Consider the following 62,346-nt stretch of genomic DNA (forward strand, 5'->3'; position numbering starts at 1 on the left):
TTGTAAAATCGCCTTTCACGGATCTCTTTCCACCGTCCAAATATGGTCCCTTCTGCTTCCAAAATGGTGACGGTGGAATGCCAGACTCATATCAAAAGGGTGCATAAAACCAGCTGGTAATATCATGTTGACTCCATTCAACATATACTTACAATCTGTGGTTTTATCCGAATCAGCTTTATTGGTGGTGCAGAGCAAGAGGGTCCCTGGTTGAAACCCAGCTGGGGCCTTTCTGTGTGAAGTTGGCATGTTCTCCCCTTGTATGTGTTGGTTTTTTCCGGGTACTCTCACTTCCTCCCACAGTCCTGAAACATGCATGTCCGGTTAATTGGGGATTCTATATTAGTCCTTGGAGTGAATGTGAGCATGCGTGGTCGTTTGTCTCGATGTCTCTGTGCTGGACAGGTGATCTGTCTGGGATGTACCCACCTCTCGCTCGATGGCAGCTGGGACAGGCTCCAATTGTTATTAAATTCCTTCACAGTCTATACAACACAGAGTTAACATAGTCTGGAAAGATATGGATGTAAACTGCAACTTAACTGGATGGGAGCGGCACCCACAAAGCAGTTGTTCTCATGTAGTCTTCATACACTCTGTGGTCATATTTCGAGTGACTGATTTGCACGGTGTAATCCTTAAATTTGACAAATAGCGTTATGGGTTATCAGAGATAAGAGATTTTTCTAAAATATGTTTTTTGCCCCACACAAAGCTGCAGGGGGAAAAAATGAAAAAGCATCACTCACGGAGTAATGAGTGTAGTATAAATCAACTGAGCAGTTTATATTCAGAGGATTCAGATTCATCACAGCAATCTGTCATCTCCACTTGAAATTTAATGAAAATAGCTACTCCTTATGAAGTGAAATTTTGGAAGACACTGCTGTTTGAGTTTTGCTATCAGTGTCCCTTGTGTATCATCTTTATGATGTGAACAATTTTTTGCATTGTTCACATCTTTTTAAAGGATGAGTTTGTAAACTTCCATCCATCCATCCATTATCTATACCGCTGAATCCGTCGATCGGGTCGCAGGCGGGCTGGAGCCTATCCCAGCAGTCAATGGGCAAGAGGCGGGGTACACCCTGGACAGGCCGCCAGTCCATCGCAGGGCCACATAGAGACAAACGAGACAAACAACCATGCACGCTCACACTCACTCCTAAGGACAATTTAGAGATGCCAATCAACCTAACATGCATGATTTTTTGGACAGTGGGAGGAAGCCGGAGTGTTTGTAAACTTAATCTAAACTTTTTTCTCACTCTGTATAGGAACTCACTTGGAGACACGACTCATGTAATTTACCCAATGAATATATTTCCCCAAAAATGAATTGATAAATGTTATTCATAAAACTATATATCACTCTGAGTCACAACTATAGTTTAATAGTGCAGGGTACTATTAATTACCTTTCTATGAAAAACTAAAGGCAAAATAAACAGTGGTATCATAGTGGTTTATGGATTATTGACTTTGTGGTGGATTTCTGCAGAGTACAATGGCAGCCTAATCTTTACACAACCTTTCTTATGCAGAGGTTGTTTAAATAAAAAATATCACATCAGTGACCAATTTCTCTTTTCTTTTATACAATGATAGAAAAAGAAAGCTGTCCAACATTTTGACAGGTAAGAACCCTGCAGTGAAACACATATTGTTGTGTAATTTACAACAACATGTAGACCAAATGTAGAATGGTAGACCCCCTATGCAGTCTGGGGTAATTGTGCACTGTTTATCAGCAATTGTTTATGTTGAATTGGAAAAATTGCTTACCTCGACCCAGTACTCAGTATCTTGCTATCTGGGTACTTGCAATATTTTGTGGAGCTATGACCTCAAGGTTGAAATTGCTGCGAGATTGCAGAATTGGGAAATTTTGCATTTAGAGAGACAAAAAAAAAACAGAGTGGCTTGTCAACTCGTCGAAAAGTTACCGATCTTCAAAACACTGGCTGAAGTGGAGCTGATAATTCCTGTCTCCAGCATGTCAGCAGAGTGGGGGGTTCAGACTACTAAACAACACTAAAACAATCACATGACTTCATTTGTTTGAGGCAAAGACACAAAACACAATGATAGTCACGTCTGCAGCAGTCTACCTTGATGCATTTGAATACACATACACATCAGCAACCACTCTGAGTCCATGAAGACCGGGAGGGAGGTGTGAATTTAGCCTGGGCACAGCAGGTGGACTTTAAATATTTGCTCATGTTTCAGTTGAAATTGCGCAGTTCTGTAAAAGCCCTGGACTGCTCATTATCAACTTTTTACACCCAAAAAATATTGGTTTTGAAGCCATTCTTCCAAGGTACATTAACGGATAGATTTTATTTCTATTAGCTGTAAAGAACTTTGTGGCCCAAATACGTGTAATGGATCAGAAGTGTAACAGTTCATAAGCTTCTTATAGATGGATCAGACAAGGTCAAGAATGGCTGGATTGTACACTAAATTCTGTTTCCTCATTCAAAATAATGCACTTTGGAGCATTACTGGAAGTTGGTTCAGTTAGTTTAGATCGAATATTGTTTTGCGTTGCTAATGTGTCCTCCAAAAACCAATCACACCAAACAAAGCTTAATGTCATTTAATTAAAAAAATGTTGAATGATACAATTATATATACATAATGAGCTGATAACTTTTATTTGATGCACCTCTGGGCCTGTTCAGAATTCACTGCATGTTAGCAGAACAGAAAATACTGTACTAAATCATTCATTACTGTCAAACTTATAACCAGCTCCATACTGATGTTGGTGGCACTCAATACGTCAAACCTTTAAATTCATTCTCTGGCACAAAAACTCACATCTGCATATGACAATGTCCACTGACACAATGAGGGGGAAAAAGGTTATTACACTCACAAACACATAGCACAGCAGCTACAGGTAGAGTTATTGCTCCCCTGGCTATTTCCTTTCAAGTCAAGGAACACGTCTTTGCTGATAAAGACCAAAACTCATATATTCTATAAACAGCTTCAGCAGCTTTAGCGATAACAAATGTAATATGTGAGAGAATTTTAGAAAGGTCAGCAGTCTTGATGGAGAGGATGATAATTCTGTCAGAGTTTTTTATGTTCTCCAGTTTGAGATATCTCTTTCGTATAGTACTTCTGGACATGGACTCAGTGCTTTCATTCAGGATGCCTGAACAAAATGTGGGTCTCTTTGTTGTTCCTGTACTGGTTAGAAATATTGGTTCTCTTGCAGCCACTTGAGGACAGTGTTTTTACTGCTCCTTCTTCCCCAGCATCTTTCTTAACACCTAATGCACCAAGGAAGGAGCAGACAAGGTTCACTGGCTTACTCCAATCATTTCCTGTACAGTTTTTCAAATAGAGCTGCTGTTGCTAAACAAATCTTCATGCGATTGTATCACACATATCTGTTATGTTTTTATTGTAACTTGAATAAAAATCCAGCTGAGTAGCCGATACAGGGTTAGTCCATTAGGGCACTACTTTGACTTCGTTTCAGCAATGTACAAATGTACAGACTGGCATCTGTCTGCAGAAGGTTCCCACACTATGAGTAAGAACATTGGCAGGTGGAACTATACTGTTTTGACATAAAAATAGATAGACAGAATTATGTACATATTTAGATGGAGGAATGATGCTACATGGTCCATTTTCCTCTGAACTGCGCTGGCCCCCCTGCATGGAGGGCCCTCAGGTTCTCTGTAGTGTTTAGTGTCCGTTGTTGAGGAGATGAAGGAGAAGCAACAAAATGTTGAAGGCAGCTTCAAGCATTATGCTGCTATGAGCAGCAGAATTTGGGAGACTGTTGGTGGGAAGGGTGGCTTGGCCCACCAGTTGTTCATTTCCAAGGGCCTGCGACAGAGAGACAGAAATATCAGCTCATAGCAGATTTTTTTTCTCTCTTGAATACTTCTAGTCTGCTAATGAGGTAGTATATTCAAAAGAGTCGTTTGAGTTTCACATGGACATCAATGCTCATGTAATAGAAGGTTATTGATTTTCAGTTTCGGGATTTATCTGAAGTCTGAAGGCCAGAAACAGTGCATTTACATTTAGCAGTTATAATTTCCTGTGAGCCTCTTAGTTAATTGTTAATCCATCCCTTTTCACTTGTTAAATAGTGTTGAAACATTTTCTTTTTGTCATTTTATCTCAAGAAACAAATACATTTTAGATAATCTTGAGAGCTAAACCAAGCTCAATCAAAATTGACCATTAACTCATCTAATTTATTAGTGGATCAATAATGTAGGAAAAAGGTAAGCGTGTGTTTAAATTTCTGCCAGAAAAAAAATTTGAGAAAATTTTTCATGTTTAATTTGGGCACTCTACTTTCTATTATTTATTTTCTTAATAAAATATAATATAAAGATTTTTTCATACCGTGCATTGCTGAAATATCTTTTGTCTCCTTTAGCTTGAATTGATGGACAGTGGCAAGGCCAAGGAGGAGACTAAGGCTACTAAAATGCCTGTGCAGTAAATACTTAGATGACCCTTACAACACAATATGTTTGCCTTTAGAAATAGTCACTGTGTCAGTTTAGGTGACCAAAGTCAAAAGTTATTGTCATGTCGTCCCAGGAAACATAGTTAACAGCCGTGCCGCATTGGACCTTGAAGAGATATTACTTCCTGTTTTTCACAGCTTGAAAGATGTACCATCAGTAAATGTGCCACACAGTAGACCAACTTAACTGTTCCACTGAATTCTTATGTAATTTATGCTATAAATTACAGTTAACTGAGGGACCATTAATCATCATGCAGCAATGATGGCAGACTTTTCTTTTCTTTCTCAGACAGTATGAGGGGGTCGATGTCTAAGTGTGCAGCATAAGGTATACGAACAAAGATTAAAGTGCAACCATAATTTGTAGGAGTTTATACCAGCGTTTTGTTAGGGCATTCTGAAACTCCTTGTCTGTCAGGTCTTTTAAATGATCTGACTGATGTTGTGTAATGATGATTTTCATAGCATATCTGTTCATTTAATCTATCCTAGATCAACCCAAAAGAGAATCTATTATGTAAAATAATTGCATGGACCAGAACCATTTTTACTGTTAAGTCACCAAGTAATAAATGCATGCCAAAATGATTTGAGAAGTGTCAGAAATACTGAAGTACTCTTGAATGCTCAACTGTGTGAGACTGCACACCTGTGTTGGTATTACTGTATCCAGACTGTTCTTCATAGTTTCTACGGTTTCTGGAGCAGAAGTGCTGCTCTTGTGTCCTCTCCTGTCCTGGCTGGGTGTGCTGGACTGCCTGAGACTCAGCTGTGGGTCCAATTCACTTCCAAACATCTCAAGAGCATTCTCTGAAACATCAGATATGAAAAATGCATTAAGAAACTTTATTAACATAATGTACTGTATATAAAAAAGCATGTAATATGTTTTCAATGAGTTATGCTTATGTTTTATACAGTCATAACAGATGCCTGCAGTTCTGAATTGTAAATTTTGCATCAGAGGTTTTGCTAGCCAGAGCCAGCTTGGATTGGGTCACCAGAGGAGAAGAGCGGAAAAAAAGTGAATACTCAGTATTCTCGCCAAGTATCTTGACTGCACCTGCCTCTCCACATTGACCTCATTAACTCTGAGACCATTTGTACTGGCCAAACAACTCTGAGGCCTCTCTCTGTATCTTTTCTAGTCACGGGTCCCAAGGAAAGACTGGCCAAAGATTCACCTCGCCTCACACAGCAAGCAAAGATAATCGCTGTGTGTACAGGTTCTGTGATAGATAGATCAGTATAGACTCACTGAAGTCAGCAACCAGGACATTAATTATTTACACTTGAGAGAAGGGGTCACAAGAGGCCTGAGAGGAAAGGTGTTAAGGAGAAAATTAGTATGTTGAAGAGGGGATGTGGCAGCGGAACAGAGGTACAAGTAAATTGAAAGACAGCAGTGAAATAAGCTTGTGAAATAAAGCAGATGTATCACCCTAAATATCTTATCTTCTCACCTTTAATCCATGTTACTGTTCTAACCAGCATAACTTGGAATACTGCTGCTATTTGTAATGCTGCAAAATCACTCACCTCATCCTCTTAAGACTTTTATTAACACCAATCATACAGGATCCATTGTACCTTACATCTAGTGCGGCTTGAATTTTTCTGTATAGTCTTCTATTGATGTGTAGGTGGCAAATCTAGTCTCATCAGTGCAGGAGTCGGTATGTACCTCAGTTTAGGTTAGGATTTTCATAGGTTTTGGGTACAGTAAAAGAAACAGCGGAAATATATGATTTAAACATAGAATAAACACCAGTAAAATAATGTTAATCTTAACATATCTTAATGGCCTTAATTCTTTAATGCTGTACCAGTTAAAGTTCAATATATGTTTGAACATTTTGAACAATAACAATAGTAATGCGAAACTATTCATGTAAAAGTATAGTGGAGTAATTGTGTTTTGCCAAAGAATAAAGTCACATTACATTTGTGTTTGTGCCTCTCCCATATTTTGGCACCCACTCTGATGTGGGTTATTGCATCCGAGTTTGTCAGATAAAAAAGACAATAGATAAGATTAGAGTGATTGCTGATATAGTTTTCCTCAGAAAGCGCTCTACAAGCTGCTTTAGTGCTTAAAGTTGACTCTAGCTTCAGTTTTATTTCCATTTGTTTAAGTCTTATATTTTGGTGCTCCACTTTGACATCCAGCTTTGTTATATTTAGAATTTTCACAGCTTAACTTTCTCTCCTTTTTGTTAAATCCGTGGCATGGTCATCTGTACTGCAAACCTTGCCTTACAGAGGCTCAAAATTTACATTGAGTGCAGTAAATGATGAATGGACAGGATTTATACAGCCTAACTATAAATTACAACTAGAAATGGATACCTTTCTAATTTGTTTTGGATTATGATTGGCTCTGGATTGATACTTTAATCAAATACAAAGGAACAAACATCAGCACTGTCTAAGATGCACCATACTTTGAGTTATTGTAAAAGTGAGATATTTTCACATGTTTGATTAGTCTAACATGTTTCTCCTTAAACTACTTAGAACTGGAAAAATTGTGAAGAAAAAAAATTGTTTGTTTAATGTTTAATTATGGTTGACCAACATAATTGCAATTTATCAAATAAAAAATGTGGTTTTTCATAATGCTCGTAGCAGCACCAGTGAGAATAGTTCTTTCGAGTCTCAACAATATTGTAAGCCGTTGGCCTTTTAATTCAAGATTTGCAGGTCAAATGTCCTTGAAAGAATAATGGCCGCATCAGCTGACGATGATGAAATAAGGAAGATAGTCGTTTTGCTTTAGTGACATGGAAATGGTTCATCTTTCAAACAGACGTTGCACAGCTAAATCATAGCAGCACCCGTATAGGATGACCTTGATTAGAGGACATTCTTAGTCATCGTGATTTTTTTTTTCTTTCGTGGCACTAAAATACATGGTCCATCTGAGACTCCCACAGTTTAAGCTGAGCAAATGAAGCACTTTTAGAGCTGGTTGACTTGAAAGCACTAACTTGCATCGCAACATTAGTAATTAAATCTACATTGCTGCAATCTCTGTACATGACCAGTCACCTTTTCCATTCAAAAAAGAAATCTAAACAAGCCTCACGTTTTCAGACCTCATATCCAAAACAAAAATCTTGATATATGAGGCAACTGTAGGTTAATGTGAAAAGAAACAAAAATAAAGACATACGGTACATAAAAATATGTCTTACAGGCTATTACATTGCAAGTCTGTTAAATTGCACATTGATCAGGCAAAATTGACCTGCTAAGAGTTTAAGTAAATAAAATTCACCATCTCATTATGGTACAATATTGTAGTGCATCAAAAACTTTGTGTCCATGCATTCATGAAAATGCTTTTTTTGACACGAACCAGCCACCTGAACATTGTTGCAGACAAAGCACTCCCCCAACTGCAGCATCCTCCCAAGAAGGACAAAGCGCCAGAACAACTTGCAACCAAAGGTGCCAAAAGATCTGCAGCACACAACATCCCCAGGGTTCCAGTGTCTGTGCCCTGATGGGTAGGAGCTGTTTTTAGCATGGGGGGAACTTTTATGTTGAATGAGTAAGCCTGTTAGATAATTTGGCGGAATTGAAGCAAGAGTGATAATAGAGAGTGCGCTTTGTTTTATGATGAATTCAATATAGTGATTGATTTCTGATTAATAATGAATTATTAAGATGATTATGTGTCTCGGCACTCCTGGACATCAACATTCTGCAAACAGTGACTCCAAGTATGCGCTTAGCAATCCAGCTGTACCAGGTGCCATCATTGATTTTGACATGAGGAGTTAGAGGAATCTACCATTTTGTTCCCAAAGTTTGGCATAAAAGTTTAAACAAAAATTGAGAATAGATTTAAAATTGTATGTCTATAGTGAGAACAAACTTTACTTCATCAGTGAAAAACACTGCTTGGCAGTGCGTTGCACTTCTTTTTCTTTTTTCTTTTGCCTTATATCATGTTAATTAATCAAAGTTCTAGAGGTGGCAGCCACTGGATGAAGAAAAAGTGTTTACTACATCATAACCTAAGGGACAGGCAGAAGCAACAAACTGGACTATCTGTTCTTACTATCATGAAAGTGAATGGAAGGAGTTAAGATCAACTTTAGAACTCTGTATGTTCAGCACCATTAAGTAAAGGACGTGATAACTGGTGCAGTTTGAATGGCAGTCAGTTCTTTAATCATTCAACAAATCTATCAAATAGATACATAAACTAAATAAATAAAGGCATGTACATGATATATTAATAAAACAATGACCTCACAGTCACAGCTGCTTACTTAATCAGTACTTCCCTAAGTCATAAATATCTGAACTTCCAGGTGGAATTACCAATTAATCCATGTGAGCAGGGTACTTATAATAAAAAAGATGAATTGTTGATGCTGTTGATGCTACCAAAGGTACAAAATGTTTGATTTTAATATAGCATTCTCTGGTTCTGTTGGAGCATGACAGCTCTGTCCGATATCTGTTTTCACTTTGGTTTTCAGATTAAATTTCTTTGAATGTTCCCTGTTGCAGTTTATCAATGCAAATCAATCTGATTAATGAATACTATTAATATGCAATTTGAATGAAATCACTCTGCTGTGCCAGCAGTGGCGTGAAAGGATATGAAACCAGAGATATCAGAACAAGTCATCACTTTCTTTGTGAAAAAACTTTTGTTTCAACTCTGCGGTTGTCGGATCTTTCTTTATACACCTGTTTAGTAGTCTCAAACTGTCCATGTGCTTACTTTCACAGAGGAGAAGCAAAGTCACAGCATATACTTCATAAATACTATAAACAGCTTAACATCTCTCCCCATTCTTGTTTCATTTAAGTTTTACCTGATCAGCAACAATTGCAGAAATTGGACTGTTACTTTATATATGAGTTATTTTTATATTCATTCTTTTTTCCAGAGTTCTCCCAAGAAGATTTCAACTTTTTGCACCTTTATGTCACACATAATGCAAAGCTATCTTAAAATGCAATGTTTATAGAAAGCATATCAAGGAAGGCAAATAAAGCCATGAACCAGTGCAATATAATGTTTTTGCATTTACTTGTATTTGGACAGTTGAGAGAAAAGAGTGGAAAGTGATAAAAAGCAAAGCAGAAAGGAGAGCAAAGCAGCAATCCTACCATCAGTACGGTTCTACGCTCGCACCTAATTCTCACAATTACTGCTTTCTTCACACATCCAGTCAGCTCCAACTGGTTTTCAGTGTATGTGTGAAAATACTTTATATGAGACAGAGAAATGTTGAAAAACTTTTACATTGGTCTCCTTTGAATTAAATTAATCCTATTTTTAATGGTTTGGCTGCTGTTGGTCTAGCATCCTTGTAAAGATACTCCTTGTAAAGTTGTTTTAAAGTTGGTGTTGAATAGTGTATAGGATTTGATGGGATCAACTGGCAGGAATCCAATAAAATATACACAACTATGCTTTAATGTAATTTAAATGTGAAAGAAAGTATGGAGAATTAAATGACTATTTGAAAATTGGTCATGCATTTATAAGAAATCAGTTTATGTGACTATCATCTCGATATGGGACTAACTTGTTTTAACTGGCAGCTAGTCATAACTCATCACTACCACAACAAGGTATCAGCAATGCACCAAGCTGTTTACCAAATGTCCTGAAACTACAAGAAAAGCCACTGCCAGGCTTCTGTACAAGATATGTGGCGCCGTGAGCTTACATGCTAATGGTGTATCAATAAAAAACAAGCAAAGACCAGAGCCATCAGTTCTGCGTGTAACAAAAATTAGATCCAGTGCAAAAAGTCTACCACAAATGTGCACTGTTGTTAAAGACTGAAGCTCTTCCATTACATTCCAGGTCATTTTGAATAGTATCTTTACTTTAAATGCATACCCCTAAAAAGAAGAAAAAAGGTATATTCTCAGAGTATTGTCTTCAGTGTCTCAGAGATGGACATAAAGGCTCAGGTGGAAGAAAAGTTAGAACGCTGTCGTAACGGGAGAAAAGATAACAGTATCGGGTCTCTGGAACACTTCTATAGATAGAGTGATGGACGGACAGCCTGGAAATAAATCAATAAAAAATTATTGCACTTAGGGAAGCCACAATAGCTTTTCACCTCCAACTGCACAAACCCAGTTAAACAAGATGCTAAAATGTTACTATAGAGGTTCTCATACACCTTTGTATGAACATAGGCCTTACTCTAAAAAGCTTGACCCAGTGCATTCCACTTTGTTGTGGATATAATGACACTCACTGAGACAGATGTTGTCCGTGAAAAATTCCAGAAAATGATCACAGTCTGCTTTCTGGCTTCCGCTGGCTGAGCAGGAGCACCATGGGGACACACTGGATGTGGAGTTGTCAATGTAGTTGGGAGTTATTGTACTTCCTGCAAAAAGATAGCACAAGGCTTCGATCAGTATTAAACATTCATTATCCTTTGAGTTGTTACACTGTAGTCATAGTACTTTATTGTCTGAATCCTTAATGGACAATGTATTTCCTGCACACTGACATGTTATGAAGGGATGATAATATTGTGTTATTGTAGGACTGAGTCGGAAGAGAGATCCAGAGAAATACTCAAATTTTCACTTTTTTTTAGGTCACAGAAGTTTTTCAACATCGTAATGGTGGGATTTCAAGTGCCTTAATAAATACAAGACGGGAATGAAAATTCCAAGTGTGTGTTTGCGCTGAAGGGCACCATTTGAGGTTCTTGAAATGCATTAGGTTAGTGCCTCCTTCCAGTGTGTGGAAATGAAGTGGATATGTTTCTGTTATGGACTGTTATAAAACAGATTAAACCTCACATAATATGAAGAGCCTCTGTATTTCTGTAATGAGAGATTGTTATGGACTTGTGTGTCACACCAACCTGAACTATGTCTTTTGGTTTACAATATGAAGTTTCATTTAATTATCCCGTACACTCTAAATCTGTTTGATATACACACATTTTCCTTCCAGCAAGCTTTCACTCATTCCTGCCAGTTTGTTTTCTTTCCTTCTCTCCGTCTATCACACACCATATGCCACATAGCTTCATTCACATACAGTCTCTTACCTCCTCCACCTGTTCATTTCATTTAAATTTTTCTATCTAATGTTTATTTTTTCTTTCTCTTTTACATTTTGGATGTGCACTTACCTATCAGCCCTGTGTAGGCGAAGAGGCAGGCTTCATAGTTGCCTTGCTTGCAGCCGTTGGCAGATGTTTCCAAGGGTTCACAGTCATACTGAAACTGTGCCAGACGAGACCTGCATGGCATGAAATGGGAAATAGTTAGCAAAGACATAATAGGCCCTTTTACTGTTTCATGTGAAAGGTTTGACTGTATTTTTTTCCCATTAATTGTTTCTGTTCTAATTTTAATCAAATTGACATGATGAAATATTGTTTTCCATGGTGAAGACCAAAAGCACTGGACTATAATATGAAAGTGATAGAAAGAGTAATATATTTCATCACCCAAACCTGAGATCATTAGAAAAGCCCTCTGAGTGTAATGGGGCTGTGGAAATAATAATGGCCATGACCAGAGATAGCAATGAGCGATAACTCTGATCCATCTGGGTCTTTATCTGTGCTAAATATTTAATATGTTATTCCAACAGGCTCTCTGGGGTGTTCTAACCAATGGTGGCAGAAAGCTTTAGGGTAAAACAGTAGGCCATTTGGTTGATTTAATAGCTCTTTATTTAGTTTCAAAGTACCTTAATACTGAACAACACTGGGCCAAATATGTTTGTATGGTGAGGAGAGGTGTCAAAAAGTCAATACTCAGAGACTGATATTAGAGATTGGGATCTCATTAGAAACTTATTTGCAAAAGTATCAATACCAGTGGTGCTATTTTCTGCATACAACGTGGAAATATGCCTCAAAGTTTTTTTTTTTTCTTTTTTTCCTTAAACAAGTTTTAATTATATGAAACTCCAGAAGGGAGCAGGAATCTGCCTGTCAAGCTCATGTCTTGTTAGAGTTAGCATGAGCGTGTCTCATAATCATCATAACATCACCAGAGCGGGACCATTAAAACTGTCCGCCATCTACATGTGTCTACGGCAACTCCTGAACCTTTTTTTTTTTTGCTGTTTGTCTTGGTTACATGTTAATATAACACAATACAACATGTCACCTCGTGCTTGGCTATGGCTGGTAACATCACTTGGTTAGGATTAGAAATCAAAACTAATAGGTCATGTTTGGACAACAATCCAAAGTTGTGGGTTTTTACAAGAGGACCATCATCGTCATGGACATATTTCTTACATGCAGCTGCTCTCAATCACTAGAGGTCGCATATATATATATACAGAAAATTTGATTCAGCCAATGATCGTGTAAAAAAAAAAAAGAATAAATAAACATTTATTTATTTATTTTATTTTATTTTACATGATCATTGGCTGAATCTACTTGTCTGTTTTTCAAAGGTAGTTTATGCCCCCTTATGACAAACTTCATGTTTAGCATCTCTGAACTCTATATCCAAGAAATAATTAAGCTGAAACAAAATGTTATGTTATTTTAACTGTATGAGATGTATGAGAAGAAAATAATATCAGTTTATATACAGGCTTCAATTTAGCACTGTTCTAACCTGCACACATAGTCAGCATTACAGGTCCTCATCTGTGTAATGCAATTAGGTTTTTCCACACTTTCATAGGAGCAGCTGGGTACAATCGTTTGCCTTCGACGCTCTGCGCATGCTGTGTCCGTACATGGGCAGAAAAGCAGCTCATGTGTGTAGTCAGCAGGAACACGGTCAAAGAACCTGCGCAGGGCCTTATTGCATTTAGGCCGGTTGCACAAGCCTGACTTGGCAGTAGGTTTGATACAAGCGGAAACATATTCTGTGCGAAGCCTCTGGCACAAGTCGTCCACATTGCAAGCCTTGGCTGCATCCAAGCAGCGATTTACAGTTGTCATGCCAACATCCGAGTCTGTGGATGGAAGAAAGGTCAAAGACAAGATGTCAGTGGAAAACTAATAGCAATACATCAAAAAGGTTTTTTTTGTTTATGTTAGGTAGAACATATGACCTGTGGAATGTATGCTTATTAATCAATTGTGCTCAGATGTAATCTCCTTGTTAACTCACATCAGGCAAGTAGTTTGTTATCAAAGAGCTGCTTCAAACAGGAAAGGGAATAATCTGTGAATAAACTATGGATACTTGTATCATGAACAACAAAATGACAATCAGGAGATAAGTCTAACCTATTTTGTCATACAAGTGGCAAATGCTAAAATACGCTATCAGACCTTTAACAACAGTTGTTTTTAAGTATTGCAGTGGTACAGTGATGTCTGAGTACCGTCTGTAAATCCCTCTTTGTAGTCATCTTTTCTTGGAAAATGTACATCACTTTTCTGTCACCATGTGTATTCTTTCACTTGTCATCTCAAGGTAACTATTTCCATCTGTCACATATGTGAATCTATGCAGATACGGAAACATTCACAACTACTTTTTTTTTTTCATTAATCTGTTTATAATTTTAAAAGGCTTCAATACAAATTCACTATGAAAACTGTAAAAGGTGCCCATAAGGCTTAAATGTGTTTGCTCATAGATTCGTAGTGTCATAGATTTTCTAAGTCATTGTAGTTGTGCTGAATATATCATGAATTAGGCTCCCTATTGTTTCATAACTTACTAGAAGCAGCTGTTTTTGAAATAATAAATTAATGCGGTGACCTAGGTGAGGGTTGAAACGTAGATAGACCTGTATATTGAAAGCTTAATCTTTTCTGCTCATCTCCCTTTGATTAGACAAAAAAAAAAAACACACTGCTCCCTCTGGATCCAATGTTTGACATTCTGTCTCCTTGCCAACCACCTGCTGTACACCTTCCTGTAGAGCGTGAGTAGTTTGAACCCAACCACACCACTCAAACCTCTGTCATTTTCCTAAATCGAACTAAATAGGTTTGTTGCCTAAACCTTGACAAACATCGACTGAAGATAAAAGAAACAGTGACTAAAATACATAACTGAATCTTGGAAAAATGTAATCATAAATGTAAAACTTTTACAAAAAATACAATTGCGACACACAGATTGAAAATAAAACTTAAACCATAATAGTACCATATGACAGACAAACCCTTTAAAGCCCTGTGACTCGCTTTCGCCACACCCCCAACCTCCTAAAGAAGTATCTTTTGCAGATAGATACTTCTTGGATGTATATCTGCAAAAAGGAAGTAAGTTGTTCTTGTATAATATCAATGCACACCACTGAAAACTCGTGGAAAAAAAGAAAAACTGTCTCACAGTTTCACAACTTTAGTTGAGAAACAAACAGTGAGTGGTGGACCATCATGATTACTACATATTTGTTTTCAGACGGGGGACATTGGGAGACGCAGAGGTAGATTAAGTAAGGCAGATTCTCATTGAATCATGATTCATAAAATACATTGAAAATATCATATCTAATTATCTGCTTCCGACCGGAGGCATTGAGTGATCAAGACACCCAAACAAGAAGCGGCATTAATAAGGGGTCTTGTTTGGTGTGAGAGTGAAACCTGTTACTTTGTGGGGAAAATCCTGAATGAACCTTTTGTATACATGTTGCCAAGGAAACAAGCAGCCAGCTGACTTCTTTTAGCTACTTGTTTCAGGCAAGACTCAGTTTACTGCAGTGTGCTATGGTTCTTTTTAACATTATCAGGTGCTCAAGCCAGTGAGAGATTATATTTTGGCAGCAACTTTGGACTAATTACTTTATTAAATCTGCTTCAATGGGGGGGGGCAACTTATCATTTCAGTCAATTAAAAGAATGTGCCAAATGTTTTCTTTGGTTGAATAAAGCAAGCACTTTTAGAACATCCTTTTGACTAAAGATGAACCCAGTTTCAAAATAAAACATGGTCACATTCCAGAGAATTGATCTAACTAATGAAATCTTTGCTCATTTAAAGTTTATTTTCATGACCTTTGAAAAACCAAGGCAGGTTTGATAGTATAGTTTAGGTGGAATAAGGTCAGAGGAAAGCTTTCACTTATTTAATGATGAAATCTGCACAACTGAATTAACATAAAAGTTTAAGGAATTTAAGCCATTAACCCATATGTGTGTTTCTCTCTTTGAGATATGACATCATGTTTTGTCTATATTCTTCCAGCCAGATCAACATTTGCATTATTAACACAAGAATTAGGTTTTTTGTCTTTTCTTTAGACATTATTGGACACAGACTATAAAATATTCCAAATAAAAGTGGAAGGTTTAACTAATCAAATAATTTATAGTTTTTGAGAATCCCCAGAGTCTGTTTTCAATACTCTGTTTTTTTTCATAGTGTACTGAGGGAAAAAAAGCACATTTCTTTCTCCTAAAAAGTTTTGTCAAACCTTAGGAGAGTCATACAAGGTGTCCTTTGGTGTCTTTACCAGCTGTCAACAACAAACTGGTGTGAGATCAGATCAAGACAGTAATTTTTTTCACGTTCTTGTTTTCCATTTCTTCTTAATTGAGAGTTCACTTTTAGTTTAATTTACTGTTTGTTTAGATTTAGTCAACAATATTTCCTTTTTTTGGTGAAGGCACTGGAACCGTTTTAGGTTTAAGAACTAAAAGTAATAAGTGGGGCTTTGGAAAGAATTATGGCTTGTTTTAAATTACATCGCCTTACACTTTTATTTCGTCTGGATCTTCTGTTGCAATTTACAGTTTTAGAAAAATGTATCAAATTAATTGAAAATATAGAACAACTGAAATATAGTGTTTACCCTAAACCTGCACATGACTCTGGATCCAAACTTTGTATTTATTTTTTCTTCAAAATATTTCCTCTATATGATAACACAAGCATCATACACTTACCAAAAGCTTGATTTATAACAGTCTTTACCCCATAGAGGTTGTCCTGTTTAGTTGACTGTGATTTGAAGTTGTGTTTGAATTTTTCACAATATTTCATAATTTCCTAAATGCAATTAGGAAATTGTGTTTGTTTCAATAGATTAGATTGCAGTGTTTAAAAAAACCTGATACTATAAAAATAAGACAAGATTTACAATGTTTCATCACTACAAGTCCATTAATGACAAAATTGCTTCATTAGCGTGCTTATGACACATGATTAATGCTGTATCGGCTGAATCTGGGATGTAAATGGAGTTTACATCCAATAATGTGCACATGGCAGATCATTTTTGACACTTAAGTTATGTTCAGATGAATAGTTATGCATGGTGTCTAGTGTGTTTCCAGGAAAGGCAATAAAGGTATGTCAACTTGCCAGCAGTAATCGAGGCCAAGCGGACATAGTCGTATTCCCTCTGCACCGTTTCATAGGGATAACTCTCCACAAGGGTGAGTCCTGAAAGAATAATAGACACATGGATATATTGGCATAAATGAACCCCACAGCTTATCAGAAGGGTGTCAAAAATACTGATTACACATTTTTTCCTTTTCATTTAGTCACTGGTAAATACCAGAGGACTAAATAATAAATGATACATACAAATTTGTTAGTTATTCTGTTTATTTAATGAACCATTGTCCAATTGTGACTGTGTAAATAACATAACTTTTTTTGAAGGCTAATTAAAAAATTATGTTGCAACAAAAACATTTTTAAATTACAAACCATGTATAATAGACTGATGAAGGCTCCAGTAGATGCTCAGGCAATTCTTCTCCTTTTTCATTCCACGTTTACACTGGCAGCCGTGTAAAGGACTGGACAGGAGGGCTGAAACCGCATTGGCACACTGGCTCCTGGCACCAGGGCCAAGCTTCATGCTGCCATTGCCCGCCACACACTGGCGCAATGTACGTAGACGTGGACTACAAGTCTCATCACTTGAGCACGAGTCTCCAGCCACCAAGCAATCTCTGCCGGCTAGTATGACCTCCAACAAGGCTGCAAGAGAGGAAATCAAGCAGAAAGTTTAGGGGATTTGAAACCAAAGTTAAGCAATCAAATCAGATATGATTTGAGATATTGTACATAATATTAAACCAGCTCCATGTCAGAGTCTGAATATGTGCAAATGCAGAGGTGAGATTCTAGTAAAGGTATGCAATCTTTCTAGCTCTGCTTTCACACTGACTGCTGAAATTTCAATGGGTGTTGTTCTTATATCCTTTTGCTTCAAAAGCTGAGCTGTATCAAGCATTTTAAGTTCAACAAACACAGAGAAGACTTCAAAGCCGGGTTTCTTCAAATGGCTGCTGGTAAATGGACTGTACTTAGAAGGTGCTCTACAAATAAACTTGCCTTACGTTGCCTACTTACTCTACTCTTATAGGCTAGCAGACCACTCAAGAGTGCTTTTACACTACAAGTCACATTCACCCAGGACACTTCTGGGGAAGTTTTCCCTACAGATTTTATCACTGCTGCTGGATGGTAACCTGGAAAATGGAGAATCTTTCTGCGATAGAGTATAACATTTTTTGTCAACTTTTTCCTCTCAGTTAGTATTTACCTAAAAGTAACAAAATAGTAACTGAAATTGAAGTGTCCATTGCTACATTTTTGTTTTCAGACTCCATCTGAGGTGTCACGCTTTTATGTGCAAGTCTTCACCCAGCAAGAGGAAACTCTAGATCAATTCCCTGCATGTCAAAAAAGTGCATTCAGATGTGACACCAACTGAACAAGCAATAATATGTGATGAGTTGGGAGCAAGAATGTGTTGAATTTACTGGATAACATGTTTTGGTTCTATTCATTTTGCCGCAAAGGGTCCTGCAGGCTACAACATTTGCTGCCTTATTGTAAAGAGAATGGCTTCAAGGCTGATGTTATGCAGTGTTGTATTCTATGCATGCTGGAGATGTATGCATTCACTTACTGTGTTAAAGATCAAGAGTGGCAGACTTTTGCAGATGCCTCTCTGCACTTTTTACAATTCACTGCCAAACCTTCTCCTGCTCCAGCTTTTACTCCCAGTCGTACTGCATGATTTAAGCAGATTCAGTGAACCACAGGACTTGAATTTTAAGTTTTTCCAGAGGTTTCTGAGAACATGAATGTGTAAAAGTATGATATATTGTTTCTTAGGTGCAGATAACAACGTAGATTAACCAAAAAGGTAAAATTGATGTTAGCTGAGTGGATTTTAAGGAAGACAAATGGGTACTCATGTTGGTCCATTTTTCCTTTCAAAGAATGATGTCTGTACTTCCAACAGGCTAATCTAGCACCCATACCCTCTTCTCCCTTAGCCATACCTCTGTATTCAGTGAAGAGTGTGGTTTTGCATTGTCTTGTTGAAAAATGCATGAATGCTCCTGAAAAAGCTGCCTTCTTGAGAGCAGCATATGCCATCCTAGCATCTCACTGTAATTTACCGCATTAGTGCTGCCAGAAGCGAAAATGACCTTTTCTGTAAGGGTAGTGATCCAGTCCCATACTATAGACCTGTTGCTGGTAAAAAATTTAAATAGTTTGGACATCAAGGCACCCATTTATGCTTGGACAAAAAAAAATATATATATATATAAAAAAATTATCTGGAATACTGTTTGACTGACTATAATGCATATTTCCACTGTGTGATGTACTAGTTACGTTCAAGCCTAGAGGTTAACATATAGGGCTTTTTATGGGCACAGTAACGTTTTAAGTGGCATGTATTTCCATTCACAAATTCCTCATTTTATTTCCCAAAGTAATCCCTTGCCCATCTGGCCACATAGTTATTTGGCTGATCTTTTAAGGAACATTGTTTTTAAGAATTTTTGAATGATTTCCTCACATATTTGTTGAAAAATGGGAGATTCTCTGCCCATCTTTGCTCTTAAGACTTAGCCGTTCCCGGATACCGTTTTTTTGTACCAAGTCATGATTACAATCACCTAGTAGCATCACCAGTTTGATATAGCAAATGTATTTAGTCATTCTTTTTTTCTTCAATTCAATTTATTTAAATTCACTTTCATTTATATAGTGCCAACTTACAGCAAATCTTATCTCAAGGCACTTGAAAGATGCAGTCAAATTCAAGCCAATTAAAACCAATTCATTGAAATACAATCATAATCCAATCAAATCACATCAAATTCATTAAATTGAAAATTGGTCCAGTTCATACAGAGACAATTTTTTTTAAAAGTTGCCTAGCTAAGGAAACCAACAGACTGCATCAAAACTTAAAATTTATCTTTCTATTATTCATTCATTACGTCAAAACAAGCCTCATTACAATTGCTCTGTCCAATTTTTATTATTATTATTTCTCTTTTTTGGAATGTGTTGCAGGCCTGAAATGGAAAAATTGATAAATGGATGTATATCAGCATACAAAATGAAGTTGACAAGACAAAACATGAAAAATGGTCTCAGTCTACAATGAAATCACTGCTTTTCTTTCCGCAACCTCCATGAAGATCTGATCCACTGACATTTAGATCTCAATTAATTAAGATTAAAAAAAAAAAGATCACCAAGAGATACATGACTAAAGTGAGAATGATGAAATAGAAATAAATTACGAATCAAAGTAGGCCTAAACTTTGAACACAAAAATATAAAATCTTTACAAGCAAAATATTAATCCAGCCCATTAGCAACTTAACATATGCACCCTAAATCAAGTTCACTGTTGTGGTGGTGATTAATTTTGTGCATTAATTTCTGAGAATATATTCATAAGCATGTCCTGCAAAAAAAACAAGTGTATCTTATCATTCAGACACTGAAATTTCCTATCAGGTCTCTTGTTTGTCATAATATGTTCTCCTCAAACCCATTTTTTTGTTTTTCAAGCTTCTTTGCAGGTGTACACTCTAGGAATCTTTGGAGAGTGGAGGAGAATATTGCTTCGTCTGTGTTTTGATGTCTGAAACATACATGCATATTCAAAAGTTAAAAAAAAATCTTTTTGTCAGCACTTTGTCAATGTCACGTCACATGCTTTCAAGGCTGGATCTTTACTCCATCCTCAGGATTCTCACTCACACCCCAAGTTATACATACTCTCATTTACTATTCAGCGTATGTCAGCCAAGCACATCCAATATAAACATGTGGATCCTGGAGGAAAAAAAGTTCAGACCATTGCCAATGCCCTGGAAGGCCAGATGGTCAGTTTCAAATTCAAGGCCGAAATCCTCAGCCCTCTCTCTATGGCTTCACATGTCAGTTTGTCGTGCCTGCAGATGCTGAAATAGACACCATATATCATGAATGCAAATGAGTCGCTTGATTTGACATTTCCAATAAGCCTGTCTCAGTGTACCAGTAGGTTGGGCCTATTAAGCATGTCAGTAATCAATGTCTTCGAAGGCTCAGTTAAGTCCTCAGATTCCATGCCACATAAATCACAGGCAGATTAGCTGATCAGTTACCCTTGTGCACCGGCCTAATGGTCCACTTAAGGAGGGATAAAATGGGGAATGAAACTTAATGAAGTCAGCTGAAATCTTACCTTCCGCCGTATATATCTACAAAGCTGTAGGTGAAAATGGGACGCATCGGCCACTTAATATGTATCTTTGTTTAGGTACTCCTAAAATATGTACATTTCTGAATCAGATAAAGGCTTTCAGCCTCACATTAAATTCAACAGAACTACTTCACACCAGATTTTAGGTAGAATAATACATCCAATACTTGTTTAATATTTAATCTCCATATAGAACACACTTTTTCCTTTGGAGGAAGGTTGCTTTTTTTAATATATATATTTTGGTCATTAAATATTGACCAAATAGGGCCAATTTAGCATGTTTATGCCCAGGTATATCACAATTCATTCTATGTTAAAACTAGTCTTTGCAGACTGCAGATTCTAAACTGTATCTGTATGCTTTTTTTATGTGGCTGGGACAGGTTTTAATAAAATCCATAAGTGTAATCCAGTTCCAAACACCTGTTGTTATGTTTGATAAGTGAGCAGCCGAGAACACTATTTTCTGTGCATTTAATTAACACTTGTAGTCATCTGACAGCAGGGGTAATGAGATGTGTTTCAGCTACGTCTTTGAAATAAAAGGGGCTGTGCAAATTTTACAAAGAAGACCAGGCAGCAACTAAATATCTTATCTTCAGTGTCACAAATGTTTTTCAGGTAAGATATGAGTTTCTTAATTCGTAATCCATCCATCCATCCATTTTCTATACCCGCTTAATCTGTCGGTCAGGTTGCGGGTGCTTTAGCCTATCCCAGCGATGATTGGGCGAGAGGCGTTGGACACCTTGGACAGGTCGCCAGTTCATTTGTAATCATATCAATATTATTTTTGGTGCACTTTCCTCACATGGCACATGAGTGGGTGTGTGTGTAGGTGAATATGATCTGTTTGAGTGTCTGAATCATCATAAAAAAGGGTTGGGACAAAATAGGCACTTTCAGACATCAAAGTAGAGGAGATTTAATTTTGCAAAATGAAAATATCCGTCTACATCCAGGGTAAAGCAATGCCAACTACACCTATGCTACTTATATCAAAGAAATTGAAGACCAAGAGAAGCCCAGTAATTTAGCTTCAAAGTTTTTGAAAAGAAAAACATTTGCACTTTCAGCAGACTACTTGAGGCGATGCAGTTAAGAAAAATAGCAAAAGTTAAAAAAAAAACATTACTTTCATCACATATTACCAAGAAACTAGGAAATAGGTGCAAAGAAAAATGGTCCAAGTTGATATTTGGTATGATCACCTTCATTCTTCAACATAGCCTGAACCCTTTTAGACAGGCATTCTGGTAATTTGAGCAAATAGCAAATATTCTAAAGATACATTTTGAAAAAGCTTTTTTTTTTCAGTAAAGTGTGGACTCTACAACAATAGTTCATTTTTTGAGTTAGGTCAAAAACTTGATCATTTAAATAACCTTTTATTGTTAGAAGGTCTTGTAATATTTGGGGAAGCAATTGAACAAGCAGGGGTTTTCTAACTGAGCTGTGAGATATAGCATTGCAGACTTTCAATCCCTAGACAAGCTTATGTATGCTGCTTGTGTGCTAAATGCTTCATGTATGGCAAGGCAAGTTTATTTGTATAGCACAATTCAACAACAAGGTGAATCAAAGTGCTTTACGGAGACATTAAAACAGTAGAAATAAAAAGCACGATTTAAAATATGAACAAAAAAGAAAGAAATAAGAACAAAAACATCAAGTCAGATAAAATCTGTAGTTAAAATATGATTAAGTTTTGAAACTCAAGCTTCAGATTTGGAGCTTTATTCAAATGCAGCTGAAAATAGGTGTGTCTTCAACCTGGACTAAAATACACTGAGTGTTTCAGCTGATCTGAGGCTTTCTGGGAGTTTGTTCCAGACATGTGGAGCATAGAAGCTGAATGCAGCTTCTCTATGTCTGGTTCTGACTCTGGGAACTGATAAAAGACCGGATCCAGATGACCTGAGGGGTCTGGAAGGTTCATACTGGGTCAGGAGGTCACTGATGTACTTTGGTCCTAGACCATTCAGAGCTTTATAGAACGTTAAAGTCTATCCTCTGATGGACAGGCAGCCAGTGTAAAGACCTCAGAACTGGACTGATGTGGTCCACTTTTTTGGTCTTAGTGAGGACTCGAGCAGCAGAGTCTGTATTCAGACATATGTCATTAAACACTTTGGTCAGAACAGTCTCAGTGCTGTGGTGCTGTCGAAAACCTGACTGAAAGGTATCATAGCAGTTATTTTGTTTTAAAAAGTAATTAAGCTGTTGAAAAACCGCTTTTTCAATGATGTTACTTAATAATGGGAGATTTGAGATGGGCCTGTAGTTGTTCATTTGTGTCTTGTCAAGATTGTCCTTTTTCAGCAGAGGTTTGATTACAGCTGTTTTTAGTGGCTCTGGAAGCACACCTGACATTAAGGACAAGTTCAGGATTAGTAACAGGTCTGACTCCAAAATCTTTGTGACCCTTTTGAAAAAAACATGTTGGCAGGATGTCTAAACAGCAAGAGGAGGAGTTCAGCTGACGTAAGTTCTCCAGGTCTTTGCTGTTAATGGGTTGAAAATGTAGTCTGCAGCATGAGGTCAGACCCCAGCTGCAACTGTGCCTCATTTGAGTGAGGGGGAAGTCTGTGAAAGCACTAAAAACCTGTATTCCTCAAAGCGATGTTTCATCTCTTTAAGATAGGATCAGGTCGGGAATAGACACCATTTTGTTCCGATAGCCATCTCCCACTCTCCACTAAAACCAGCTAAAAACAACTGTCTATTGAAGTAATGTTTTCAATCAGAGAGTCTGAGCCACAGAGAAGAAGTCATGCAGTCTGTCTCTGAAACTAACACTCACACACTGAGCCAAAATCATGGGCTCAAACTCTGCACAGGAACATTTCATTGAAACACAAATCCCAGCCAGAGCATATGCTGAGATTGCAACTACTCGCGGCGGACCACATACTGAGGGAAATGATCTGATGTTGGTGTACAGATGTAAAAGTTTGAGATAAAATATGCAGTTCTCACTTCCAAGCCATTTCAATTGCAGTAAACCAAGGTTAGGGTGAGTGTTTTCATCTGGCCCCTGGGCTGCCTTACTTAGGCGTTACAACACCTGGCTGATCATTGGTCTTGAGGACAACTGATAATTCAAACCTCATTTTTAATCACTCCTTTACATATACAGAAAGGTAACTTGGGGGCCAGTCTGTGGCATAGTGGGTACAGCAGGCGCCCCATGTACAAGAGGTTATAGTCCTCGCTGCAGCTGGCCCCAGTTCAAGTCCCTCATCGGACGGCCCTTTGCTGCATGTTGTTCCCCCTGCTTCCTGTCTCTCCACACTGTCCTATCTAATAAAGGCATAAAAAGCCCCAAAAAATAATAAAAAAGAAAAGAAAAGAAAAGGAACTGGGATGGTTGAAACAAGACCTACAAAACGCTTATATATTAAACTTCAATCTGTCTGCTAAAAACATATACCAACCAAAGATGATTACATAAAAACACATAATTCACTAAATGATTTAAAATGAAAGAAGGTAGTCGTTGAACTGATCTCTATACTTCTAATATTATGATTGAAATAAATACCAAAGTTTATTACAGTATAAGAACAACATGCATCCATTATTTATACCATCCATTCTCTTTCATTTATACTGTGAGACGACAGAGCTAACCACACATATGTGCAACCCCTTAACTACTTGAAAAAAAAAAGAGTTTGTTTTAACACAATATTTTCCTTTTCGCTGTAGTACAGAGTACACCGTCTCTGTTTCTGTGATTTTAGATGTTGTTTTAATAGGTAATACACTTACTATGAAATTTATTCTAAATAACAGATATATATTTTTAAATGATTTGAGTATGCATACAGCACTTAAGTGTCCCACCAGGAACAAAAACAGTGGATCATTATTACATTGTCATAAAGGATACCGGTTGACATCTCCAACACAGATTTGGGACTGATCACTTTGAGATTAATCTCCTCATGATTTTGAGGTAGAAAGAAATGTTTGCTTTACTTTTGGCAACAACTGTAACATAATAAGTTGGAACTGCAGGCCTGCTCTGATTGAAGATTATCTGAGGCTGCAGCTCTAGACACAAAGTTCCTGATACTGTGACATTTTTTTTTTTTCGTAAAGTTGTGTGTGTCAACTAAAGACTTTTTCAAATACAACAAAACCCTATTTCATAAGAAAACTAATGCATCTTTGTTGTGCCAAGGAGGAAACATGCAAAATTCGGCATAGTATTCTGTATCCTACATTCAGTTGGTTGCCGTTTTTTATTGTCATGTTACCTTATAACTGATTTTTTTTAATTGACATATATTTGTTACTATTAATACAAGTATTCATTTCATTACAAGTTTGGTCTTTAAAGAAGTATTAAAAGGTCTTATAGCCTTAAATTTAATGTGTATGCCTGTGTACACCTTATTTTAAACCCATAGTATTAAACTGGTAATGTACCTAATATCACAGTTGTCTTTTCTGTTATGTTATGTTCCATGTACTTACAACTTTTGCCAAAGAATCTTTCAGTGACAAAAGTGTTGAATTACTCTTCATTACTGAGGTCCATAACATATTACTGACATGTTCTCCCTGTGTGCTAACAGGCTTGGTTTTCTTATCAACATGTGTACTAAATGTTTTGTTTTTCTCTTGAATTTCAAAAGTTCACTATGTTGTTAAAGGAAACTGAAATTGAAATTGATACCAAAATGCCAGCACTACTGTGTAAAGGGAGCAAATCACAAAAGATTATATCTGAACAAGTCAAAGGTGGTGGTTATTTATCACTCAAACTGCGGCTTCAAGTGAACATCTGTGTGAGCTTAACCCAAGGTCTCAATGCTGAAAAACCAAAAGGCACATCTGCAAAGGTCTGCTAGCATTACTCGTCAGCGCTTGACTGTGAATGTGTCTTTTGCATGCGCTACCATTCGAGAACCAATGTGAGTTTAAGTCCTTGAAGATTTAAAAGGGTTTTACTGACATAAGTCAAGCTCTATCAGCAGCAGCTCTGCCTTGACTCATGCTATGAGTTCTGTCAGTGAAAGTCACATTAAATTATATTACTTGTGGTATTAAGTGTTTATTTTGCCACAGAGGAAGAATGAGGAATTAAAGCAAGGAAATATAATATATAAAGTAAGGAAGAAATGGTCTGAGTGTTTAGAGAAGATTACATCTTTTGACTGATCCAAAATAAAGAATGTGCAGTTAGTGTTTGTGAACCTCACAGTTTAATATTTGTTTTTTACCTCTGAAGCAGAGGTGAATGGATTGTTTAATTTCCTTTCTAAGTCAGCAGTTTTTGTTCCGTTCGCCATTCGAGAATTGAGTTGACTCCAGTAATGACTGTCTCAGTTTCGCATTCGGAAGACATGCACTTCTATTGCATTCAGCATTCACAAATTAAGGGAGTGTTCTCATCCATTGATAGCTACAAATGGGGGTGGAAATTAGATTTGTGCATGGACGTATAGTTTTACAGTGATTGATATTTCTAAAAGAGAACCATATGTACACACTGCTTCATAAATCTTAATGCATATACACATTTCTTCCTTTCTGCATACACAAAGTTTAGTCATGATCCTATGCACATTTTTAGCAAACATTCAGTTTTTTTGTATGATAATTGCAGTCAGGAAAAGTGGAAAGAGGGTAATCTTTGAGGCTATTCTTAAAAATATTACCTTTCGGGACAGCTGTAGCTCAGGTAGCTATGCTGTCTTCCAAACAGAAGATCAGTGGTTTGACCCCCAACATTGCACCAATATGCTCATTGGTGTATAGAGGAAATGGAGCAGCATTTATAGAATAAATACAGAAAAATAATCTTTGTATAATTGTTAGAGTTGATGGTTGAATAAAAAACATATTGTAAAGCACTTTGTAGAACTCAGATAAGGTTAAATCTGATTTACAAGTGGGAATCATTTACCAAACAAACGTGCAAAATTCATTTTGCTTTTGAACGCTTACCTTTCCATCTTTTCTGTGTTTGTGAAGTAATTTGTGTATTTTGTTTTGACAAGTGCCACAAACTAAATTACTCTCATTAATTTTAACATGCACATTAACTTTTTACACTGCTTTGGTGTTTTTCAAAGTTATGATAAACGCATTCTTTCTCGCTACTTGGTCAAGTTAATGATCAAAGCGAAGCTGTATTTTCATTCTCTTTTTTTGTTACTAAAGTAAATCAGTACCTATGATATGTGTGTTCTGCCAAAGCCTTGTTAACTCCTCCACTGGTACTTTCTGAGGGCTTCCTGAACCACCTGAGGCTGATATCATGGGCAGGCTGAAATTCTCTTGAGATTCTGGGCCATGTGCTAAACTGGAATTAGACCAATGTAACACAACACACCTACTAATACACAAAGACACAACTACAAATCCACGGCCTGTTATGTTACTGTTGAGTAATACGAAGGACTTAAAGACAAAGACTCTGCAGGATTAGACTCACTCCATTGTCAGAGTAATTAGTAGCAGACAATATCCTACCTGGTTGAATAGTTTAATAAATTGCCACCTATCATCTTTTTCTAAGCCCTTTTCATTTACTATTTTGGGTGGTTTTTAGTAGTTGGAGAAATTCATAATGACATAATTTAGCTGCTGAGGTTACAGCAGTTTAGTAAATTTAATTTAATCTAAAGCTATGTTACATTTACATTCATGCATTTAGCAGACGCTTTTTTCCAAAAGTGACTTACAAAAAAAAAGGAGAATTAACAATCGAGTATATTTTAAAGAACAATTTAGAATAAACAAATACAACATCGAGAGGCAGGTAGAGAAAAGGAGGTACTCTCAGAAAAGCAGAGTTTTCAAGAGCTTCTTGAAGGTATAGAGGGGCGCCCCTAATCTGGTAGCACTTAGTAGGTCATTCCACCAACAGGGGACCATGGATGAGAATAGTTTGGAGTTTGGACGATGTTTCTTAGAGGAATGAAGGAGCCGAGGGGGAACACTGGTCTGTATGAGAGCTTTGAGATAGGTGGGAGCAGACCCAGAAATCACGTTGTAGGCTGGCATGATTTCAATTTGACGTGAGCAGCTACAAGGAGCCAGTGTAGCTTAATGAACAGAGGGGTGATGTGCCCTTTTCGGGAGACCGAAAACTAGACACCCCACCACGTTCTGGACCACTGTAGTGGTTTTATCACATGAACCGGGAGGCCTGTTAGGAGGGCGTTGCAGTAGTCAAGGCAAGTAATGACCATGGTTTGTACCAGGAGCTGGGTAGCTTGTTGTGTCAACAACCGCCTGATCTTGTTGACATACATGTCAACATCTGCATTTGGAGTTTGTTGCGCGCTTAAGACAGAGAGTGGAATATTGCAGTCGGACTTCTGCATGTGGAGTTTGTTGCACCCTGAGCCACTTTGTAATGTATGAGGCAAATTTTTCATCTGCACGATTGGTAGCTGGAGGAGGTGGAGGCAAGAGTAGACTTTTGAAGGTAGAGAATAGTTTCTGGGAGTCAGTGGGACTTTGGATCTTGCCATTGTAAAAATCCTTGTTTGAGAAGGAAAACAGTAGTGATTGGAGGTTCATTAGGTCAGAAGGAGTTTTGGTCTTGTACCGTCTCCTTTCAGTGGCTCTTAGGTCAGTGCACATCATTAACAGGGTATCATGAACCATGGGTTAGATAGGGAGGATCACGCGGGAATGGTGAATAGAGGACACAGGCTATCCACTCAAGAGCTCAGTGTGGAACAGAAAGACTCTGTGGCATCATTAACCTCCAAGGAGGAAAATGGGTTGGAGGGTGGAAGAGCAGAGGTAGAGAGCAGAGAAGTGGCTGGGAGCCAGGTTGCACAGGTTGTGGTGGTTCAGGTGGTTCTAGTGTGTAGAGGAGATGATAAAGAAGCGCTACAGCTCCTTTTCTTAGAATTTAGAGAATTCTTATCATGGCGGCCACTTAGTTAGGAGGGTTTCTACACCAAAAAGTCTGTTCAACCGGACCGGTGGAATAGACAACACAATGTATATAGTTACATGCACAGTTGAGTCCAGCTGTGGTTACAGCCCAACTTGGCTTGTTAATTTGTAGTTAATTTGAACACTGTTCTTGTTTCAGTGCAGATGCACATGTGGGGAATCAAATTGTCAAGTATGTGCAATGCTACTTTGCTATGTATTATGTAAAAAAGATGTTTAAAACATTCTGCTGCTTCTAAATTACTCTTTCGAAGATCATAGCACATTTTAAGTTACTTGTCAGATGATGAGGCGGTTCTAAAGGTTCAAGCAAGTAAAACGCAGTCCCACGTTTCCCCCCTGCTTGTCCATTTTCATATTCTTCCTTTGGGCCATTTCAGACCAGGGCGGCAAAGCGTGGCGGAACGGAAGCGATTTTCACCGGCGGAGGCGAAAATACATGGAAACAGATCTGTCCTTGCACACCGACGCGGCGGTAGTCGGGCGGTAGCGGCGCGGGAGACGCCTCCGTCCCGCGCTGCTTTTGGAAAATAGAACACGAGCGGAATTTGGACGGCAGCGGCCGGCGGTGTCCCGCTGAAATGAATGGGGAATGCAGACAGGGCTGGAGCGGAACTACCGCGGCCGCGGATTGTCCGGTGTGAAAAGCCAAGTAGAACACACCGCCTGATAACCGGCGTTAAGACTTCCGTCGTCTCGCTGCCGCCACACCACGCTCTAGTCTGAAATCGGCCTTTCTTTTGATAGCTTTGTCTTGTGTCCGTTATGGTACAATAAACTTAAACACAATTCTTCTTACCAGGCTGGAAAGCAAAGTTGTGAAGTGCAGTATCTCAGGCCCTAGGACTCCAGGTAGTTTCAGGCCCAGAAATGTGCATAATGTATGTCAACATTCCAGCAAAATCAATCAGAAGCACATAGTTTCAAGGTTCACACACTTCTCACAAGCTACTTAAAATGATTGTATTTTATCATTTTGTGTAGGCTGCCAACTCTCATTTATGTTCTGTCACTTCATCGATGCAGGGTCGTCCATGTCTGAAGTGTGACACATCTTAGAATAAAATATTTTCCATTCTCTTTGACTGTTGTCCCCAGGGTTCTTGCATACTTTTGCAGGATATTGGGTCAGAAAACTGGCAGGTTAATTTTTATAGCCAAAATCGAGGGGCACAGATCAATTGCACAAACTTACAATGCCCATGATCGGAGGAATAATCCTCTACATTTCAACATCAGAATTTCTGTATTTGTTGAAGTAAACTACAGATAATTCAATGAAGTTACAATTTCTGATTGTGCTGAAGTTTAACAGTACTTCTTCACACCTCCTTTTTCTGCAGAGGCTATATTCCAGTCATTACCATAAACATTTATATGGAAGGTGGAACTTGTTCCTATTAATGAGAAAGGAAACCATGCAAGGCTTTCTATTGACATGCAGAAGAGTTTCCATCATATTGACTTGGAAAAATTACATTTATTTCATTTTCTCAGATGTGAGTAAGATTAAAGGCAATACTAAAAGAGTAAATATGTGTGTGTGCCTATTTGTATGTCAGTGTGAAGGCTTGTCAAGTGCAGGCTCAATGTCACAAAACAAAGACTGTTTTATCTTCACTTGGAAATTGATACACTATGGATGCATCAGCTGTATGTAATGGGTGCAATTAACTTATCAGCATATCGCCCTTTGCTTTATAAGAGAGAAAGTGTGACGCATCGTGTTATTCTCAGTTTGTCAGTGCTGCCCGTCTGCAGCACTTAGCAGGACCTGTGCCAGTCAGTCAGTGCATACAAATGATGGGTCTTTTCTCTGGATTTTTCTTTAATTGTTTATCATTTAAAGACGTAAAACAACAATAATAATAATAATAAAATAGTAGTAGAAGTTGATATTTGCAGTCATATTATTGAAGCTCTTGCAATATCTGAGACTTATTTAGAAGGAGACAGAACCTTAGACTGCATGTATAAGATGGACGTAGCCTCCTAAAGCATCCCTTGCTTTAATTGGTTATGTACCTGTCTACTGTATGTAAGATGGGAACATAATTCAAAATTATTATACAGCATTGATGAGGACTTGGATCTCGCGTCTGAGACCATAAACTGTTTACTGTGGTGATAAATCCAGTAGATATACTTCCTAATAGTCTTCTATAGAGTCAGATTTATTTTTACAACCAGGTTCCATTAAGAAACACAGCTTAAAGGCACTTCCTCACTGCTTTGAGTTCTCAGACCCTGTGACTATGTCCATCTTTTATGTGCAGTCTATGGGCAGGACAGTTAACCAAGAAAATGAATGAGAAGCTTGTTTTGTGATACCATCATCTTTTGTAACATATTACACAATGCAGTGAAAAGATGTCAAGACCAAATCACATTTCTACTTAACTATGCAGGATTATCAATGTAGCCATGGTTTTCTGGGTAAAACATCCATTGTAGAAACCTTCACTAGGGACTGTTTTCTCCAGAAATTACAAAAAAAAAATTTTATAAGGAATTTAAACAAATTTGTCTTGCAACAACAACAAGAAACAACAACAGCCATTTAGGATACAACTCACTTTGCTGAATACAAAGATTTTCTCCAAATTCATCGGTAGGGTATCAGACCATATTAGAGTTTGGCCGGTGCAGATTGGTGGCCAATTGAGCAGACATTTTTTTCTTCTTTTTGGTCAGTAGGTGCAGTAATCTTTCCTTGTGAGTAAAGATGACCCAAAGCTAGCAGTTTGTCTAAGGGGAAAATTAGCAATTAGCTTGGCTGGAAATATGGTAAATGAAAAAAACACCATCTGGTGACAAGGCATGATGCTTTTGTTTGAAAAGAAAAAAATTGCCATCAACATTTAATTGATTGCAGTGGGCCTGCATTTGTTGCCAAAGAAGGTACCTGGCTGCATTCCTCTTTTTTAATTACATAGCAGATTGGTTTTCATTTCTAAAAGTGATAATACAGTATTTCTCAGATGCACTTTTGTATTTTGAGTTGAAAGAGAATAAGGGGTAGGACCTATAATCTGGTGCATAAAGGGGGATACACTGCATTTCTTTTGTTGGATTTTGAACAATTTGTTTATGATTATAAGGTTGAGAGATTGGGACCCAAATGTGGGACAGCAGACTGGAGGCAGAAGGTGAATTAACTTGGAGTCTATCGGGGAAACCAAAAACACAGTTGAGCCAGAAAACCATGAAAACAAAACTAAATACAAAACAACCCAAACTGCAAAAACTGCCACACAGTGCTACGGGGGGGAAACCCTTGAGGTAAGCAAGAGCAATGATCTAACAAAGACTGAGCTGAACAATAGAGTATATATACTGATGGGGGGGACTAATGAGGAAGGGGCTGCAGCTGAGGTTGGTTGAATAGACAGGTGTGGAAGTAGAGCTGATAACTAAAACAGCTGAACTCAGGATAACTTGAAGTAATGACCAGAACAAGAATCTAAAACTAAGTATAAGCTCAAACAAATACCATCTAAGAGTAAAACAAAGAACAAAGAAATAGTTAAACAATAGAAATGACCAGAAACTCAAAACCAAAAAGTCATGGAGTAACTATGAACAAAAAGACAAATCAAGACTAGACAAATATAAACAGAATAAATCAATAATTTAAACCAATGACTACACAACACAAACAAGAAAACAGAATAGAAACAAACACAGACAAGAAAAATAAATCCAAAATCTATCATATCCACAAACCCTAACACAAATACCTCTGTCCAGCACTATTTCTTTCATTTCCAATGTAACAGAAGGCTGTGCAGCCTGGGGCTTATTTGAATAAACACAATCATTTTATTCAATAAGAGAAATGAAAAATACTAAAATAATTTCAAATCGGTTTACTATAAATTTTACAAAGTAAATTCAAATAATCCAAAATCAGAATTGTGAGGCCATGCCTTTGAAGAATAGGATATTGTAGTCAGCCCAGAAAACTGCAACTGGTGCATCCCTAGTTATGTAACAGTAACACAAGCCACTGCCATCTGTGTGTAAGCTTGGAAGGGTTAAGCAGACATTCAGTTGACTAACAACATTTTTAAACAACAGACCTGTCAAAGACTGTTTGGGAGTAAGAGCATCTTTTTTTGTGAAAGGCACATGCAGGAACATGTTTACAGCACAGTTAAGGTCGATGCTGCCTTTAATGTAGTGATGGGGTGCTAACACTCTCGCCAGCTATGGCTGCCACTCAACGGATTTATACAGAACAGGGGAGGGTCCACATGTTCCAGTAGATTGATTGATGGGCTCTTTTATTGATGAGACCCCATAATAGTCCTGTGTCCTCTGTGTTTCTCAGACTCCCAGCATGCCTCAGGACCTTGAGAAACTTAAATGTTAATAACAAGCTTTTCAATTTGCAGTAAAGAGTGGGCGCATGGCAACAATTTCATAGCATGTTGTGTTTTAATCCAATATGGCCAGATTCAATGACAGCTTGCATTTTCCTATAAGAGTCAGAGTGTCATTTGGATGATTTTTCTTAAAGGCATCACTTTTAAGACACTCAAACAATGTTTTTTTTTCTTTCTTTTTTTAAGAGAATATTATGATCAGGACAAAGCCCATGAGTTACAATAAAAGCAGAACACTGAATCTCTCAGATGGTTTAGTTCATGTTCACAGTGTATCCAGAGGCTGAGAAAAAAAAGGTTTTAGTGAACATTGTCAAGTTAGAAGGATGATTTTAACAGCACGGAGGTTTTAGGACACCTTAGCTCTTAATGGGTTATGGTGATTATTTTAAAGACCTATGCAGTAGTTTTTTTAACAGACATACTCTGCAGGTGAAGGAAATCACTCTCATCTCTTTTAGCTGTTTATTTTTTTGAATGTGTTGAATGCCTTTTTGCATTAAATCCCAGTTTATTTTTTCTCTCTCTTTTTGCCGTTGGGATTGGTGTAATCATACAGGCTAAAAGCTCTTTGTGAGAGAAATAGGAAAATTATTTACTTTGCATACACATTAAGTTAATAAAACATGAAATGTGGGTCAGCATGACCAGATGCGAACTTATTATTGTAGAATCTGGAGCAGAGAACTCATTCATGCATGGGTTAGACAGGGATCTGCAATAGCTCAGTTACACAACCTAAATGAACGGTTGCAAAGGCAACAGAGAGACGAAAGACACAGCGTTAGGTATAAATACACTGGGAGTCTGACAGTGATCACAGTTCAAAAAGCAATTCTCATAAAATTTTCTTTAAGTATTGCCTGACCATGTGGAGGCATTTGTTTGTCATTCTTGGACTTTCTAGTGTGATTGCAAATGATATCTGAAAGTCATTCTTTCAGGATATGAGACTTGGAAAGCTATCTGTCATCATCATGACACTGTTAGAGATAAATTAAATCTATTGCTAGATGCTTAAGTCAACAAACACAGCAATATACACAAGAGGATGGCAGTGGAGCCTCAACATTTTCCTTTTGTCACCAGCAACTCACAGCAGCAATTCATAACATAATATGTAACCTTTGTGTAGAAGCCTAAACAGATTGCTTATCAATCCTGTTGATATTCTAATCATTGCTGTAGATTTTATTCACACTGTGTGTTCCAAGGGGATTTTCTAGTATCATTTAAAAAATGTATTGATTTCTTCATTCTGTATGTGAAATGCTATTTCCGCATATTCTGTTTCTCTTTTTATTCATAGTCTATGAATATTAGCTTTGTGTCTTCAACAGATTAATATTCTCTTAATTATTTTTTGTTACCAGAACCACTAAGTGACAGAAACAGTGATCCATTATTCTAACAAAAACCCATTAGGCATTGCTGTCACAGTGTGTAGAGCAAAAACACTTTCGATAAGATGATTACAATTTTCTTTTTCACTCTTTTCAATTTAACTTCCACTGGCAATAAATCAGAACAATGTCCTAATTATTTCCAGCCCTGAAATTCATAGTTATTCAGTCAAACAGACTGTCTGGATTATAGCTTAAAGAACCAAAACACAGCCATAGCTGAAGTCAAATTGAACAAGTGGCTTCATTAACCATGTTTGCTATGTGTCTGTACGGTTAATGATATACTGTGTATATCTAACAAGCTGTGTTTGTAGCATGATAATATTAACAAAACAAGCCAAACAACAAGAACATGACTGATGCTATAATTCCAGTTGCAAATGCCTTTTCTCAGGGTTGTGCTGTCATCTCAGTTCCATCAAAAGGAGTACTATGAAATGCTTCCAAATGTTTGAATTGAATTGAATTGAATTGGGCCTGAAAAGTTACAGTAAAGAGCACCTTCATGTTATGCTGTTATCTTGCTTTCTGGCTGATCTGATCGCAGTTCACATCTGGCATTAGAATTAGTTTTACATGTGTCTCAAGTGATCACGAGTATTAAAGGATAAGACCGGTTTTTTGACATTGGGCCCTTGATTTCACATTATAACATGATGTTCTACTCACCCCTGCTTGTTGTTGAACATTTGGAGCTGTTCCGAAGATATTCGAGAGGCGTCTGGCTGCTCTCTTGAGATATTCGGCCATGAAACGGTTTCCTATGGGCAAGCTTATACAGGCACAAACTATGCTGTTTATAATTTATTAATTACTGTACATTAGCACTGATAACGTGGAGGTGCGTCGCTTACTTAAAAAAATCCGGGTTATTGTAATTTTGATTTTTTTGTCGTAAAGTGGGTGTTACTGACGTCATCGTCGTCCTACTGCCACCGACAGCCCACAGACCTGCTGCCTATTTATTCATTCGGCTAAAATTCAAAATTAGTAACCCGGATTTTTTTAAGTAAGCGACGCACCTCGACGTTATCAGTGCTAGTGTAGAGTAATTAATAAATTATAAACAGCATAGTTTGTGCCTGTATAAACTTGCCCATAGGAAACCGTTTCATGGCCGAATATCTCAAGAGAGCAGCCAGACGCCTCGCGAATATCTTCGGAACAGCTCCAAATGACCAACAACAAGCAGGGGTGAGTAGAACATCATGTTATAATGTGAAATCAAGGGCCCAATGTCAAAAAACCGGTCTTATCCTTTAAGATCTAACTTCCTTTTTCCTTATTTAAATAAACATGTGCGGTATTTCCATGTGCAAAGATGACATGTTTGAGTTCACCAAGGTCGAAAAGACAGTCCATCAATTTAACCCAGGACATATTTATGTGTACACTGTTAAAGATTGTGGCCACATGTGGACTCCACATCTTAGAATGTGGTCTGAGCAATGGTTTTTGAAATGGTTTTTCACTCCAAACCATTTTACAAAAAGGTGCCTAATTTGCAGTGTCTTCCTAGAAACATTTCAAAACTCTGCATCACATTTGCTTGACATATTAGAAGGAAACATGGCTGGTAAGAGTATTCAGAGGAAATGTCTGGCAGCTGGGTAAAACACATGTAACGCACACTGAGCAGTAAGAGTCAAAATATTGATGCCAATGAAAAATAAGTCCAACACTACATAATTCTGCTCTATGTGATAGTTACAGAGATTGCTTTCATAACAAATATCTCCTCTTGACCACCATACCACATCACTATTGACTGATATCTTTAGCAGATGTGTTGGAATGGCTGTCCCGTTGGCTTGATCCCCTTTCAGACCAACTTCGCCTCAGTGGCCAGTCTGTTTCAAAGACTGAGCTGTGTCAAAATCTATATTACTTTTCTCTCACACTTTAGAATGAATCAAATCTGTCAGAAAATAGCTGGCTCTTGTACAAAAAAGGCAGAAGTACAAAAATGTTTTCATGAAATGTAAAGTAAGCTAATAAAGATAATCAGTGTGTAATCAATCTGGGCAGACTATCAACCAAAATTACAACATAAATTAACTGAGCTTCAGATTTAAGGTTTTCTTTGGATTCAGCTTTGAAGGAATTAATTCCATATTGTTTTGTTTGATATTCAGCTGTATTAAAGGAGCATTTCCAAACTTAAGGAAAAAGAAACATTCTTTTGTTGACTGACAAAATGCTAAAAAAAACTTGTGATCATAGCACCTTACTGTAGCAGGGTTACATTATTCATGAGACTTATGTTTCTAAGTTGAGAAATGCAGAGGATACAAAACATTTGTGAAATGAGAATTCAGAGTGGATAAAATATTTTCAGAATGAACTGACCTGCTCTGTGTTTGAGACTTCAAACAAGTCGGAAAATGAACTGGCTTTTTTACAATGAAAATATTCTTAGTGATACTAACAGAATGATAAAGAAATAAAAGAATAATAGAAGAAAAATAAAAGAAATAGAAAACATGCAAGTGTGGTTGCAAGAATAGGGAAAAAACTAGGAGAAATTAAAATTGAACTGTTGTAATTTAATGAATGATGATGTAATTTATAGTTTGGTGATAAAGTATATAGCAGACAGCCATTTCATTTAAGACCGACAACCACAGGTTGTCTTGACAGCTGCTTAAATTAATTTCTCACTGTGTGTTTAATAGACTCATATCATATGTGCGTCTCTAGCATGAAAAAGGTTTTTGTGACTTGAGGAGAAAAAGAAAAAGAATTCATAGAGGAAAACAAAGGGGAAATTGAAAAGTATTCAGCAGCAAAAGGTTACATAGTTCAGTTATAGTGTGTGCTACATTATCATTTGTATGATAATCAGATATTTTTTCCCTCTTTTCCTTTTTCCCTTGAGTACCAAGACTGTTAAGGCTCGCTCATACTGAAGGCAGTTTCACCTCCCAGCGAGCTGTTCAAGGTCTCCTGTTGAGTTAATCTGCTCAAAAAATGGATGTATATATTCACATCGAAATGATTATTTGGCTGCATGACAAAGAGGAGTTTTTTATTAGCAGTCTAAAGGAGGTCTGGACAATAGCTAAATGTTTTGTAAAGATAATAATGATGTTGTTTTGGGTCTATCTTAGCATTGTATACAACACAAAAGCTGCACTGGGCATTAACATCACTTTCCACCCACATTCACAGCAAGAGTAATGATGGAGAATTTAAGCGCACGCTGTGTTTCTCTGATCTCAGTGCAACAGTGGTGGAGACATAAAACAATCAGACAGTCTCTGTCATGTGTATATTTCCAGCTTCTTCCTCATAACAAGGCCAGAGTGAAATAAGAGGCATGAATACTTGAAGCGTCAGAGCACTTTAGAAATAATCTCTGCCTTTTACCCTTGTAAGAGGGTACCTGCCTAATCCATTTCAGGGTCCGGGTGGGGGGGGTACATCCTGGTAGGGTCGCCAATACATCACAAGGCCGAATCAACAGTGCTGTGTTCATGAAAGGCTTGCCAACATCACATATGACAATTGGAAGCTTTTCTACATTTACAATATTAACATTTGAAAATTGCACGCAAACAGTGATGTCGTTGTTGAAAGGGTTGCCTTGATATTCATCCATCCATTTTCTACTACTTATCCATGGCTTGCGTGGGGGCAACACTGTTGAAAGTTAACCTCACTCTCCCTACCTCCTCCAGCTTTTCTTGGAGGAACTCCAAGGCATTCCAAAGCTACATCCACATTGTCATTTCCAGTGGTTAATCGGTCTGCCCCGAGACCTCCTACTTGTGAACATGTCCAAAACACCTCCTCTGAGAGACGTCTGGAAGGCATCTAGACGAGATACTTGAACCACCTCAACAAGCTCTTTACAATGCAGAGGAGCAGCAATTCTAACCTAAAATGTTTTAGTAATCTCCTTCTTTTTATCTGTACCCACAGCTCATAAAAGTGAGGGTTGAAAATTAGATAGACAAAAAATGTCCACCTCAGCCCTCTATTCCCTACCACAGACAGGTACAATGTCAGTTTGTCACTATGTTGTAGCCCCACTCGTGAAGAAGACCTTGAGATACTAAACTCCTCTACTTGAGGCATCAACTCATTCCCATTTTAGGAACAAAAATCTACCCATGGTCTCATACTTGGAGGTGCTAGTTCTCATCAAAGTTGCCTCACACTCTGTTGCAAACTTCCCGACTGTGATTTGGAGGTTTCAGCTAAATCTGTGTAAAAGGACAACGTCATTTACAAAAAGCAACAATGCCATACTAAGTCTAGAGCACTGTAAATCTTCTGATTCTTCACTAATCCTAGAAAGTCTATCCATAAAGGGTATGAATAGAACAGATGACAGGTCAGCCTTGGTATCCAACTGGTATCATATAAAATGTCATCATCATTATGTAAAAATAAGTTATATTCAGAAGAAAAATACTTGAACATGTACATATGCCATTGTTTCTGATTGTTGTTAGTTGTGGAGGTTAAATGTGTCGGTGTCTTGTCCTACTGCACAGTCCAGAGTAGAGATAACTAGTTCATGGGATGGGATATTAATCCTGAACCTGGGCTTGTTCTGCCATGCCATCCGTGTGGCCTTGTAATAAGCAGCATCAGCTTTTCATGACCTTTAGTTTATAGTATCACCATATGTTGTTGTTGTTGTTTTTTTCTGTATCCCTAAATGGGTGTTCTACCTTGTTTGAAGGGCATGTTTAAAAGTACTCGCACAGACACTCTTGTTCTCATCCTCCTGTTTTCTCTCGCCCTCCCAACTAATTCTAAGCTCGCTTCCTCTTTAGTCGGTCAAAAGAGTTCTGTTGTGGAAAATGTATCAAACTGTGTCCTATAATAATGCAAAGTATGTATACTGTAGGATTAATATCCTAAGAGCAATAACAATACTTCAGAAATGTACAGCTAAGACCTCACAACTTCTCTGTGTTCCATCGGCCATGTTTAGCACCATTAATATTAAGATATTTGAGATTTGCACAAATAAGATCACAAACTCAGCACTTAAATAAATTGATAGTATCAAGAAGTTCCGAGTCAGTGAACTTCATGAATTTCTACCCTTCAGTGACTCCTGAATGCCAGCACACCAAAAAAATTCAGTTGAATGTTGATTCAATTTGAAAATCTTTCAGACAAATCAGGTTATTGTCAGATTTAATTCAAACTGAATATAAAAAACTCTAAGCATGTTTTAATGATTACATTGAAACAAATGTCTAGTTTGTTTGCACAGAGAGTAAATTAATATGAAAAATACCAGACTAAATGCAGTTTTAAATTCTCAGATGTACTCCTTAGGCAAAGTAAATCAAATGCTGTCTATATTATTAAACAAAATTCCGTTCACTTACCAATACTGTATTTTCTCATGTAGATTTATAAAACCGTGATGATACACGCTCGTTTTAAAAATTTCACTTACTGAGAAAAGTGTGCACAACCTTATTTCTATCCTGTGAGCATAAATGGATGTAGAAATGCCCTTTAACCTCTTTTTTGTATAAGAAGCTAGTGTCCACTCCATCACTCATTAGACAGTTTAAAGAGAAAAACAACAAAGATCAAAGATGATCGATTATGTCTCACCTATGAGATTCTCCAATAGTACCATAACAGCTGTCAGTGCTTCTGATCATTACACACAGCTGCAGCTGTACACAGCCTCACAAACATTGTGAGATGTAGTGTCACAAATTCACTACATCTACCTGTAAACTTTCATCTCAGTCCTCATTGTTAAAGATCAAAAAGATGCTTAGTGATTCATTTATGGCACTCATAAATAAATCGTGACAAAAGATGTTGGAAAATCAGAACAAAATAAAAAGACAGTTAACACGGAAATATAAAATCAAATTTGAATTGAATTTACAATCTGTTTATGAAGCAACACTCAACAGCCATTGTATTGTATGCTATTGTTTAATGCTGTGACCACACTGTGTGTGTATGTACAGCAGGCAGACATTGTGAGATGGTCATCTTTTACTCTGCTCCTTGTTTTGTACAGGGTAGCATTTATGCAACACAATGGCATCTGTCACTCTGTTTCTATTCATAACCCATAACCCTAACTATTTATTTTTCTTTAGATATTTTCTAACTTTGTTTTTTTCTTTATTTATACTTATACTTATATTTATACTCTAACCATCTGTAACTGATAGCAAAGTTGAAAAGTTCTTGGAGAATATTGGATCGAATGAGGCTTGGTTATATGGCAGGACATTCAACTATAACACCAGTCTCCACACCCTCTTACCTCCTTACAAGGTATTTTTTGTAGGTTATAGTTTTGCAATATCTTTTTATGACAGTTTCACATATTGCAAAATGTAAGATTAGTTACAGTTTGAAAAGGCACGTTACAATTTTGGAGCCCACCTGGTGTAATTTTCTCATCTTGATTGTGAAACTGCTGCATTTTAGCAGTAGACCAACATAGATGATACACATTCTAGAATAGGACTGAGTTGATGAAAGTTGATCTGCTGTGCTAAATACTATGAAGATATATGTATCTAGACATGCTAACACTGCAGCTTTTATGGTGTGGTCTTCTTGCTTTTATCACAGCAGCAGAGTTGAATCCCTCAGGCAGTATGTGGCAGCAAGCCAATGCACCTAATATGGAGTGATTCATCTCTTTGGACATATACATGGCAATGTGGCTCCAGTTTCACTGTTATCACTCACAGAGAACTGTCAAATGCTTAGTGGCATCTCTTGATCCAATTAATTAAGGCCTGAGAAGGCATTGAGAGGTAAGGGATTTGGATCTACAGGGTAGTGACAGTCAAAGCACCCCAAAAATGAGTCCACCTTCTCATCACAAACTGGATGTTAATGAGACATGTACTCTTCTTTACTGTACTCTATATACAGAAAGAAGGGGATGCACCGATAGTGAAATAGTGAATCGATACCAATAAAAAAATAAAAGATTTGCACATACATGTTGTTCTTGTAATTTTTTTTCTTCCTGTAATATCAGTGAAACAATAGAATATGCATTATTCAAAAAAATAATGCAACAGTTAGTATTTCAGCCCTTCATCGCATCTTTCAATGAGTGCCAATTCTTCCATACAATTGTATCAACCAAAATAAAATGTTCTTGTGAAAAATAAACTGCATGCTATGGAATTAGTTCACCACTTATTTGATATGAATCTGACACTACAGGCTAATCCTGTAAGTTTCAGGGCAAAGTCAGTTCAACATTCGATAAACATCGGCCAATGTCATTGGTGTCCAGATCGATGTCCGGATGATATTCTGTGCATCTCTAATAGAAAGGCAGACTAAAGTTCATCATAAAACAAGAAGTATTTTGTCTTCAAATAAGAAGTTTTAGTTCCAACATCCATCCATTTTCCATACCCGCTTTATCCAATTCAGAGTCCCGGGGTGCTGGAGTCTGTTCCAGCGTTCATTGGTAAGAGGCAGGTTACAGCCTGGACAGGTTGCCAGTCCATTACAGGGCCACAGAGACAAACGAGACACCCACCCCCTGCATTTTTACACTCACTCTGAGGGACGAGTCATCAATCAAGCTGACATAGATGATTTTTGACGGTGGGAGGAAGCCGAAGTACCCGGAGATAACCCACGTAAACATAGGGAGAACATGCAAACTCCACACAGAAAGTTCCCAGCCGGGATTCAAACTAAGAACCTCCTAGCTGTGAGGCAACGGTGCTAACCACCACGCCACCGTGCAGCCCTTAGTTCCAACCAAAATGGATAAAAATCTTCAGTCACTTCAACTAAAGATTTTCAAACTTTTTCTTCGTTAGCATTTAGCTGAAAATGAGATGGCGATCACCTGTGAACACAGAACAATTTATTACTTGTCTGTGTCATTCCTTGGTCTGAAACTGTTAAGAAGGCTTTATTGAACTGAGGTGGCATCTATTCCTGCACGGAGCAGATGTTGTAAATCCAACTCAGACAGGTGCCCTCCAGCTGGTTCCTGTCTGCTGCTTTGGTAATGGCGTATTTCCTTTCTTGGAAGGCTGCAGGACTCGAGCAGCATTCAGCCCAGCCTTTATAATCTTCTCATTGCAATGTTGCACATCAGAGCATGAGTAATCATCTAGAGGTTTCTTTGTGGAATGAAATCGTTGCAATATAAACATGTCCTGAATGTCTAGATTAAATTTCAATCTCCCTCATTACAGTAATTTTAATCATTTCTGAATGCTCTGTAGAGTCCCTTTCACTGATGAATTGCAATAACAGACATTTCAGTCACCACAAACAGAATTTCAAATTACTTTTCCTGTGTACTGCCAATTGTGCATTACAAGAAATTTACACTCAGTGAGTCAAAGGGACCACTTCAGATGTTATAGCTCACACAGAGACAGCTTCACACAAAATTCTGTTCTTGCTAGTTTTCATCTACACTTTGTGTTGCTTAGCATCATTAATAAAATCTGTAATAACATTTTTAAAAAAGGCCTAGAGTCTGAGGAATATTTTAATTAAAAAAAATCTAACGTTACTGAGCAATAACAACAACGAAAGGCTTTAATAAGGTGAGGTGGAATATATACAAACACAAAATGTACCTCGGGCAAAAAGACTGGCACATTTTCAATTTATTTTAGTTACTCAAACTAAAATGAAAAAAACTACACTCACTTGTGAGGTTGAAGTTTCACAGTCATGAAACTGTTTTGATATTTTCAGGAGGAGGCATAAATAAAGTCAGAGTGATTTCAGTGAAGATTGGTGAAGATTGTGGAAAACAAATATGCAAGGCATCTTAAGAGCTTCAGGTTGATAAGGTGGACCTCGTATAGTGGCCGGACACCACTTTTGAAGCCAGGAGAAAAAAAGACATGAATGTTTTGTGTTAAAACTTTCATTGATAAGTCAAAAGCTTTTTGGGATAATCAGAACACTTTGGGAACCCAAACTGATAAACCCCCAGTTGATCAGTTTGCTTATAGGCACCAAAACAAAATGTAGATGGAAAAGAATACCATTATTATAGTAAAACTTGGCTGAGGTTCTATCATGCTGAGGGGCTGCATTCCAAATGCTACAATATAATAATTATTTTTCTATACTGCAGGCACTGAATGTATTAAAGCAATGTGAACTTTCAGCAAGACAAGGTCCTTAAGGGTACATCCAGCAGCATAAAAGAATAGTAGAACAGGAAAATATTGACTGTTTTAAACTCACCAGCAGTAAGTCTTGACCTAAATCCCACAGAAAATCTTTGGAGAGAGCTTATACCTGCCACTGCATTACAGATTTCTGCATAGAACTTGAATACTTCGCAATGGAAGTGTATAGAGAAACTACCAGCAAACAGGTGCAAGAGGCTTCCAGAAACATTAGCTAATTGTTGTTACCAAAAGTACTGCATATAATATATGCAATAAAAAATATGCAATAACTGTAATACTAATATAATGGTGAAAGGTACCAATGACTATAGGTTCCTTTTTTCTTTTTATTTCACCATTTGATAGTCCTTATTGGTTTGGTTAAAAAGAAAAAAAAAACCTTGGACATATTATCACAGTATTAACATTGTGCACAATGTTGCATCTATTCAAGATCATCTTCTTATGAGTTAGAGGTGTTGAAAATTCTTACCATAACTAGATATCTATCTAAACCTGTAGCTTGGTAGTTACTACAATGTTGAGAATTTAGTTGTGAATTTAATTTTTTTGGCCTTTATAGAAAAAAGACGAACAGCTTTTTTGAGTCATTTACTGATTTTACTGCTCTCCTGATAAGTGTGTGGTTCACATACAATAAATATATTCAGCACGGAATGACAGTCTTGTTGCCACTAAGATATCTCCTCTTCTCGAAGGCTGTATGGTTGTTATGACTGTACTTATGACGACATTTGAGTCACATGGTTCAGATTGAGAACACAATACCCCACACATTCCTCGGAGTGCTGTTAAGCGGTGATCTTATAGTTATTTTTTCCATCCTTCCTTCTTAATATTCTCCAGTCCAGACAATAATTCAATTTATTTTGAGCAAACAACTATCACCAGTCATTCCTTTTTATTGTGACTACAATAAGGCCAACACCTGATTTAAATTATTTGATTAACTGAAGATCCTCCGAGGCATAAGATGTCAAATTAATTTCACTGAAAAACTGTTCGGTACCATAGCTGAGCTGGTATATGGTCTAGTCTGGATACTCTGATAAGAAAATATTCCATTTGCAGGCTGAACTGTGGTGTAATTTACTTGCCTGAGTATGTAAACAAACATTGAAACAGTAATTAAATACTATAAAGTCTGACGCTGCACTTATTTTAATTGAATAATAGCCTATGGTACATATGCATTGCTACAGATATCAAATAGTTCAGTTACTGAGTTTATTCATCCTGTCTGTCAGAAAACCTGTTTTGGTACCACAATGATAGCAGGCAACAGCATCCATCATTTGAAAGCAATGTTGTCTAAGGTATTTTTACTGGCTTTGAGACTGGTTTCTAAACTTTCCTCCTATTTACCTCCAGATGTACCACAAACTTTGAAACTTATACGAAAGTGTAAGAGGACAGTCTATGTAGAAACAATTACGGCACAAAATAGGGGAAATATACAAAACCCATTTTCTAAGGAGAGTAATACATTACTTTTAGCAGTAATTATTATAGCTCCACAATATCCTACTGTCTTTTTAAAAAGATGCAGACTGCATGGTAGTAGTTTTTACGTCAATGAAAGATTGGGAAAGGCATGAGGGAATGATTATGAGTGGCTAACATTTCTATCTGAAAAATACAGAATTCATCTTTTTAAAAATGTAGTTATAAGAGGAAACAAAGAACCCCACCATATCAACAAGCAAAGTTCAAAATTGACTCTAGGTTATAAACAACTATTGATAAGAGGTCCACATCTGCTAGTCGTGTTGTATTCACTGGATTACATCTCCCTGAAGCTGATAAAGTCAATGCAACTGCTGTGCTGTTTCCATTTTTGTTGAAATTTGTCACGTGTTAATGTGAATTTTTTTTTACAAAAGACTAAAATCTGAATAAACTAACTCAAGAACAAAGGATAGTTTAAAGAGACTTTGTCTTGTTTATTCTTCCAAGATTCACCTCTATCTATCCAAATGAAACTTAAATCTCCTCAAATAGATCTAACAGTGTGCCAGAAATACAAGACGAAGGCAGGAAATGGAGCTTAAGCCCTCTATTTGAATTTTGTGACAATGAGGTTCTCCCCAGTCTGGAACAGTCATTTTCTCAGGATAACTACTTATATACTCTCAGCTAATTAGCCTCACTTTAGCCCTTAGAGGCCATTGTATGCCTATAACCTGAGAGCCATTTTCTGATTACCCTAACAGGTCTAATGGAAAAGGAGACCCAGCTTTTAGTCTAGCCAGTTCTATTTGTGCAAGTGCTGTATCGTTTTCACCTTCTGTCTCTACATCATCAGCAGTTTTCTATGACTGTTCTAGGCGGACGGAGGACAACCATTTTTTTTTTTAAAAACAGTGTCACTGGAGTTTGAAAAAAACAGATTGAGAAAAACAGATTTGTCAATAAGAAAAGGAAAGCATTCAAATCAAACAAAACTAAATTTACTTTGTCGAGGAATTATGTGCAACCACTAACCATTGTGTTTTTTCCTCCACAAACAAAGTATTTAACCATGAGTAAGATTGTTCCACCAGCTTTAACTGCACTTGCTTTTCTTGCCAAAACCTTTGTCTGTGGTTGTTTTTGCATGAGCCTGACCTGACTTAACAAACTAACACTTTGCTTTCAACCATCCACTGTGTTTCAGTTTTTAATTATGTAAATGAAAAGTTCATTGAAAGGATTTTATTTTGGCACCATATGACTACTAAAAGATGCTGTTTGTACATCATTTTTTAAACTTTATTTAATCCTATACATATCCTTGCAAATTATGGCATTTAATGTATCCTTTGTGGGTTACATTATTTTTATTCGAAAGGCAAGCTTTTTGTATGTGTCCAGTGTTAATCAATAATCAAACCAAAGTCTATTCAGAAGTCTCTATGTGCCAATTTTGGTGCCGGTATGAAAAAATTTGTATAAAGTCGTTGGTTTTTAGTGCACTTCACTGTGAAATAGTAAGTTCCAAAATAGAAATAGTTTTGAAATGTGGAGTTAAAATTGAGTTTAGTAGACATCCATAGTTAAGGTATACTGATAGTTAATTCTTAATTACCAATTAAATAATAAGCAAAAAAAGCTGAAAGCCAATAAATCCACCAGTAACCCCCACTCTCCTCCAACACAGTTGGAAATTAGCAATCACAGACCTACTTCAAAAGCAACAGAGCAGCAGTTATCTTCAGTCAAATGCATTGATAATACCAAACCATAATCATCAGCCTTATTATTCTCATATTTTGAGAAATAAAGAGGTTTTTACTGTAGTTGCCTCTGATTTGCAAATTATACATCTTTGGTACATAATGTCAAGTCAACTTTTAAGTGTTGCTCAAATTTGTTTGAGAAAAGAAAATGCAAAGAGAAATGATGAGAAAAAAATTGTTACAATAGAAAAGAGTAACTACGTCAGAGAAAAAGGTTTGCTAGTTTCTTGGCAACAGTATCAGGCTGAGAGCCCGTTTCGCCCTTTATTTAATGTGAGCACATTATGTGTTGGGTTTAGATAGTATGTGCCTAATGTAGGTAAATGTAGGCTGAGAAATAACAGTGGATACAAAGAATGTTTAACACATCTGCACCTGTGCTTGGTTGTTTTTAACAACTGGTCTCAGAGTAGAACTCAAAGTTTTCTAGCCGCTAACAAAGCACAATACCGTCAGCTATTTACGGTCATAAAACATTAAAGTTAATGTAGTAAAAAGACAAAAAGAATTTGTGGGTGGAATGCCTCTGTTACTGAAACTCCTAAATGCTCTGTACAGCTGAGGGGAAACTGCAGCATTTGGGTGATAATTACAATTTGCCCATGTTTGAATTGAAAGGAAATTATTTGACTCCAATCTACTGTTATATAATAATTGATTTCAGCAGGTTTAAACAATTTGGAAAATCTTAGTATGCTGTGCTTTGCCAAATGAGCTGTTGGTTATTTTCATCTAATAGGATGTCTTCAATCACATAAATCTCAAAATGTAAACTTACTCAGTAATTAGTTACCTGTGATATAACTGGAGGAAATCGACTACAATAATGGATTAGGGCTTTAAACCCAGACTCATTTATTTTTCAACCACATACATCACTCCTAATCAATGGCATGTCTTTGCATTCACCCTCCCCCAGCAGCCTCTGACAGTGTAACTGTCTGTCTCAGACTTTCAGACTTTTCTAATGTGAGAAACTCTTTGACTCTCAAACTTTATATACAGTTTAAAGTTATCATAGTTTAATATTACAATTGGACAATTGTGTGAGAAATTGAATAATGTCACTAATAAAGGTCAAAGCTGATAGCAGGTGAATACCAATGTAGGAACAGCAGATTTAAAAACCTTAATAATTTAATATAAAAGACATTTTTGAGAATGGCAGTAGAACAGAGGCAGCCCACAGGAAAAGTGTAATAGCCATTCTGTCTCTGAAGCTTTTAACCTCAGCAAATGACTGCTGCTCCCATGTACTTTATCGATATTTTAGATGAAAAACTCATACCTTTTATAGTTTTATATTCTGGAAACCCTGAGGTTTATTAGATATAACCCTAAACCCCAAGGTCTAGTAATAAGCTGTTTTAAAAGTTCAGCAAAGATGCCATTAGTACAGTTAAATAAAGTTATGAATGACACTATCCTTCCATTTTCTTACCCATTTTATTCTGTTTAGAGTTGTGGGAAATTAAGCTTGGTGTCTTGGCTGATATTATACGGCTTACAAAGTCGATTTGGATTCATCAATTAGCCTAGCATGTAGGGTTTGAGCGGTGGGAGGAAATCAGATCCGTGGAAAAACCCATGGAGACACAGGGAAGAACATGCATACCCCACACAGAAAGGCTCCTGCTGCTGTTTTAACCTTCTTGTTGTGAGGCAACAATACTACCAACTGCAGCCACATTTTCTTAATAGTTTCCCTCTTTTTATTAATAAGTTTGTCTTTAACTGAGAAAAATAAGATTTGCAAAACTAAAATCTAATTAGTATCATGTTTTAAATACTTGATTTAGTACAACCTATTTTCAGAGCCAAATTGCCGCATATAGACGCTTGATCAGAACCTCTTGGCATCACTTTTAACATGAACAATAACTTTTCCCTTTGCAGTTGCAGGGCAGTCCAAAAGAAATCAATCAACATCTAAATACACTAACATGAAATTGGAGAAAATGTTATATCACTGTTGCAGGATGCATCTCAACCTAACTAATTTTTTGGTATTTTGGTACTCATAAGTGTAACAATAATAGACCAGCAATGTATTGAAAGTCTTGTAACATCTAGTCGCCCCACCACATGTTCCCTTGACCCAGTCCCTTCCCCTCTCCTTCATTCTGCTGCACCTGATCTTCTTCCTTACCTGACCAGCCTCATTAACACATCTTTGACATCAGGCTCTTTTCCTTCTGCTTTCAAGACTGCCAGAGTCACTCCTCTTCTAAAGAAACCAGCTCTTGACCCTACAGAGATCAAGAATTACAGACCGGTATCCCTTCTACCCTTTCTGTCCAAAACTCTTGAACGTGCTGTCTTTAAACAACTGTCCTCTTACCTCCACCAGAACAACCTCTTGGATCTCTACCAGTCCGGGTTCAAGGTGGGCCACTCAACTGAGACGGCCCTCCTAGCAGTAACTGAGTCCCTCCAAACTGCTCGAGCTAACTCTCTCTCCTCTGTCTTGATTCTCCTGGACCTGTCTGCAGCATTTGACAGAGTGAACCACCACATCCTTCTCTCTACCGTGGAGGGAATGGGTGTTTCTGGCTCTGCACTCTCCATGTTCTCATCCTACCTGACAGATCGCTCCAACCAGGTAACACTGAGAGGGTCTGTGTCGAAGCCACGTAGGCTCACCAATGGGGTTCCCCAAGGTTCGGTCTTGGGTCCTCTTCTTTTCTCCCTCTACACATCATCTCTTGGTTCTGTCATCCACTCCCATAACTTTTCCTACCACTGCTATGCAGACGACACCCAGCTGATTCTGTCTTTTCCCCCTTCTGACACCCAAGGGGAGGCACGCATTGCTGCGTGCCTGGCAGACATCTCGGGGTGGATGTCGATGCACCACCTTAAGCTCAACCTGGACAAGACTGAGCTGGTGTTTCTCCCGGGGAAGGGCTGCCCGTTCCGAGATCTGGCCATCACCATCGATGACTCCGTGGTGACGTCAACCCGGACCGAGAGGAATCTGGGTGTGACCCTGGACGACCAACTGTCGTTCTCGCCAAACATCGCATCAGTGACCCGTTCCTGCCGATTCCTCCTCTACAACATCTGGAGGATTCGCCCCTTCCTCACCGACAAGGCAGCACAGGTGCAACTCGCTCCTTGCTGGCGCCACGGCTTCTGCCATCAGACCTCTGGAGCTGGTTCAGAAAGCTGCTGCTCGTCTGGTGTTCAACCTCCCCAAGTTCTCCCACACCACTCCTCTTCTCCACTCTCTACACTGGCTCCCTGTAGCTGCTCACATCCAGTTTAAGACTCTGGTGCTAGCCTACAGGGCAGTGGAAGGAACAGCTCCTTCATACCTCCAGGCTATGGTCAAGCCCTACACCCCCGCCCGACCACTTCGCTCTGCGGCCTCACGGCGCCTGGCTGCCCCGTCACTCAGGGGTCCCTGCGCACGATCGACATGGTCACGGCTTTTCTCTGTTCTGGCACCCCGATGGTGGAACGATCTCCCGACTGATGTCAGGACAGCTGAGTCGCTGCCCATCTTTCGCCGCAGGCTGAAAACCCACCTCTTCAGGAAACACTACCCTGATCCGCCCTCTTAGGACATCACCTGCTTTGTCCTAGTTCCTTACTCACTTATTTGTTTCCTAAATTGTCTTTGTTTTCTAAATTGTCTTCCCATCTGTCTAGGTACCTGACTTATCGCACTTACTCTGGCACTAGTTATGCTCTTAGCTGTTTGGTTTTGGAAGGAAATGCACTTATGATTTCTTGTGACCTGAAGTTCTTTTGCCTACCGATGTTGAACACACTTATTGTAAGTCGCTTTGGATAAAAGCGTCTGCAAAATGACCGTACTGTAATGTAATGTAATGTCTGGTGCCAGGTTACAAGCCAAGTCTCTTTGTTGGCAATGTTGTGAATTATTCCCCTATCACCTCTCATGCTTGTGTGGTCATAATCATGTGTAATATTTTGTCTGAGCTGAGAAATACAAAAATTCAGTCCGATGTACAGCTGACCTGTTCTCACAAACAGAGAAATTGGCTTTAGAACTGCGATAGCAGACTGTAAAAATTATTTTAGCTGTAAAGTTGTTTTTTTTGTAATCTAGAGATGTATGGCGATTGATTCATTTTTTGAGGGAGCATCTAGTGGCTATTCTGAGTACTGAGTAATTTGTCAGTCCCATGTTGGCTCAATTTTTCAACCCTGCAGGGTTTGTCTTGGTTTAAAAAAATTATGTCATGGCTTCCTGACTTTGTGTCAGTATGTGACAAGGTTTGAGTGAACAATTGTTTCAAGGTACAGCGCACAAAAATTCAAACTGTTTAAACAGGCCTGAAATCAATCTGAACTTCATTATGTTTTTTCAACATGCAAGTGAATTCGGCAGCTGCAGTTTTTTGCTATAAAACTTTATTGCTTCACGCAAGAAGGTGTTTTTTTCTTCTGACTGTGCACTCACATAAAAAGGGCCTTTCCTACGTCATTTGATGCTTTTTCTGCACAAAATACACGACTGCCTGATTGTGGGAATAAACACCTTTGCGGAATACATAAATCATTTCAGGAACTGCACACTCATAGAGGAATTATATCAATAAATTGCTAATTGTGCAAAGTAGTAAGTTGATTATAAGTCTGATTTTTATGTTTAGCTGAACAAGTTACTAAACAATTAACTTCTTACTCAAGAAATGCATTAACTCCGACACGTCTAAAATTAAATATAATTCATCTCAGTCTCCAAATCCAAATAAAGTACATTTTATGAAAAGAATATCTTTGATATATGGACTAATTTTTTAATCTGTGGTAGATCTAGTATTAGCAGTATGGCACAGAATCAGTGAATAAGGAAAAATTAAAAAAAACATATAATGCCCATTTTAATTCACCAGCTGAATATATGGTTCCCATGGTAACCTGATGCACATCCATCCATCCATCCTGCACCGTTTCTCCGGGGATCGGGTCGCGGGGGCAGCAGCTTGAGCAAAGAAACCCAGACGTCCCTATCCCCGGCCACTTCCTCCAGCTCTTCTGGGGGAATCCTGAGGCATTCCCAGGCCAGCCGAGAGACATAGTCTCTCCAACATGTTCTCGGTCTTCCCCGGGGCCTCCTCCCAGTGGGGCGTGCCCGGAACACCTCACCAGGGAGGCGTCTGGGAGGCATCCTAACCAGATGCCCGAGCCACCTCATCTGACTCCTCTCGATGTGGAGGAGCAGCGGTTCTACTCCGAGCCCCTCCTGGATGACCGAGCTTCTCACCCTATCTCTAAGGGAGAGCCCAGACACCCTGCGGAGGAAGCCCATTTCGGCCACTTGTATTCGCGATCTCGTTCTTTCGGTCACTACCCACAGCTCGTGACCATAGGTGAGGGTAGGAACGTAGATTAACCGGTAAATCTAGAGGTTCGCCTTCTGGCTCAGCTCCTTCTTCACCACGACGGGCCGGTGCAGAGCCCGCAGATGCCGCACCGATCCCTCTGTCATCTCCCCTCTCCATTCGTCCCTCACTCGTGAACAAGACCCGGAGATACTTGAACTCCTCCACTTGGGGAAGGATCTCAAGGATTCCCAACCCGGATAGGGCATTCCACCCTTTTCCGGCTGAGGACCATGGTCTCGGATTTGGAGGTGTTGATTCTCATCCCAGCCGCTTCACACTTGGTCGCGAACCGCTTCAGTGAGAGCTGAAGGTCATAGCCCGACAACGCTAACAGAACCGCATCATCCACAAAAAGCAGAGACCAGATTCTGAGGTCGCCAAAACCCCCTCAATTCCCTGGCTGCCCCTAGAAATTCTGTCCATAGAAATCATGAACAGAATCGTTGCAGCCCTGATGGAGTCATGGTCGAACTCCTTCTCCAAGTCCACAAAACACATGTAAACCGGTTGGGCAAACTCCCATGCACCCTCCAGGACCCTGCTGAGGGTGTAGAGCTGGTCCGCTGTTCCACGGCCAGGACGAAAACCACACTGCACCTCCTGAATCCGAGGTTCGACTATCCGACGGATCCTCCTCTCCGGATGGTGGACCAGAATCTCTTTGAGGCCGTCCAGAAGTCGTTCTCCATGGCCTCACCGAACTCCTCCCAAGCCTGAGTTTTTGCCTCAGCAACCGCCGAGTCTGTCAGTACCAATCAGCTGCTTCCAGAGTCCCACTGGCCAAAAAGGCCCGATACGACTCCTTCTTCAGCTTGACCTGTCCACCAGCGGGTTCGGGGGTTGCCACCACGACAGGCACTGACTACCTTATGGCCACAGCTCCGGTCAGCTGCCTCAACAATGGAGACACGGAACATGGCCCATTCAGGCTCAATGTCCCCCACCTCCCCCGGGACATGGTTGAAGCTTTGCAGGAGGAGGGAGTTAAAGCTCCTTCTGACAGGGGATTCCGCCAGACGTTCCCAGCAGACCCTCACAATACATTTGGGCCTGCCAGGTCTGATCGGCTTCCTCCCCCACCAGTGGAGCCAACTCACCACCAGGTGGTCTCAGTTGACAGCTCCGCCCCTCTCTTCACCCGTGTGTCCAGGACATACGGGTGAAGAGAGGGGCGGATGATTCAAGTCCGATGATTCAAGCACAAAGTCGATCATCGAACTGCGGCCTCGGGTGTCCTGGTGCCAAGTTTACATATGGACACCCTTATGCCTGAACATGGTGTTCGTTATGGACAGTCCATGACAAGCACAGAAGTCCAACAACAGAACACTACTCTGATTCAGATCGGTGGGCCGTTCCTCCCAATCACCTGCTTCCAGGTCTCACTGTCATTGCCCACGTGAGCATTGAAGTCTCCTGCAGGAGCACTCTCCAGGGCCTCCTCCAGAGTGAAAGAGACTCTAACCCCTCTCAAGGAGACTGGTTCTGGAGCCCAAGCCATGCGTCGAGGTGAGTCTGACTTTATCAAGCCGGAACCCCAGAGGCCCCTGTGACCCGCATCCGGGCAAAAGAAAACGTTTTTCTTCGGTCCCTCATCTAGGATCCGTTTGCCTTGGGTGACCCTACCAAGGGCTTAAAGCTTAAACATAGCTCCCAGACTCATTGGGGCATGCAACCCCCCCCACCACGGTTAGTTGACAGCTCATGGGGCTGATGCACAGCTTGCAGTTTGTTTGTAACTGCAAAGCTCCTTTGGTGGCATGAATTACACTCAACAGAGTTCATATATTGTAACCTATTCCTTCAGCTCTAAATCACCTTTGGTATTCAATATTAAAGCTGCCGTCGGCCACTTTTTTTTAGTCATATTAGCTTGAACTGTCATGGGATTCTGGAAGTAGAATATTAAATAGGCTGTTTAGGAAAAATCCTGAATTCTGTAGCTCCCTCTAAAGCCTGTAATCATGCTTGCAAAAATCGAGGGCTCCCGGCTGTTTTTAACCAATTACGTTAGGGTGGAGGAATCGCTACTTGTCAATCACAGCTTGTGCACAAGCTGCTGAGCGTGACTCTGCCCCAGCTTGTGTGCGCGCACACTGGTGTGAACTCACGTGCACAACCTCGTCCACAGAGGGGGAGGGGTTTGGGGGGAGATTTGGAGCTTGGTAGAGGTTGGGGGAGGGACCTGAAAGTTGTATCAGTTCGAATTTTCCGACTTTAGACTCAGAATTTTGAAAACCTGCCGACGGCAGCTTTAATGCTCTCATCAAAAGTCCTCATCGAAAAGGTTTATTTTTGGCTCAGGTTTCCAACTTTTTATTAGATTAAATGCTAAAAAAATGATTAGATTTGGTGACTGAAATGCTAACGTTTCAGAATAATTCAAATTCACTGACCAATTTAAAAATGACAGTTGAATTATTGATTTTCCATCTGTTATTTGACAATTTGACTTTTTCTCAATGTCTTGCAAGCGCTTTCAGTTTGGTCATAATTACAGTCATCAGCAATGATTCAGTAGTTCTGCATGATGACATTTTGCTGTCTGGAATATCAGGATAAGAACCAGTGAAAGGATGAAGATTTGAACAGAAACTCTGAACACAAAATTGCTCCAGTGTAGGTTTTGCGATTAACCTGGGCTATTATGGTTATCTAGGCAGGTTAAAGAGACCAACATGACACTGAAAACTGACTTTAGGCTAAACATCCCACACTAAGTCACAAATCTCGCTTCATAGTACATCGCTCATGACATAGGTGCAATGAAACCATGATTATTTGAAGAGAGAAGTTTTACTCCTCTCATTCACAAATAAAAATATAATTTGGATTTGGGGTTTTGCATTAGTTTCTTTATAAGTTGACCAAGTAATCTTTGAAATACCTTAAGATTACATCAATCTTTTGAACAATAGCAACTATGTTTAACATCCCATTAAGACATTGCTCTGAAATAATATCCTCATTAGGCATATGAAATTATAAAGTGCCTTTTTGAAGTAATGTGAATTGATCTTAACTTTAACAATGACATATTTGACCCACCTTAACAGTAAATTTGAAGGTTAAAATGTGTATATTGTTATAAATGGGTATTATATGTTTGAATTGTTCTAATGTCTCAATAAATCTCTCCTAACCAGGGTAACACCTCAATACTTTACTGGGATTACACAGCTGCTCCATTTATCCCGCATAAAGACAGCATGAGCATGAGCTTGGTTGTCTCATCACCATCAGTAGCCCGCTATCTGCTTCAAATGAGATTCATGACAAATCCCCAAACAAGAAGATAGCCTATATGTCAGGAAATAGCATGCCTGGCTGTAGTTATCTATATTCATTACAGACACAAGTCATTTCATGTAATGCAGAAAAGATTACATCAAAGATTGTAGCATGATGGTAGTTGAAGTTGAGTGCAGTTAAAAATCAAGTTTGTTGGAGAAGAAGGAGGTTAAGAATAGTACATCTTCTACCCTTAAGAAACTTAAAAACAAACTAAAAAGCTATGACAGGCCTATATGTTTTTATCTTTTTTTTCTCAAAGCTTAATCTTGAATTTGAACGTATTTGGCAGCTCCAAGATGACTTTTACCCTTACTAGCTTGTGTGCCATTTTGACAACATTTCTTACTTTTTCTCTTTTGCCTATTAATATTAAATACAATCACCTTGTCCTTCTATTTGGCCTTGCACCATGAGATGAAATATTTGTGATGTGACTGTGGTGTATTGTTTGTCATTTTGAAATAATACTGAGGAAAATTTGTTATCTAATATTAGAAATAAAATTTACCTTGCACAATTGTGTTTAATTCTATATAATTTAAATCTTTAATATGTAACTGTCAAATTGAGCTCCATTGCACATTTATCATGGAGATAATATCAAAGCAGGAACAGGCAACTTCTTGCCTTGAAATCATGTTTTATTTTCCATATCGGAGGAAGCAGTAACTGAGTTTGAACTCTACGGCTTCTCTGAATGCATAACTGACCCTCTGCTCGATTCATGTCTGACATGTCATATCATCCCCACTCAAGGTTCATGTCATAGCTCAGACCAACAAACCAGATCCCAGCAGGAATGCAGCACCTTGACAAACAGGCTTAGCAAACCAACATTAAGAGACTGGCTGATTTAATGGAACAGATGGAGCATAATTCGAGGTGATTTCACCAGTTCCTGCTTTGAGTTGAACCTGTAATTATTCTAAGGCTGTAAAATAATTCTGATAATCCTTTTCATAGATTAGTGTTTGTACAACTGATCAGTTCATTTGTAAGTCGATAGATCCATCCATCCATCCATTTTCCATAACCACTTAATCCGTCGGTGGGGTCGCGGGGGAGGCTGGAGCCTATCCCAGCAGTCATCGGGCAGGAGGTGGGGTACACCATGGACAGGTCACCAGTCCATCACAGGGCCACACAGAGACAAGCAACCACAGTCACTCTTAGGGACAATTTTAGGTACACCAATTAACCTAACATGCATGTTTTTGGACAGTGGGAGGAAGCTGGAGTACTCAGAGAGAACCCACACATAAACGGGGAGAACATGCAAACTCCACACAGAAAGGCCCCAGCTGGGAGTTGAACCTGGAACTCTCTTGCTGTGAGGCAATGGTGCTAACCACCACACCACCATGCAGCCCAAATCGATAGATATGAAAAGCTTAAAAGAAATCAAATAATTTGTATAAAATTATATAAAAACAGATCCAGCAATAATATTCTACCATATTGAAAGAATCCCTGAGAGATTGATCATACTTGGGATATTCATGTGGAGCCATAAAAATGCTTTTGAATGTTAATCATTTTAAGGTTTTGTTTACCAGGATTTTCTTTGTCTTTTTAAATATCATCTGGATCGTACAAGTACAAAAACTAAGCCAAAATTCTGTACAAAAAAAAGTACATCCTTATCAAAAGCGTTTTAAGAGGCTAAGTAGCAGCCAAGTGCTGCTAAACAAATGCACTCAATGAACTGAACATCAACAAGAATGAGCACATCTATGATAGCAGAGGTTTTGACAGTTTGCTGGTGTGCAGCATTTAGGTGTATTAACATAATGTCTACAGTCATCTTAGAGAAGCAACTGTTGCTGCTCCTCAATTATGGAGTAAGGCCAATTCCAAACAAACTATCATTCTACAGTGGGAAACTTTAATCACAAGTGAAAACATTAAAGACGGTCATCAATGGATGCCAAGCTCGTTTTAAGATATTACAAAATAAAATACAACAACAGCTACCTCTCAGACACCACAGCCCTTAGTTAGCATGCTAAAACATGAAAGTTCATAATAGTACAATAGAAAATCGCCGCACAAGTATGGCTTGTGGAATGGGTTACCGGGAGAAAGCCTCTTCTCACTAAATAGAACATGGCAGCATAGCTCAGGTTTGTAAAGTTACATCTGAACAAACCACAAGACTTCTGAAACAATGTGAATGTTTGGGCTTGTTTTACTGCCTCAGAAAACTTTGGGGTATTTGAGTTCACCATGAACGCCTCTGTTTACCAAAGTATTTTTGTAATATAAGGGTTAGTATTAATGCCTGACAGGTGGGATGTGGCTGAAACCATGTCTCATAACAGGACAACAATCTTAAACACAGCAGCAAATCTACAATAGAATGTGTCAAAAAGATTTGCAACGATTCAGTCAAAGTCCAGACCTTAGACTTTTAGGTAGCTGTGGATTTAAAAGAAAAGCTCTCAAACCATAGTGAAATTAAACAACAAAAGAAAAGCAGGCCAAAACCCTCTCCAAGATGATGTGAGAGAAATATAATATTATACAAAACGCATTTACTTCAAGTTATTGCTGCTAAAGGCATTGAATCATGTGATATACTTCACACACTGCTTCTATATTTTTGGTATAGTTTTGATTTACATCATTTCAAGACCTGGTAAGGACCAGATGATTTATTATTATGTCTTGACACATAAGACCTTAGAACTAACAGAAGGTGTGCCTTATTTCAACAAGATTTGATGTGTTTGCTTCAACACATATCTCTCACAAATACTTACAAAAATTAAACTTAAGAATAATTAAGATTTTTTTTTCCATTTTGAAAAAAACTGCTTATGCTTTCGCTCTATATTTCTGTGTAGTCATTTGTGAGCACAAATAAACACGTAGAATTATTTCTATCTTCTCACTTTATTTCACCAAACAATTAACAGCAACAAGACAAAAACTAGCACAACAATCTGTGACTAATGGCCACTATTTCCAGACGAAAAATACTGAATTTTACCTTAAGAGCTCTTTCTTGAGAATTGTGATTATTCTTTTGTGGCTTGCAGGTATCTGGGAGTAGTGAGGAGAGGTAGATAATATATGAATTTAGTTTCCTGTCCAAATAAGCTATGAATGTGACAAAAACGCCCCAGAATACTGCATAAATGGGTTGAGTCATGTAAATATAGCATAGTGTTTGACCCTTTGCAGTTATTTACCTATTTTGAGAAGACAGGCAAACAAGAAGAATTAGCAGCTTAAACAAACTGCAGTGCTTTGTGTTTTTTATCATGTATATATAAGTGAATTTTGTTTAAGTAAATGGTTGAGAACATCAGTGTCTTTGTCAGCTTCTAATCATTCATTACCAGCCAAATCATTCAAAGAAGAAAAGTGCTTTTGTCAGAGATCAATATGTATTGTTTCCATTCGCCATTTCTTACTGGCATCTCCTTCCATTTCTTTAATGAATGACTTCCAAAGAGGATGGCATATTAATAATGTATAACAGTGTAAGATGTGCTGCAATGCATTTTTCTGCTTTTGTTAAGTAGTAAAGCCGGTGTCAGTGAAAAAGACAGTGATTCTCTCTGCTGTGGTGGCCATCAGTGGATATAATCACATTAGTTGGCACCTTGGCAGCAGGACTGAGATTGACACATTTGTGTGTAGCGACAAAGAGACACTCAGAGCCAACAACACGCACCTCTCCTCTCTCCAGACTGTGTATTGTTTCCACAAAAATCAATATTCCAGCTTCATTCAATTACACAGAGAACAAGTACTTCAGTGACACTTACTGCATTGACTGATATACTGCTACCAGTGGTCACTTTTGGAGGATTTACTGGAATAAACAAAAAAGTAACTCTCCTAAATAACTCTACATATCATTCAGTGTGAGAGTAAAAAAAAAAAAAGTATTAAATAATTATTTGCTGTATAATCAAACTATTTGTAATACACATTTAAACGTTGCCTGGCAGCTTAGTGACAGTAATAAAAAAAAACAGTGTTTACAAATGATTATAGCAAGATATTATCCACAGACACCAAAAGCATGCACGCACACATGCGCGCGGGACATACACGCACACTCCTCAACACATGAGCTGTATGCAAAACTGCTTTGCACAGCCCACCATTTAGTGCCGTGGAACCCAGCTGATTTGTGTTCAGTATTCTAATAATTACTGTAAAATAATTAAAACGCAACAATGCAGCAGTAATAATCAAACAGCTTCATGAAGAACATAGATGAAGGGAACGGACGATAAACTCTTCATCAGTTATTTGATCACAGATTTTCAATCACAGCCGAATGTAGCATGTTTGCCTTAATTTCCCAACTCAAGACTGATACCAATGGATGAATTTCATTTTCTTATTTTTAAAGAAAGTTCTTACTTACCCAAAGTTAAGAGATGGAACAGATAAACTCCCCACAGATCCATCTCCGTCTGAATTTCACCTTATGCGTCGGAGCTTCTACACCTACAGCGGGATATTTACACGCTATACGAATTATATCCTACCGTGCATTTGGAAATCATTTGCGCAAAGATTTGTCTCTTAAAAAAAACCTAAGTCTAAGTCTTTTGACAGGATGATATCTTTCTGTATCTTAGAATCCCAACACTTTGTCCCGAGACGCCCTTACAGTCGCGCTTTTGCGCAAAAGCCATGCGTAATGCTGCGAGTGAAAGTTGTCCTGTGCGCTGTATGGTCCGGTGTTGTGAGCCTTCTGTTGCGCATCGAGGTGGTCGCACAACTCCTTGATGCTGGAGAGATGCTGAGTGTTGGGAAGAAGCACTGCCAAAGGGAGGGTGGGGGGGGTGAGAACTGTTTGTTCAGGAACGGACGTTAAGCAGTCCGTTTACACGGAGAGGTCTTAGCGGTGATACAGTGGCTTAATGGTGATTCTGAAACGGAAACATGATTATTATTATTCCTTATTCCTGTGAAGTTTGACATTGTATGTATCCTAGTTTATTGTAGATTATCTCCTCCACTGTAGTATTTTTCTTGCATAGATTCATTCTGTTGTGACATTGTATTACAATATGTTTTTATGTTTTTCTATCCTGTTAATTCTGCATGATATCACTTAAACAGCTTCATAGTTTTATACATTACTTGAATAAATTGGGTGACTGAAAGGTTTGCCATGATTACCATTTATTCCCTCACTCTCTTTTATCACCTCAAGGCCTAACGCTTGTCATTCAGTTTGCTTTACATAATATGAATTTTTGTTACAGAGAGCAAATGAAAATGAAAAATTGAAAAAAATTGATTGTTGTTACTTTAGGCAGAGGACGATGCTGAAAGCCTTATTGTGGGGCGTATTAGTGCAGTTAAATTTCTAGCTGCAGCTATTTGACTAGGCAGAATGTTGACGCAGGACATTCTTGACTCACATTACAGTTTTAAGTTTTTATTGGACAAAGTTTGAGTGCTCTTAGTCCAAATTGGTGTTGACAGCACGCGCTCAATTAGGAATACAATTCAACAATAGACAACAACAACAAAAAAAAATAGATAAAACAGACATGTCATAAAGCTTTTCACATGTTAACAGGGATACAAGACAGTTTGTGTATCATGTGAATCACCTGGAAAGCCTTTGTAGATGTGGAAGTTTCCAAATACATTTTAGATTTTGTTTAAAAAAAGAAAAGAGAAAAACAAATACTGCATTTATCAGAAACTGCAAAGGATTTTTGTTGTTTTGCACAAAAGCAAAAACATTTGAGCCCCTTGAGGAATAGTGGGTCCAGTTCCTGGTCACTACCAACAACCAGAACTGCAGTGCTTGGTTTTCAGAGCTGCTCACTGTTTTGAAACAGACAGTTATTGATTCAACTGTGTTAAGAATTCACTTTTTCCACCATGTATTCTTTTTATGGTTCAGAAGACCTCAAATAGCAAAAAAATAAAAAAAGAAAGTGGGGAAGGATCAGGATATAGATTTAGTTGACTCTCCACCTCTTTACTGCATATCAAAAACTGCAAAAACAAATGAAATTTCCAGATGATCCATATAAACAAAGCTGGTGAGGAGCAGATAACAAAGGCACACCATGTTGGATCTGCCAGGCTCAGTGTGTGTGCTTATATATGCGTGCATGTGTCTATGTCTATAAAGCAACCCAGAGGTCCAAAAGGATGATCCAGCTGTGCACCAAAGAAAGACTGAAGACCTCAGAAGAGCCATTTCAGTATTATCTTTACTGCAATGTACAGCATAGCTCCTAGTCTACAGTGCGTCACAGGACTTACAATATTGGCAACGTGATTTCAAACATTTTAAAACCCCCTGTTGTTTCAAGTCTTTATCTTATTTTTTGCTGAGGAATCAAATTGGAAAAACTGTAACTGTAAAATGTCTTTACGCCTCAACGATTGTAATTTTCACTCTCTAACAAGCTTGCTATGAGAATATCTGGAACAATATATTAACATTACTATTGGGACTTAGAGTGCTTCAACATGGGGGGATAGGCTTCGAAGCTGCTCTGTGAATCTTTAAAGAGAAACTCACTGCCATGGGAATCTCACATTTGCATTGTGCATCTCTAATTCAAATCAACATTAAAATGTGCAGAAATGAAAGAGGCCTATACAGGGAGGATTAGAGATAATTTGCTTTGTATGTTGTTTTTTTATTTGCCTCTTCATAGT

The 62,346-nt window shown here is 38.3% G+C and overlaps 1 protein-coding gene across 1 annotated transcript; it reads right to left on the reverse strand.

The window, feature by feature from the left end:
- Positions 1-2,586: 2,586 nt before the first annotated feature.
- gfra4b (GDNF family receptor alpha 4b) lies at positions 2,587-60,435 on the reverse strand. The gene is made up of 8 exons (XM_075480713.1): positions 60,074-60,435; positions 17,129-17,404; positions 16,775-16,855; positions 13,115-13,460; positions 11,659-11,768; positions 10,762-10,896; positions 5,166-5,326; positions 2,587-3,855 (listed from the first exon to the last, which is right to left on the reverse strand). The coding sequence occupies exons 1-8, from the start codon at positions 60,114-60,116 to the stop codon at positions 3,712-3,714; spliced, it is 1,296 nt and encodes a 431-aa protein (XP_075336828.1). The 5' UTR covers positions 60,117-60,435; the 3' UTR covers positions 2,587-3,711.
- Positions 60,436-62,346: the final 1,911 nt, after the last annotated feature.

Source organism: Odontesthes bonariensis, chromosome 13 (assembly GCF_027942865.1).
Source record: "Odontesthes bonariensis isolate fOdoBon6 chromosome 13, fOdoBon6.hap1, whole genome shotgun sequence".
Taxonomy (NCBI): domain Eukaryota; kingdom Metazoa; phylum Chordata; class Actinopteri; order Atheriniformes; family Atherinopsidae; genus Odontesthes; species Odontesthes bonariensis.

What these genes read in the sequence shown, in the direction of transcription:
- gfra4b (XM_075480713.1), bottom strand. Translation starts at nt 60,116, where the DNA reads ATGGATCTGTGGGGAGTTTATCTGTTCCATCTCTTAACTTTGG. An exon ending in GTTCCATCTCTTAACTTTGG is followed by an intron (nt 17,405 to 60,073) that starts GTAAGTAAGAAC and finishes CCTCTCTTGCAG; the next exon opens with CCTTGTTGGAGGTCATACTA. An exon ending in AATGCTGACTATGTGTGCAG is followed by an intron (nt 11,769 to 13,114) that starts GTTAGAACAGTG and finishes CATGCCATGCAG; the next exon opens with GTCTCGTCTGGCACAGTTTC.